Source organism: Apodemus sylvaticus, chromosome 12, assembly GCF_947179515.1.
Source record: "Apodemus sylvaticus chromosome 12, mApoSyl1.1, whole genome shotgun sequence".
NCBI classification, from domain to species: Eukaryota; Metazoa; Chordata; class Mammalia; order Rodentia; family Muridae; genus Apodemus; species Apodemus sylvaticus.
Window position 1 is genome coordinate 97,718,634 of NC_067483.1, and position 68,943 is coordinate 97,787,576.

Genomic DNA, 68,943 nt, shown 5'->3' on the forward strand with positions numbered 1-68,943 from the left:
ACACCAGGGCTGACCCATGCTGTGTGGGGGTGGCTGGGAAACTACAGTTTTGAGTTCAGGAAATATGTGGGTCCCCAGGCTCTCTGTGTTTCTTAGAGTCTCCTGGAAGTTAGGGTGCATTCAGGCGTAGTTCTTAGTCACAACCTAACATGCCTTTGAGAAATGACAAAAGCTATGGACTGGGAAAGGAGGAGCGCTAATTGTGGTCCGCACAACTTCCGTGTCAGGTTCGAACTGCTTCTTCGATGCCATCTCTTTTTGATAGAATCCACGTGGTATTCACACTCATTGTGAAAGATGTCTCATGCAACCAAGTGAATCCCAGCCACCATTGCTTAGCACACAAATTCTGCTTTGAGATGGCTCCACGGTTAAGAACTCTGACTGCTCTTACAAAGGTCTGGAGTTCAAATCCCAGCAACCACATGGTGGCTCACAACCATCTGTAACAAGATCTGGAGTGTCTGAAGATAGCTACAATGTACTTACATATAACAAATAAATCTTAAAAAAAAAAGACAGTTTCACACAACCTAGTTATTATATTTCAAATGCGCAGTAAAACTTTGTTACCTTATTACTTGTTTATTTATCATCGTGTGGGTTTATATTTGCCGTTGTGTGCAGGTGCAGGTCAGTGGACTGCCTGTGGGATAGATAGGTTTGTCCTTCCACCTTGTGGGTTTTAGAGCTAGAACTCGGGTCCTCATGGTTGGCAGCAAGAACCCTTCACCTTGTCAGCTGTCCCTCCTTCCCCCTTCCCCCCCCCCAACATAGGACTCTTGCCAGCCTGTCGGGCCTGGAAGGTCTCAGGTCTCCTGGGACATTAGATGGTTGCAGTTGGGTGACTGTAGCCTAGACAAGACTTCCCTTGAATTTGATTCCATTTTCATCTCAAAATTAACCCACTGGGTTTACCCCAGGATGTTCCCCACCCCTGGTGATGAGTGCGGGCACCATTTATTTCTTTAGTAGTGTTCGCAATCCTCATAGCCACCTGCCTTTTTCTAAGACTATTTACTGTTTTCTTTTACACAGGATGCCCTTGTGTTTTACAACTCTTAGTGTGATTGTTCACAGTGCACCTGGATTCAGAGGCACAGAGAAGGCTGAGCTAGGAAGACTGTGAGTCCAAAGCCAACCTGGGCTACTTCCCTACCTAGGGAGAGCCCAGCTCAAAGAAACAGAATATCCGTAGACCTTAATATATGACAAATCTTCTTTTCTTTTGGTTATCAAAGACTTTAAATCACTCTTTTTTCCTGGTCTGTATTCATCATGCATAGTACCTCCTTGGCCCTTTCTGTTTTCCTATTGGTCACAATCTCCCTCAGTCTTACCCCCTGCTTGCATTCACAAATATGATGTGGTTACATATCTATATAAAATTGGTTTCTACACGTAAGCACAAGCATGTGTGCTTTGATATGTCCCCGTGACGCTGACTCTGGATATCTGTTCCCTGCTCACATATGTGTTGGTAGATTTTCTACAAATATATGTGGAATTTTAGTTGCTGGCTGGAAGGTGTGTCCAGCCTTTTGGCATCACCACACAGCACCACGCAAACCTGTTCACGCCTGAGAATGAGTTACAGAAAACTAATCACAAAACTAAATATCATAATGTTTTGAGTTTAGGGATGTGCTGAGACACAGCTGTAGGCATGCTTGGCTATGTGTAGGCTGGGTAAACTTGCACGGAAAACTTGTAAGTTGTTATTATTTTAACAGATAAAATGAGCACTACTATACTTTTTATTAGTTTGTGAAGCACATGTGTTCAAGTAGGAAGTGGGTACTAGTATCCCTCAAGAAATGTGTGGAGCAAGGTTTGGGTCAGGAGGGAATAAATGTAACCAGGGTTGGAAACAGTCGTCTGCTTGACTTTAGAGTAACACCAGCAGATAACTTAGTCACCCGAGGGAAACCTTCAAACAAAGCTTTTAAATTTATCTTCATTGTTTTTAATTATGTGTAGGTGCCTGCGCGTATGTGCTCCCTGTGCTTGCAGTACCTTCAGAGGCCACAAGGGGGAATTGCATTCCTTGGAGTTGGAATGACAGGGTTGTGAGCCATCCATCATGGGTGCTTGGAACTAAACTAGAACTACCTCTGCAAGAGCAGTGAGTTCTCTCTACTGCTGAGCCCCAGAAGCAGTGTCTTAATTAACCTCCCTACCAGAAAACATTTCTTTCTGCTCTAATGTGCTTGGGCAACTGTGGACCGTTAGGCTGCTCTGCGCACAGAAATGGAAGCTCACTATCTGAATGCATGCTTTCCCAGAAGAGTGGATGGGGAATGGGGATGCCTTTTGCTCTACTCTGGGAATAAATATTTTGGCATAGAGGGATGAAGGATTGGCCCTTTGCACACTTTAGCTATGAAAACTGGAATTTAAGCTGCCGAGAAAGAGCCCAAGATAGAAAAAAACCCCACTATAATTATTTGATAAAGCTCTAATATCACATCGCCTCCAGGTCACTGTGTACAATTGCACCAGTGCATGAAGTTCTCATCACTGAAGTGAGAGTAAGAGAGGCCTGAGGGGTGGTGTCAGTCCACAATAGGGGGCAGAGACATGGTGGAAGAGCTACCACAGTGGCAGGCATTAATCTGCCTCAGGGTGATTCTTACTCTTGATAAAAAGGATCTAGGCCTCTTTTAGTGGCTTGAGCAAAATATTAGAGTCCGGGCATTTTATTAAGGTAAAAGGTGCTTTATTTGGTTCATACTTTTGACCAAATTGGGAAGGTCCACCCACCAGTTTACTCTAGCAAAGCTTTCATTGCAAATGGCGGGAACCCGATGGGAGGAGGAGCCTTTCCTCATAAGGTAGGACAGGAAGACATGGTCAGGACCCAGCGTTGCCCTTTTGAAGCCAACTTGTTCTTGGGGGGAGCTTATTAGGGCCCTGAAAGAACTGTATTACTCTCTGCTAAGATGGAGGTTCCTGCTCCCAGTCCCATGACCTAGTTGTCCTAATCTGTACGGTTGAAGCTTTCTGACGCTTGAAACCTTGGGGAGCATTCTCAAACCTAAGCCCAACAGGTATATAATGCAATTCTTAGATAATGAAGAGATACTGTGTTCTGGGGCCTCATGCTTCACACAGAATTAGGAAACCTGCTGTCAGTGATGTCGAAGGGAACACTTCAGGGAGATAGTGAGCCTTTTCATTTTCCTTCTTCTGAGTCTCATGCTTGAGTCCCGTGCTTGAGAGTAACTTGTTATCATGTGACCCTGAGGAACATCGTTCGTCTTTCTAATTGATGGTAGTAATTTCCAGCTTAAAGGGTTCTATGCACTACAGGTCTCAGAAATCTTGTATGCATGTTCATGTGAGTGCACACACACTCATAGAGATCAGAGGACAACCTTGTGTATAGGTCCTTGTTGTTGTTTTTTGTTTTGTTTTGTTTTTTAACTTGTTTGAGACTGGATCTTGATTTCCTTTCTGTATCCCAAGACAAGCTTGTCTATGTACCCAAGCTAGCAGGTCTATGTATACCAGGCCATTTGGTCTTCATTCTCAGGCTAGCTGACTTGCAAACTTCCCATGGTCTCCTGTCTTACAGATGCATGCTCATATACCTGGCTGTTTGTGGGTCCAGGTCCCAACACTCACATGGGATGTGCTTTGACCAGGACGCATCTCCTCTGGCTGAACCACATTTCTCTTTCCTCAAGCTGAGGTCAACCAAAGTTAATCAGAGTGAGAGTCTCTACACAGAAAGCAAGCTATTACACAGAAAGCAAGCTATTACAGCTTCCTGACACGGAAATATCTCCAGGCCGTGCCTGGGGAAACAAATGTTGGGTTGAATGAGTGAGAGCAGAGATTGGTGGAAAGCTGTGTACCTGACATTAGCCGGCTCAGCCCTGAAACGCCAAAAATAAAATGCCACTTGTTTTCAGAAAAACAAAAAAAACAAACAAAAACCAATCGAATGCCATGAGCTTGTAATGTATATTTTATTTTGCACAAGCTTGCATATATACTGCACATACATTCAGTTTAGGAGAAGATGGAAGGCACACAAGGCAGTTGGACTACTGCACCCTTTAGTGGTACAAAGCAAACGGTCAAAGTTCGGAGAATATAGAAAAGCTTAAAACACACAACGGAAACCCTCCCCGCCCCCCCCCCACGACCACATTGTCCTTTAGGTTTTTTTTTTTCTTGTTTTAAAATTTAGTAGCTGCCAAACTAAATTGTTTTATTTTTTTTACTTTAAAATCAATTGTCTACGGCACCTTTTTTGTTTTCTTTTGAATATGGACAGGGAGTCTCACTGTTTTTAATCCTATCAATTAATATTACAGTACATCCTTGGTAATACAAAATTGTACACCTTCATCAAATAAATTAGGATAAATTAAACCAATAAATTATGCAGTCTTAAGAACAATAGACAATAACAAAAATGCACAATTGAAATTTCCTCTAGCTAAAAAAATCAAAAATTGACTTTATCAGTTCAGTTATTGTACTATATTCAAATCATAGGGTCTTTATTACAAAAAAAAGAGCTTCATAATGCTATTTACAACATATTGCTAAATAATATAAAGGCAGTGTTTGTCACGGTTTATAATATATACATATGAGAAATGGCTGGGACAACATTGGGGGAAGCTGTGACCTTTGACCCTTCTAGAGAGCTGAGACCAACTCCAAATACATCAATTCTTTTTCTAAATTTGAAGTGGCAACATACAACTTTAAAATGCTTTATTCCTCCCCCACCCCATATGCAGAGGAATTGGTTATTAAAAAAAATCTTGTGAATCCATTTTTCCCAAAGATAGGCCATTTGCCTGCTCATTCAGGTGTCTGCACATTAGGGGTGTCTGATTTGAGAGAGCGCTCAGTTAAAAAGACTCAAAGTCCACATGCTTCCACATAGTCTTAGAAGGATCATTCAAAAGGATGCAAAGATTAAACAGCGGTTTGGACCCCAGCTCTGAAGAGGAGGATTTTAGCTTTAGGTTTTTTAGAAGGTTTAAAACCAACAGATCTACAGAGGCAAAGTAGAACTTCCTCACGTGTAAGCATGACGCAGTGACATAAACCAACCGTTACACTTTCCGAGGGGAGCCTTTGAAAACAATGCTGTAAATCTGCAGGCACAGAGTTTATACCAGGAGAGACGGTTGTGCTGTTCACACCAATGAATTCTCTATGATACACGTGGCAAAGAGATTTGTTCACGTGCTTACACACACTGCGGCTTTGGGGGATATCTGTAAACCACTCTTGCTTTGATTAATTTGTGGTTGCTTTTGAGGAGCAGTCTATGGTTAACCCCTCCCAAAATTCTTTAACTAAGTGATTGATATTAACCTGTATGTGTGTGGGGACATGGGGGATTACTTACTAAATGTCTTCATGTACACAGAAAAGAAACGTCATCATAGATTTACAGAGACGCCTGTACCCTTGCCCTCTGTTAGAAACTGTTATCTTTTGAACATAGAGAGCAGGACTTTTGAGATGCTTTCAACTGCCTGTACAGTCACTGTAATGTCTCTAATAAATTCAACAGATGCTGTGAGACTGTAGCTATTTATTAAGATCTCATGTCTTACGTAACAACGGCCATGAGGTTAAATATTTACATTTCCTTATAAAAGTTCCCCTTTGCTTTAGTGTTTTTGTTTTGACGTTTTTTAATATTTTTTTAAAATGATATTCACCCATATTCCTAGCACAGTAACAAGGATTCTTCAAACATAAAATATTTCAATTAAGTAACACTCAGAGGCACAAAGCAAACTTCAGGAATATGGGGTGAACGTTCACTGAAATAGTTACTAGATCCTAACATCTTCCACGTAGTTTTACCATTGAATGCAAAAACACCTCCATTGAACAGCCAGAGAGACAGTAAGAATTAAGTGTTGTGTTGTTGCAAGTAGAACATTCTCTTCACAAAACATAACAAATGCCTAAAATAAGTTCTTAAGTCTAGATAAGAAAAGGTAAGCTTTCCACTTCACACGCATACATATGTATATTTTTACATGTGTGTGCCTGCGTGCTCACGTCCACACTTCTGCACACACATTGCACATGGTATGAAATATTGCTTCTAGAGTGCTTCTCATTAGGCTAACAATACACGAGAGTCACACCACAGTTACAAAAAAATCGGCTTCTACAAGAATCTCCAAAAACTCTAATGCTGCTCAGATAATTGAGGAAAAAAATAATTTGCGGTGTATCAAACTGTTCTAAAAATTTCTCTTCTTCAAAAACATTATTCTCCCGCTTTGTTTTTAAAAAGACGCAAAATATGCATAGCTATCAACATCATGTCAAACAGCCAGGAAAAGAAATTAGTGTTTATTGCAGCTGTAGTTGGAAGTAAAGTAAAAAGAAATGAGACAGAAAGCCACAGAAGGCACAAGAACATTTGTACTTGTGGGGGGTGGGGGGAGAACTGGTGTTTGAAGGATTTTTTTTTTAAATCCCCACGCTGGTGTAGTTTAGATCTAGGCACAGACTATCACCTTAAGTGTACACACACAAAAAAATAATACAGGGTTAGCATAAAAGAAGTGGCCATGTGGAAATGCAACACAGAATTTAGAACTGGTCCCCACGTTCCCATGGTGAAAAGTTAACTTTCTCCCGTGCACAAAGCGGTTTTCACTTGGTGAGTGCTGGACTAAGATGTGATCAATACTAGGTAATTTTATTCTTATTTATTTATTTGGGTTTTTTGTTTGTTTTATTTAAGAACTAACTGCTTGGGAGGAGTATTGAGAGACAGGCTTCTGTCATCTACAGTCTCACTGGGAGACTCATGGTCCAGTGGCTAAACCAGGAGCAGCCACCTCAGTGCAAACCTGTGGAGACCTGCTTCTAGCTTGGAGCTGTCTGTCCTCATGCTGACAGAGTGAGATCATCCCCAGCCTCAGAGAACACCAAGAGGAGAGTCTAGGTAGCTAAGGGCACTGACATTTAATAGAAAACACATCTTTCTTCTTCTTTTTCTAAATTTGTCTATTTAAATCAGAAAGGCAGAGGAAAACAATATTTTAAAAATGGAGATAAAGTGTAGAGTCAATATTCATTTGCCCCAGATAACTAAGATACCTAGCAGTCTCTCTACCGAAGCAACTACACTGCAGCTTTGCTTTTGCAAAGGGTAAAATGGGGGAGATCTGATTGACATGTGACTCAGAACAACCAGGACCCTGGTGGACTCTTGCAGGAACCACAGTGCCCCAGGCTTGCCAACAACGCATGCCAGAGACTTCCATAATTTGTATTGATTGGGTTTCTGGTTCTTCTGTTTAATTTGTAACATTTGTCTCACTGGTATAATCGACTACCTGGGCTGTTTTGTTTTGTTTTGTTTTAAAGACACCCAGAAAAATAGCAAAAATATTCTACCAATTATCTATTCAGGAATGGCTGTGTGAGCATCAGTGGATGTTACTGTAGTGAGTGGACAGCACTGAGTATACTAATCCGTGCTCTGTCCGTATCGCCGGGGCCTTCTGGTCTCCCGGAAGATCCTGGGCCTCACAGGGCTTCACTGTTTAGCTTGAAGTCAGCAGGTTTTAAGGCTTTGTGCTGACAATAATTGTGTTCATACATCCCTGCCCATCAGCAGAATTTATAAATGATGTTGAATTACGGCATTGCAGTCAGCTAGACAGTCACAAGGGCTGACCCGAGTCCTCCAAAGTCAAACACTGGTTTTTATTTTTTAAGAAATTAAGGGGGAAATGGCGGTCCTGTCCTTTGTGTTTTAAATACCAGATCTGTTGCTATGTCATTTTTTACAATGTGCATATCAGATTATCTAAGGGAAAGCAGGGGCCCGGGATCACACAATTAGAGTGAACAGGGCTCTTTACTGCACCCGTACACCAAAATCCAGCTACGAAAACAAGCATGAGTGATATTTAGCATTTTAAAATGCCAGTGTAGGTGGTGGTACAACATCAGAACCCTGGGGGTTTGGAAAGAGCCGTCTGAGGGTGGGAGAAAGAGCAGCTAGCTCTCTCAGTGTGCTGGACTCATGTCTTCCTGGATCACCCCAAAGTAACCTATTGTACACACTTAGGTCAATATTAGCTTCTGTAGCAGAAGAGACATGGTCAGCCGCTTTAAGATATTATAAACCCAGAGGGAAAAGACAGACAGCCACCCTCCATACCCATATGCAAATGAGCCACTCCCGGGTATGTCCTCACAGGAAGTAAAGATCAGGTCCACTAAGCAGCTGCCAGTGTGCTCCAAGAGTAGCCGAGGATTTCATGACCAGTGGGATTCCTTAATTCCTTACTGTAGAACGGTATCCAGACATTCGTGCTTTAGGAGAAGAAAGAAGGCTACACAGCAACAGCAATGCTAAGCGGATAAAGAGAGTCAAGCAAAGGATACATTTGAAAAGTACATGCCTTTTAATATCTGAAGCAAAGTAAATAGCAACTAGTGACAAAGCACGGGGTTTCCTCAAAATCGACACAGCCAAGCTCACATCTCACCACCACGAGCCTGTTCTAAAAGTTCACAGAGACAGAGCGCAGGCCAGAGCGCAGGCCAACCTGTGTGCGTTCCCAGCCTCGTCTCAGGATAGTCGGTTTTCTACAAAATTGGGTCTGGGGGTTTATGCCTTTTCTCTTACAAAGGACCTTGGTGACAATCTTTCTTTAAAAAAAAAAATCTGTCCTTTGAGGATACTTTTGAGATGTGAGCTACCCAGCTGCCAAGGGCATTGGTTTAAATGCATAGGAAAAGGTTGCTTATCAGGCTCTAATCAAACAAGGTATTCCAGTGTGTGAAGTGCTTTCCTCGGCTTCTTCCAGAACTTCTCAACCCTAGAGAAACAGGAGACACAGCACGGGGTATGCATGTGAGCTGTGTCACAGTCACCGGCTACTCCACAGCTCTCTAACGCTGTTCACAGGCTGGCACTCCCTTGTCCTGAAAACCAACCCTACCTTAAGTCTCCAAATATTAAGGGCCTTGGGCAAAAGTAAACTAAAGGTGTAGAAGGAAAATACACATCCCCTTGTGATGAGGGAAAATAAAAGAAACCCAAAGAGGATGAGCAGGAACCACCAGCTGACATCACAACGTATCCATGCCTTCCCCCACACAAATATATAAAACCAAAATCTAGACACAGAGGAGTTGGACACCCAAGGGGGACTTCTTCCATCCATACATTCAAACGAGTGTTGCAATCTCTACTCATGAAGGAGTTCTTGTAGGCAGTTAGGGGATTTGAAAATCTCAGGGACTTCACTATCCAGCTTGCAGATGACCTTGTAAATGGCCTTCTTCCAGGAAGGATCGACATCTTTGCCCGCGATGATGGCATTGAAAAACTCCCGTAATGTGATCTGCGCAACTTCCAGGAATCTCTCTGGAACCTGCTGATACAAGGAGACAATGGTATTAATAAAGTTTTCAGTTTCAAGTTTGCAGTTCTTCAAAGGAAACTGAGCTAAGTCCACACTCTCAGAAGGGGGGCTTTAGACAGCACCTGCATTTTCTAAAAATGGCCGGCCTCTATTCTCTTGTGTAGAGTTGTTATATATAGCAGCATTGTGATAGACGGCGGGCGGCTGCCCCGTGGGTTTCAGAGGAGACGTGCGCAGAGTACATGGGACCCGCCGCCAACGTCAGGGTTTCACCGTGGAACGCCACAGTAGAGGAAAGAGACCCATATCCTCACGTGGTTAAGCAGGTCCGTCCATTCTAGAAGATACTTGCCATCTCCTTTTTTTTTTCAGAATTTGATTCCTTTCTCCTTTTGACTTCCATTATGGGAAGAAATAGCGTGTTCTCGGAATAGAATAATACATATTGGGCTTCTACATAAACGAAATCCCTAACTTCAATGAAGAAACTTTAAAACTAGTTCCCTGTTTGTATCGTAGAACTGTTCCTACATGTGCAATTGTTTATTAAAACAGTCAGTACTATAAAGAGGTAAGATAACAGCAAAAAATCTTGAGCTATGAAACTTAAGCTGAACTCTGAAGTACTACTTTTTGCTTCAGCATTAGAATAGTTCCTTAGATAGCAGTTTGTACAATTGATCATTGTTATAAAAGCTAACACTTCCTGAGTGTTTACCATGTTGGGTACCATGTTACATTACATAGTGAATGCAATTCCGTTCTTTCAACCTCTTTGTAAAATGTTGTTGTTTAAATACCTTGAAAAAAACAGAGGCATGGAGAGATCAGAAGGGCTTGTTCAAGGCCATTATACTCCAAGATTATCATTCCCCAAGTAATCCGTTCGGAATTTCTATTTGTCAAGCCCTTGCTTCCATAGCAGTTAATGTATGTGAGCTGCCTGCCTGCCTGCCTGTTTGTCTGTCTGTGTTCTCTTGTCTTGCTCATTAAATAGTGTGACCTTTTGATTGTGAGAAGTATACTTAGCATTCTTTAGAGGTAACTCACAGTCAAGTATGGCGTCTCCATGAGGCCATCGGCATGATGGATTCATAAAATAATTGCACAGATTAATCATTTCCTAGTATACATTAGTGAGATTTTATTTTTACACTAAGTACAGATGTATGAGGACATATATGTGTGGTAGTGTATATGCAGGCACATCTGTATATAACATGATATATACATATGTTCTTCACAGACATAACATGAAAGGCCTTCATTACTGAAGCAACAGGAAGAGATTGTCCAAGAACAAATGCAGTCCCTTCTCTGCCTTTTCTCAACAGGACATATGTGCACACATACACATATATCCATGTATATGTGCACACATACACATACATGTGAATAAATGTTAGGCAACATAGAAAACTAAAATAATCAATGGATGTCCCTGACTTTCTCATTTCTTCCAATAGCTAGCCAACCGTTCTTTAGGGAAATCTAGTAGTTTTCCAGAAAAAAAAGGGGAAAAGAAAGAAAGGCCCCACCCAGCATTGAGTCTAGAACAGGCACAATCTGAGCACTTGGATCTCTGAGTTCCAGGCCAGCCAGAGCTACACCGAGACCCTGTCTCAGAAATAAGAGGAGGGCATTGAGCAATCTCTTCCCAGAGCATTTATGTGGCCCGTGGGGACAGAGCTCAGAGCTGACTGGAAGTACAGCAAGGGCTCCTTCTCCCCGGCTGGACAAACACCAGTCTGCTGAGAAACCACACAGAGTCCATGGAAGCACCTGCACACATGCGGATTTCCTGGAGTGAGCATCCTGTTCCCACCCAATGACAAGTCATAGCAAATGGGCCTTGCTGAGAGAGGCCATGTGGCTGGGCATAGGTCTGCAGCCAAATGCTAACACGTACAAAGATCAGTGGTACAAATGGTGTGCGCTCTCACAGGCTGCTGGCAACAGAACCTCCATGGAGACCTGTCCTCCTTCAACAACAACCCTAGAGCTGTAGGAGATAGAGCCCTGAAAGACACAGGTGTGAGCACTAGAAAGAGTGGATAAGCCAGATGCTCCACCCACTCCAAGGATACGCCCAACCCCCTCCCGCCTACCCTATCCACCCACAGCCAGGGCCAGGGAGAAGGGCCTTGTGGAAGCTGTCAGGAGCAGAATTGTCTAGATAACTCTACAACAGCATGAACTCTGAAGGGGGAAGGGCAATTTAGGATTTCACAGAGGACAGAGGGACTTGAGGAACTGTGCCAAGTCTCTACTTCAGTTCTCAGAGGCCACGAGCCTTAGCCGAATGGGTCTTGTCCTGTTTTAAATATTCACTTCTTGAGGTCACCATCTCCGCTGCCCTGTGACAGCTTTTACACTGTGTCTGGCTTTTTATCTCCTTGCAACTGGCTTCAGTGTACTGTCCTCATCATGAGGGGTCCTGGCTGGGGAGCCCAGGTCTTTACTCTGTGTCACCTACATGTCCCAGGGGAGGCCTTTTATTATTCCATAAACACTGATGTCATTCATGAGACCTCCCCCCTGCCCCATCCCACAATGCTCTGTAGTCTGCTGATATTCTCCTGCACGACTTTGAGGAAAGACACCCAGAGCTAGGTGCAGCTCAGCAGATTAAACCCTGCATGAGGCCCTGGGTTTAATCCTCAGTACTACCACAACACAACACAACAAAACAAAAAAACAAAAAACCCAAAGAAGCGAACTAATGAAAAGTTATAGTTTTAAGTAACACGGATCTCAGAAAACACCGTTTTATAGATGAAAAATCTATGAGATTCACTGAAATGAGAAATCATGAAATAAAGATGGTGGTGAGCTATGACATCTTTCTGACAAAACATGTTGGTCTCCTCTGCATGCTTTTCCATTACTAACTTAGTTTTAGTTTATATTTTCTTTCTTTCTCTTTTTCTTTCTCTTTCTCTTCCGTTCTTTCTTTCTTTCTTTCTTTCTTTCTTTCTTTCTTTCTTTCTTTCTTTCTTTCTTTCTTTCTTTCTTTCTTTCTTTCTCCCTTCCTTTCTTTTTCTTTCTTTCTTTCTTTCTTTCTTTCTTTCTTTCTTTCTTTCTCCCTTCCTTTCTTTTTCTTTCTTCTTTCCTTCCTTCTTCCTTTCTCTCTCTCCCTCTTTCTTTCCTTCTCTTCCTTCCTTTCTCTCTCTCCTTTTTTCCCTCTCTCTCTCCCTCTCTCCCTCCCTCCCTCCCTCCCTCCCTCCCTTCCTTCCTTCCCTCCTTTCTGACCCAGGGTCTCATGTAGCTCTGGCTGCCCTTGAACTCAGCACGTAGTCAGAGAAGATTTCCTTGAACTTGTGACCCTCCTGCCTTTTCCTTCCGGGGTGCCTGTGAGGATAGACCTGTGTCCCAGCCAGGCATTTATAAAGACCAGTTGACTCGCATGAGGCAACAAATTCCTGACCAGCTATGTCTCTATAACTGAAGAAAACCATGTGCAAGGAGCCAGTAACGTTAATGTAAATAAAATGGGTTAAGAGAGTTATTGGCCGCTGGGTTGGTTATTGGGAATGGGGTCCTCTTTGTGCTAACCTATCTCGTGCTCTGGCAGAGCACGCTCAGAGGACCGGGTAAAGGCTTCTTGGAGATCCTCTGACCCTGGAGCAGATCCCCTTGGATGGTGGCTCCGGAGGTAGAGCGGGGTAACAATGGTCATTCTGAGTGAATGCTGAGGTACCCCACCCCCAGGTAGAGATCTCACCCACAAAACAGAGCCTCTCTCCTCCTTCCCTTACGGGGGAAAGGTAGCATCTTCCTGATGTTTCAAGGGGCATCGGGGTTCAGGATTAGGAACACGATATTGCCCATATTTTAGGCACCTCCTCACACCTAATAGCTTTCCAATCACTAATAAACATCTGCAGAGAAGCCCTTAGTGACAAGTAATCCCTTATCTGGGTTTCTTTTAATAGAACCCAGCAATCTCTACAGTGAAGCCTCGAGTCTCCTCAGCATCAGGTGCGACAGTCAATCAAGTTGCTGGAATGCAAGACAATGCAGGCGGCTGGGGGCGGGGGAGGGGGAGGCCAGGCCTTTGGACATGCCACAGGGGAAAAACAAAAGGCTTCCAAAGTCTTTGGCAGACCTAGGAGGCTATTGTGGGAGCTGCTTGGCCGGGAGTTCTTCAGGAGGGGGACAGTGGAAACTTTGCTCTGATAAAAAGGCATCCTGCCCTAGGAGCCTCACCCCAAATAGTCTTGCCTTGACATTTAGAAAACAGACTCATGATGAGGTACTTGAATACACTGCTCACTCTGAAGGGTGATGGGCAACAAGCACCTACCAGCTCCATCCGATTATCTGCTCTTGTTTATCCAGCACAGCCGAGCCAGGGGCTGTGGGCTTCCAGAGGATGGAAGGAAGGAGTTCCGTCTGCTTAGACCACAGCTGGGCAGCAGAAGGCACATGCAGTGGGGCTGGCTGGGTGGATGTTTTGCCGCCTCTCTCTCTCTCTCTCTCTCTCTCTCTCTCTCTCTCTCTCTCTCTCTCTCTCTCTCATAGGATTGAGTGGCAAAGACATCCCCCTCCTGTCTTCCTCCTCCTCTTCCCAGTTGCTTTACCTTCAAGGATGATTTGTTTTATTAAACGGGCTGTCCCCAGTCTCTGCAGTCCATAATGAAAGCCTGACATAGCAGGCTGCCTGCCTTCTGTGTCCTGCAGACACTCATCATAAGTGTCAGGACATACCAAGGTTAGCGGTCACTGGAAGTGTGCTTGCTGGCCCAAACCTTGCCAAACGCTCTTGGCAGCTGAATGAATGTCACAGAGAATAGAGGGGGGAATTACAAAGGTTAAAAAGAAGACAGTCTCTCCTGTTTTCTGGAGACAGAGCAGCTGATTTTTCACACCTCTGAAGCATCCCTCAGCTCGCTTGCTCGCTGGCCTCTTGCGGGGGTGGGGGGGAAGGGTAGAGGGAAGGTGGGGGGGAGTGGGGGGCATAACCCTGCCCTGTGCTCAGGTCCCCGTGGACAGTCCTCCATTCTTGGTCCCCTTCAGAAACTGTCCGCCTGGCCTCGGCTCACTGAATCCTCTTTACTGAAATGGATGGAAACCAAGCCCAGCACTGCCCCCCCACCCGCAACCCTTTCCCCCCTCCAACCCTTCCCCAAGAACCACCACCGCCCAAGGGCTGCTTCACCTATCCAAAGATTCCAATCTTAGTGAGGAAGATGTTTTGGACACTTTTATCTTTTAAGCCACACCACATCGCCCCACCAACTTCAACATAAACGGAAGACATGTAAGGATGACAGGAGCGACTGAGGGGAGAAAAGAGAGAGAGAGAATGAGAGCCCTGCTTGTATCTTGGTGAGGTGTATTTGTGCGGGGATTTTCTTTCTTCCTCCTTCCCCACTTTTTTTTTTAATACTATAAAAGGGCAATAAATGCTGACTTGGAGAAGACAATGTCAAGGAGAAAAGGGTGCTGGTATTTTGGATACTCTTCCCTACTCGCCTTGGAGAGAGTTATTCTTGTCACAGGCCTTTTGTCTGCATCTGCTGACGGCTTGCCCATAGCCAGCAGCATACTTTAACTGTTTTGTCACCTCCTAACATCACATGCATCAGCTGTTGGGCTTTTGTTACGGGTATTGTAGAGCTAATCCGCTGTGGCTGTTCTACTGTGCAGTAAATAAAACAGAAACCGGCTTCTCAGACCACTCTGCATGAATATTTCAGACAGCCTTTTACAACTCTGGGACTCACCAAATCAAATAAATAAATAACTCCCCCACCCCCAGGATCCCCAGACCCTCCCCATTGACTGAAACAAAACCCCTCGAACTAGCCACAGATGCCTCCAAGTCACAGGGACTGGAGCTGGCCAACAGTCGCAAGTTGAAAGAAAAGTGGTTTCAACTTCGGCGGCACTGCTGATTTTGTATTTAAGAGGAGAGTTAAATACATGTGAGGCCCAGGGCTGGCTAGACATCTTTGAAAATCTGCAGAGACTTTTGGAGGGTTGGGGCTTTATATATTTATATATTTATATATATTTTACATACACATTTAAGTATATGTTTGTATATATATTAAGAGTAAGTGATATATATATAGTGATTATATATACATAAACTTATGTGTGTGTATATATATATACACATATATATACGTATATATATATCCCTTTCCATTAATGTGTAACTTGCACAGATGCACAGAGATGTGCTGAGAAAAATCAGACTCTAAAATGTTCTTCAAAACTAAATACACACCATGAGCCCTCTACACGTATGAACACGACAGTTCGCCGAGCAGAGACACCAAGACATTTCAGAGATGTCTTTGGAAGAATTCAGAAGAGAAAACACATCCATCTCCCCTCCCACCACACATGGGCTTGCCTGGGACACAAAGGTCCCAGGAAAGGGACAAACACTGAAGTTCTTTCCGAGCCATTCACCCTGGTGGGCACATGATTCCTCTAAACAAATTGGCCCATCCCTGCTGTTTGTTAAGTAAATATTGATCAAGGAGAGGCCTGTCTCCTGACAGCAGTGGTGTAAGCTGGAGACCTGTACTGCTCAGGAGTGGGCTTTGATAGATGAACTCAGATGGTGCTGTACTCCTCACAGAGACATCATTAGCCAGAACAGATACAGACATGGTATTGTGTCTCCTTGCCTCTGTCGTGGTCACCCTAACTCCTGCCAGGAGCAGAAAAGAGAAGTCATGGGCCTATGAAATATGGTCACGTGATGCCAGACACATTCAGTTGTGCTGTGTGGACAGCCAGACTCCCTGGCCTTTCAGAAGTCTAGGAGGCTCAGGATGCTACTGGTGTGCTGTGGGATTCTCTCTCAGGGCCTTCTCTGCTCAGGGGATGTGTATGGGAAGGCAAGCCCAAGTAAAATAGTGGACAGACGCTTCAGAACAGAGTTTTTCCCCTGTGAAGCATCTTCTCATTGTTAATAAGCATGTGCAAAGTCTGGTTTGGGGTCTGCTTGGGTGACATTGTTGGCTGTGCCAACACATGGAGAAAGATGCTTTGTGTTTTATTTTGCTTATTTCATAACTGGGACTCAAAGTCTCACCTTCTGCAGTGTCGGGGGCTGGATGGCCGTGGGTTCTTCCTTGGGAAGAGCCAGTTTTGAGTCATCTGCACACACTGACTATGTATTAGCCCCTGTTTTGAGTTCTCAACAAAGGGGCCAAATGGCATGTAAATTTGGTTAGGGTGCTCTACCTGCCTGCAGGAGGATGCAGCCTCCAGAGTTAGAGCAGGCTAAAGGGAGGTTTTCACAATAACTAAGATTAGGCCTAAATCCTCCCTCCCTCTGGCGCTGCAGGGGACATTCAACTTTCAGGCCCCTTGGGGAATTAGTTTAATACTGTGTAATGTTCAGCCCCAAGAGTGAACCTATTTACTAACTACACACTTAGCTACTTAAACATCTGAAGAAAAAAATACTCTTAGGAAACATTTAAACACACACACACACACACACACACACACACACACACACACGTGGGGTTGGGGGCTGGGGGGTGGGGGCTGTGTTTCCTTGGCTTAAGCAAAAGAACATACAGCACAATAGTCTGTACCTCATCTCCCCCCACCCCCTTTTATTTTAAAACAAAGCTACAAAAGAACAATGTTCTGTTGAGCAAAATTCAGTAGCATTCTGTAAACATTAATTTAAGAAAATCAATCGACTCTGTGAGCTAAAGCCATATTCCAAGATAAACTGGCCAGAGCGCCACTTTGTCAAATAGGTTTTCCTTTTCCTAGGCTGGAGAAAGACAGTTTCAAAACAGGGCAAACGTGTTGCAACCACGGTTTGAAAGGTATGTGGCCTTCAAATGGTCTGTCTGTTCCTACTACAGAGCTGGACAAACATACTTTCTAAATGATAAGACTGGTTTAGAATGGATTTGATGTTCAAATTTTACACAGGGTAGATTTTCTCAGATGAGATGTTAAGAGAAGGGAGTTTTGTGTGTGTCTGTGTGACAGAAGGGTGTTGTGTATGTGCATGTGGGGGCATGTTTGTGTGTGGGGGTGTGGTAGAGAGAGAGAAGGGGGTTGTGTATGTCTCTCTCTCTCTGTGTGTGTGTGTGTGTGAGTGAGAGAGAGAGAGAGAGAGAGAAAGAGAGAGAGAGAATGGGGGACAGAGGGTGCTTTGGGAAGAGTTTCAGTTGATGTTTGACTTTTAAAAAGGAAAGGAAGAAAGAAATCTTTATTCATGCTGACCCCATGGGCAATAGGCCTTCTTGCCAAAATCCCAAAGCCAGACTCTCCAGTGAGTTGGGGATCCGAGGGTTCAGCTGGTAGAAGCTGCTCCCAGCCTGCACTCCTCCATCGGGCAATGTCATGCTAATGTGGGAGGCCTGTGGGGTTGAGGGAACAGACCCCTGATCCCAGGAAGGAAGTGGAGGGGCGGTTTACCCCAGAGTCCCAAGGCTGCCCTCTAAGAGCTGCAAGGTGATTAGAAAAGCTGGCTGAAGGGAGACATGCCCCTCTGTGTGTTCCCACCGCACTGATGTGCACCCGGCTTGTGGCATCTAACTCCCAGACAAGACTTGTGACCTGCCCCAACAGAGTACCTGCCTTTGCTAATGCCAAAGACTGCAGAGTGCCAGAGAGGCCACTGTAGAAAGGAACAGTCACAGGGAGCTGGCTGAGGAGAAGTCAGGGAGCCATATTGCAAGCAGTAAAACCCTAGGAGAAGGATCAGAGGAACTGGACCTTGCTGGGGGGCGGGGGAGGGAGACACACCCCATCTGCACAGCTCTGCACCACAGCATGTACAACAAACAGAGAAATACCTGGCCCATTTTCTTTGTTTCCTTATCTGAATTGCTGTCTCTGCCTTCTAAAGAACAGATATTTAGAAAATTCAGAGCCCCACTATAAAATGTTGGCACTTTTAAGCTGTTGATGACATACACATTACAGAAACATGGTCCTGGAGGGTAGCATCTTCAGAAACCATGACTTCCAGGTAGGAGAAAAAGAAAATGTCTTAGCATCTCTTCACCCTGTCGATAACTTGTGCATATATTTTAACTATGCACACATCCCTCCATGGACAGATAGGAAAATAAATTCATCTTTTCCAAACTTGGAGAGAAGCTGTTGCTAGTAACCGAGCAGAATGAAGTGTCGTTGGAGACTGTCACACTGATTTTATGGGGCTGAAATTTAGTCCGAGGATATACTGGAAATAGCCACTTTATTTGCTCCCAAATGGAATTTTTGAAGTGACACTTTAGGAAACCTTAATTGTGATTTTCTGGGAGTGGGTGGGGGTGGGAGGTGTAAAATTTCCTTCCTTCTCTAGCTCTTCTCTGATGAGCAAGTCCCAGTTAAAACTGACAGACAGCAAGTAAAGCACCAGAAACTAATATCAAGAATCGCCGTCCACGTCCCAAAGATGTGGCACAGAATTCTGAAATCTTAGAAGTTGCTGAACACTCTCTGAGACTGGGACTGACCATCTGTTATCTTGTGGTGGTAAAGGCTAGAACAACATGACTCCACCAGTCATACAATTCTGTAGCTTCAGAAACTGGAAGGATCTCATCTAGTTCATGCTTTCAAGATGGAGAGCAGCCCCCAGCAGAGGTTAGCAACCTTGACAAAGGGTGGCTGTCAGATACATAATCTCCTATCTTATAACTGTTTAAGAATACTAAAGCCTTTCTTAGCACAGGGGCTGTCAAAATGTGACTAAGAGTTAGAGCTGGCATGCAGGTCATAGATGACTCCTGTTCTTAGCCAGACTTGAGGTCTACCAGATTTTCTAGACACCAATGTTCTTTCATTGTGTACTAATTCCATGGGCACACCAGCTGTTCTCGCAGGGAGCTGGGATTGTCTCTCTGGCCGTCACCCTGAAATGCCTCATCATTCCTCAGATGTGTGTGCCCCCACGTCAAGACAGACTGAGAGTTCTTGAGGTTAGTGTTCATGGCAGTCACCAGATGTGGTGGTTAAAACAAACAGAGCCAAGCTTGGTGCCATTCCTGGATAGAAGATTATCCAAAATCAACATGGCCTAAATGCTCCGATATTGTGTGAAGGGAGGCTGGGGCACAGATAATCCGCAGCGACTCTGGTGCTGCTGGACAGTGCATCATGGGATAGCTTTCCGTTGCAGCTTTCCCTTCATAAGTAAGCCCTGCTTAGGCCGTTATTAAAGCTGGTCTGCATGGCCTGTGTTCCTGTGGATGGGACAATGGGAGCAAAGTTTCTAGGAAGATTATGGTCAGAGTCGGGGTTCAGCAGGGCAATGGGGACAGGCTTGTTTATGGTAAATACCAAAGAGAGCCTGCTGGTGTGAACCAGTAGAGACCACCTTTTATGGGGTCTGTTGGGAATGGCTGGAAGATAGCCCAGATAACCTCTGGGTTGTTCATAGGGGCGGGCGGATCACAAACCTTCCTCCTAACACTTGATTATGACTACACAATCATTGTTCTGTGAGGTTTTGTTTGTTCAATTTTTGTTGTTGTTGATGATGATGATGGTGGCGGTTGGTTTTTGTTGTTGTTGTTGTTGTTGTTGTTGTTATTGCATATCAGGGGAATTCCATTGGTCTCTGTTTCACAACTAGCCTCTGCAGAACTGAAGGTGAGCTTGTGGAATTGACCTTCCACAGAGCCAACCAAACTCAGATCAAAGCCACCTGAGAAAAGAAAATTCATCTATCCTGAATCCATACACAGTTATTTTCTTTAATATTATTATTACCGAACAGTGCAGTTTATGAACCACTGCCACAGCCTTGAGATGTGATGGAAATCCTGCATCGTGCAGAGATGATTTAGTACACAAGCAAGGTTGTTCAGGGTGCACATAGATACCGTGTCATTGTATATCAGGGACTCGGACATCTGTGCATAGCCAACCCCATAGAGAGTCAGAGGGACCACCTTAGCTTCAAAAGCCACATATGAGATTCGGATGACACAGAAATCTCTCAAGAAACACAAATGGCTCAGAGAAGCAGGGAAGAGTTTTTTTTTTTTTTCAGATAGACCAGGGCACATTTGATGGCTGGGAGACGTACTATTAACACCTAAGGGGACCATGCAAGGTGCAGTCACAAGATGGTTCCTGTGACACACACATTAACGGAATGTGGTGTCCCTGAAACCACAGCCATTTATCCCCTCCACATATCACCTTGTACTAACTGTCCCCTGCAGTATTAGATTTGAAGAGAAAATGGTAAGAAATGCTTACAGAAACAGAAGTTGGGTACATGAACTCTAAGAAATGTGAACAATACAAATCCACGAGGATTTGCTGCCTACCCACAACAAACCCTCACATATAGAACTAATCCCACTGGTGGTCTTGACTAATGACCTTCCAAGGAAAAGATGAAGATGCTCTCAGAAGAAAGTACCCATCATGCCTTGCGGCAGAGGCCGAACATCTCAAATAGTGCTAAGTCTTCCTTGAAGGAGTGGAGGTGTAGAACAGTGTGTTCAGGTGCATGATGCCTGCTTGTGTCCAGGTGTTGAGGTCTACGGCTTTTCCTAGTACACACAAATACAGACTACGTGCTCTAGACCCGGGCGAAGCCTACGTCGGCATCTCATTGGATGGGTAGCCGCATCACCAGGGCAAGCCACGAGAGGGGTGGGTGCAACAATCCAGGCTGCAATCAATTGTTTTTCAATTTGAAGTATTAGTCTTTATCAATCATCCCAATAAGGGAATTTCCTCATCTCCAAGAGTGCTGCTGGGATTTGGATCCGTGAGGGCATCCCTGGGAGGAAAGGAAAATGAGCGCCCTGGAGATGCTCTCGGAGATAATTAAGCTCTGCAGAGTCACGAGTGGAAGTGGTCCCACGTGAACACCATCTGGATCCCCAGGGCCTCAGCACTCAGAGCTCACAGCTTTGCCGCATCGTGAGGGCTCTGGGGGCTTTTGTGAGAGAGTACAGGATGTCCTCTACTCTCGAGTCACGGCCTTACAGTGTCAGAACAAAGCTGAGTGTACTGTATCCCTTTCCAGGTGAGCAAGGTCAAGATGAGGAGGGGTGGGTGTGGCAGAGCCTGACCCTGCAGGCCGGGTCTCCTTTCTGCAGCCCCCCCCCCCCCACACACACACATTGGAACAGAAGCCAGAGTGCCCAGGCAAGTCCCTGGATGGCAGTACCCTCATAGTCGTGACTAGAAGACAGAAAGGAACACTTCCTGTTTTGGAAGCTAGTTTTGCATTGATCAGTTGGCCCAATTCTGATGGGAATTGTTTGTTGGCTGCTAAGGGACAGAAGGAAGTGATACAATGGTTGGACTCCTGATGATGTAGCAATGACGAGGTTCTGGGTGTGTACATGTATGTGTGTGCGTGCACACGCATGTGTAGAGACCAGGGGTCAATGGTTGGGTGTCTCCTTCTTCAGTTGCTTTCCACCATTTTGGAGAATGGTTTGGCAGCTTCATGCATTTACATAATTACAATGAATTTTGTTTATTTCCTTCTCATCCCCTAATCCCACTGGAACTTTTGTTTTGTTTTGAGACAGGGTTTTCTTGCTGAACCGGAAGCCCTGTTCAGCTAGCCTGAGAGGGCTCTGCTTGCCTCTGCCTCCTCACATCTGGAGCAGATCTCTGGGCTTCAGTCCTCCCCACTGCTCACTGCCTCCACTTCTGCTCCTCCCTACAGCACTTGACTCCACGGCTTCTACAGCCTTGCACTAACAACCCTGTACGGGTACGCTGAATCCTCTCAACTCTGAGTGTGTACCACTGCATCTCCATTCACAGAACAGAAACTCGAGCACAGAGAGGGTGAGACACTTGGCCAGTGATTCTCAGCTGGCCAGCAGCAGAGCAGCCTGGACCCCAGCTTGAGTGGCTTCAGCACAGATGTACTGAACTTCTATTCTAACGCTGGTCTGGGTCCTATGGCGGACCCGTTCCCAGAGCACTTTCCAAAGACTTCAAGAAGATAGCTGAGTATACAATAATGGCTTCTTGTAAACAAACATGCTACATATGACCCAATACAGAAAAGGCAGTGCTTTCTTATCACCCTTGTTACTGCTACGGATCCATGTCCAAAACCAAGGTTATTTCCCATAAAGTCAAATGCCACAGTGTTTCATTACAAATGCCTTGAGGACACATGGTTAGTGGCATAGACCAACCCACTCTTCCTACAGTTGGATATGTCCTCTGTGCAAAACTCCATCTATCAGAATGTGCCAAGAATCTGATAGTCCTTTGGTAAAGCCTAATCATCCATGGTCCAGGGGATCATTTTAACCAAGAAGCTCCTCAGGGGTTGGGGATGTAGTTCAGTGATAGAGTGCATTGCCTCTTAAGAGCAAGGCTGGGTTTGGTTCCCAACAGCAGAAGATAAATAAAAATATGTACTGAGGTATCACTCCAACTTCTGAGGATACATCTGTAAGACAGTTATCAGAGTGCCATTGTGTGTGTACAAGGGACAGTCCTCAAAGTGTACCTCAGCCACTCACACCTGGATTTCTGCCCTGTGGTTCAGTCCCCGACGTCATCCCTGGAAAGAACACTGTCAGGCAGAAACGTATTGCACAGGGCAGCTAAAATGATCCGGGTAGCCCACCGACTACATGCGATTAGGCTTTTGAAAAAGGAATGTTGCTCCTTAATCTGCAGAGGAGAAGACTGGGAGTGGGGGGAACAATGCTAAAGTCTGTAAAATCAGAAAGGAGACAGAGAAAATGGCTATGACCCTGTCCTCAAATCCCAGCAATATGTCCCTCTACAGCTTCATTTTCAAGGGGGTCATTTTCAGAGACATCAAAACAGCAGTCCACGAACGAGGATAAGTTTTTAAAAGGTTTTAACAAGCCCTCGGGGGAAAGACACCAAAATGACCCAATCCTGGGAGGTATATATTTGAAAAGCAGTCAATCAGTGACAGATACCAGCTTCTCCTGCCCTGTGTGTTCCCTGCCCACTGCTGACATAGGGCTGGGTGGTTCAGGGATTCCCCCAACCTCCTCTCTCTGCACCTTGTCAGCTGGATTGCTCATGAATATTCACAACAGGGGTCATGCATATTCTTGTGCCCAATTTTGGAATGTATTGGGATGTCTCAGAAAAGCAGCACAAAATAACAACCCATCTTTGAACAACCTCCTCCTTAATCCTATGAAGGCCTTTATTCTAAGATTCTGAGTTAGGATTCAGAGTAACAGTCTGACCATGAGCACCATGAAAATTGGAGCTAACTATACCTTAAAGTGAAAATCGCCTGCTGTTGTCCACAGAGAGACACTGATAACACACTGAACTGTTCAGGGGCTAAAAAACGGTTAAGTCTCTATGGGAAAGCTGCTTGTCACACAAGAACACAGATCAATTAATTCAAATTTAAGGGGAAATTAAACATACCAATTATGTAGTCATCGCAGCCCAAGATATTAAGCTCTGAAGTGGACTGTGGTCCCTGGAGGAGGAGCCGGCACAGCTTCATAGACTCTGGCTCTGCCGAGCATATAGGGGCTAACTTTTTAGAGTGAGGAGTTCAGCTTCTTTCCAGAACAGCCAAGTGTTGATCACTTTAAATAACAGGTGATCATTTCATTTCGGGTTTGGGAGCTGGTTGCAGAAGGACGGTGGGGGGGGGAAGGATGGGGGGGAGGAGAAGGACGGGGGGGGGAGGGGAAGGATGGGGGGGAGGGGCCGGTGGTGAAGAGCCCAAGTCCATTTAGAGAAAGGGAACCTTTAACAACAGCCAGTTTTCAGAGAACTGGTAGCAGTCAGTAATACGTAGGCTGGGCTTCTGGAAGCAAGGGAAAGGCTGTGCAGGACTAAGACGGGAAAGACTTCCCAGGAATAAGACATGTCTAACCACCTCAGAGTCCAACCTTGTCTACCACCATCCCTTCCCATCTTTTCAAATTACAGATTTGAAAGCCCTTAGTTCTGACGGCGAGGAGCCAGGGGTGCAGAGTCACCTTGCTTCTCCTGTGGACTGTGGAGTGGGCCCGGGGAAGAAAACCGGGCCATCTGGAGTTCAGAAGTCGAGGGAAATACAGAAGAGCAGGGAAGATGAGCGCACGTTCATCAAGCCACACAAAAGAACAGAGCAGAAAGAAGCCTGGATTTGGGCGCTCACTCGCTCGCTCGCTCGCTCGCGTCTGGCAAGGAGGCCGGCAGCAGGACTAATGAAGCATTTGCGGCGTGGGACGTGTGCCAGCGCAACAAAGATGCGCTGGGGCTCTGCAGATGTGCCAGGGCCCCCAGAGCAAAATAATGACATAATCACCATCAGTGTCACAGACCAGACTGTACACAAGGTGACAGGGGAGGGAGGCCTGGAATACACACACAGGGAGGACTTTCCATGGTGGTGATGGCTGTGACCCAGAGGACTGAGACACAGGGCTTCATGTCCCTGTCTCAGGTTCTCAGGTGGGGTAGATGTCCATCTTTGCTGGGTTCTCACTCGATTGGTCCCAGCTACCACTAACCAGGCAAGGGGAATCTGAACCACTTCAGGAAGATAGATCGTAAACGGCAGAGGCTGAATATACTGAGGCAGAGGGAAATGGCACCCGAGAGTCAGGGGACTGAATCTCTAGTATCTGCATCTTCTGTCATGTACGACTCTGATCACAACCTAAGGCATAAGAGAAACAAAACTGTGCAAGAAATATGTTTTGGAGAACTTGTGAGGGGCCAGAACACAAATTATCATCAACGACAAAGGGCTAACCTCACACTGAGAGTAAAAGCAACTGGGTAAGTATGGAATGGAAGGCAGGCTTCCATTTAAACAAGATCTCCCAGCAGGCTCTGTCACCTGCCCCGTGTGGCTCTCGCTCCCAGTAAGGTGGGTGTGTTAGTACAGCTGTCTGGCTTTTAAGTGACTTTTGTCAGTTTGAAAGTGAAAGTCTGCTTGAGAGGTTGGAAGAACAATAGCTCGGAGCCCGGAAGAAGAACTCCAAGCACAAAGGACTGGCTAACCAGTGCCCCTTTTCATGGCTTCTCATGAAATATTCATAAGAGGAACTTTAATTTTTTATGACCCTTTTTTGGTTTGACTGTATCTCTTGTGTCAACGCCCACATTCAGGTTCCCCTTAAATACTAAAAGGTCTGTTCTGAAAGTGTTTGCAAAAAGCCACAGGGACAGAGTCGACTGTGGCCGTCCTGCAGGCCGGTCCACCCTAACAGAATCACTGTCAGGGACGCAGATTTCTTTTCAATATGGCTCCTGTCAGCCTTGAAGCTGCCACAAGCTCTGCAGTGCCATTATTTTAAAACTTGATAATTTGCTAGTTCAACTCTTCGGAAGAACGGTTATATTTGTTTTTCTTGGCTTCACCCTAGTTAATAGAAAAGGCAGCATAATGATCAGCTGGAGAGAGTCCTGTCTTTCTTCCGAGATAGCTGCCTCCACCTTCCATCGTTACTTTGTATTTCAGCCAGAAGTGGGAGGGGGCTAGGGAACAGATTGTATTTGTTTTATGTCATGTTACCAAACAGCCCTGGAGATTGGCTTAAGGCAATCTTGGAGGGTGAGACAGCAGGAGCGTTAAAACTAGAATAATCTACTTTCAAGAGTTAAAGTCGGATGCTGCACCCAGAAAGACTGCTTGGGAAAATATTATTTCCGATTCATATGGATGGAATGAAGAGAAATGAGCAGGTGGTAGAAGATATTCTGCCCTGTGACTGACAAGGAAGAAAGTTGTTAAACCTAAATACCACCTGGTAGGGGACAAGGAGAAAATTGGGTTTTAAGTTGTCATCCAGGTGAAAGGGGAGGGGCAAGTCTCAGCAAGCCCTGGGTTTGTGTGTGTCTGTTTAATCCAGGCCACATACTCAGGCTGGCTTTCAACGTGCCGTTAGAACTTCTCCAGACATTCAATCCAGGACAGACTGGACATAATAGTCACACCGTACCAAAAGCCCCAGCCAACCACCAGCGGCTCTCGGAAGGGAACTTAGCTCTCACTTCTATTGATAACCCTTTGTGGGATGAAGAAAGAGGCTAGGCCAGGAGAGCTGCACATCAGACAATAGCCACCCCGCCACACTGTCCTCAGACTTCGTCATCTTCCAAGGGCAATTAATTATGAAGGCCTTAGGGATTGGCCAGTGCAAGAGAAAGCCCACCACTGACCCAGCACCCCAACTGCCACCTCTGTGCCTGCTAAATGCTTTGCCTATTGGGGTATAGCCACTAGGGAGCTAACAGATCACGGGGAGGAGTGAGTGGGAGAAAAGCAAAAGAAATTTTTTGTGTGTGTCCGCCCTTGTATAATTCTATTCTCACTGTGAACTCATCCATACACAAAACACAAGGACATTTTTTTTTTTAAGAGAGAAAAAGCCACAGGGTAGGTTACAGTCAGAAATGGCTCTCGGTGGTGTGCTAAAAAGGATGGTCTTTTCACCAAATCATTTCACAGAGGCAAAACAGACAAACACAAAGAGTTGAGAGTTTTTCTCCTACATTAAATGGAGTAACTGATAAGGTCAGACATATGATACCTAAAGACACGGATCCACGAACTCTTGAAGTCAAAGGGCCTCTGTGCGCCGAGGCACAATCTTTCAAAGGAAATAGATCACAGAACTCCACTGAACCCCCTTTAAACTTTATGAAGCAGGAGGGGAAAAAGCTCTAAGTAGGGAAGCTAGACAGAAGAGCCTTGAACTATTTTCTGAAGGAAAGATGAGACCCTCCCTAGGCTGCCACAAAACATCTTTTTTTTTTCTAAGGGCTCCTCTGAACTTTGATATGTGCCAAGACACTGCTATTGAAAGCTGTCTAATTGCGTGCTACAGCCACTGTGGAAAATGCTTTGTTCGCCCCAACAAAGGACAATGAGCAGAGTGGAGCGGCAGTGCGCGCTATCTTTTTCTTTAAGAATGTTGAGAAAGGTCACGGGATGCTATCACTAATAAAGCCGTTGAGTAAGGGGTTTTAAAGTTGTTCTCACTGCTCTTGAATGCAGCGCAGTGACAAAAAAGGAGACGCGGGGAGCTAGAAAACGCAATATTGCCAAACAGATCATAAACCAACGGCCCCTTGCTTCCTTATGCTGATGAATACTTTAAATCTCAGAACCAGCCGAGGAATGGAGCCTTGCCCCGGCTGAGGGTGTGCCCTTCAGCCTACTGCCAGCCCACTGCCCACCCTGCCTGCCCTCTCCTCTCCCCTTCGATTTCGAGTGATCGTTCTGTGGGACTACCGTCCCAGTCGGCCATGTGTGTACATGTATTTAGGCATCATTTATTCAGTCTCTTAAAAGATCCATTTGGCTTGTCACCAGTGAGACTGGCACAGGGAGGCATGGAAAGTCTTTCTCCTCCTCCTTGCCACCCACTAAGAGTGTGCTGTGTAGAGCTTGTTTAAATGGCTTGGTGGTTTTGAGGCCAAAAGATAGCAACAGCGGTAAAGGGTTTTCAGTCATGCACCAGTTAGCCAAGCCATCCCTGATCTCGGATCTATCTGGAGCAGAGGGCATTGCTTCCAAAACCTACCTGTCTTCCTGCTTCTTTATAGAAAGGCTTCCAAACTTAATCTGCAAGAGCTGGTAGAAAGAGGAACAGGTTGGGCCATAACTTCAGTATGAGCTGATGTGTGTGTATGTGTGTGTGTGTGTGTGTGTGTGTGTGTGCCTTTGGGGAAGATACACCTTTGTTTTCAATGCCCAAGCAGAAAAGTGAGAAAGTACATAAAGAACTCAATAGAAGTACCTCTCTTGTCTGTCCTGTGATATTAGAGAAATGTCAAAGCCACAGGCTCTATGACAGACAGACCTGGTGGCATGCCATGCCTGCTACTGCTGTAGGAAGCAGCATTTACCAGCCCACTAATGAATGAATCAAGTTCCTGGTTCTATTTATTTCTAAGCCTTCCAGCCTCCAACCTGAGCCCTGAGCGAGGAACAAGAGAGATCAGTCAGTCTTATTGGGAACTTGGCCCCTGCCTACAGGTTCACTACACCACAAGGGGCCTGTGAGGCCCTGTCCCCAGCTTCCCACAGTGGAACCATCTAAGGTGCCCACTGAGAAAGTGGGCCCCATGTGCCAGGAGACAGTTACCTAATTTTTTTCTCCTTTCATATACTCCTTTCACCCAAGTCCCTAGCCTCTACTTCATCATGCCCTCTGAGGCACATTCAAGAGGTAGCCAACAGAGGTAACATGGCCACGCCACGGCTCTCTGGGCTTCAGAAATAGTGAGATTAGCCTCTGAGTTACCCTGGTTGGCTAGCTGCTCACCTTGGACTCTTCACACGCTGGTCAACTAGCTTTGGAAACTGACAGTAACCATTACCTTCCTTCTCCTGCAGTTGAGGGGAAACGAAAATGCCATAAGACCCGACATCACTGGCCCCTTCAGTCAGAAGTATGGGTGTGATTTAAAGGCTGGGAAGCAATGGCAAACCTCCTTTCCATGCCCATAAAAAACAAACAAACAAACAAACAAACAAACAAAAAACTTCTTTTGGAAGCTCTTCACAGTGAGGTGAGAAGGAAGCATGGAAACACACAGCATGGCACCTGGAAAGATGGATGTCCTGTTGCCAACCTTGTCAGTGAGAGGGGAGATGCTGGAATCGCATGCCTTCTTCTGCACACCTTGGTGAACATGTCCAAAACCGGCACGTTCCACCCCAGGTGATGGAGCCAACTCCCCTCCCTTTAGTACAGACTAAAAGTGGCATTCTTTCCCCCACCTTTGGTGTCTTCTTCCTCATCCCCTGGGCCATCTCAAACTCTCAACACCCTACGTCTGGATGCTAAGCCAAGTGCCCGGGCAATTGTGAAAGCTGATACACTCAGAAGGTCCTGAATCAGAAAGGCCAGGGAGTGCAGGGCTAGAAGAGCAAACCTCTGCAAACCACTCCCTCCTGCCCAGTGATAACCTCCTTCATCTGTAGGGCAGGTACCATTGCTCTCTGGCCTGCAGAACCATCAGAGTCAGGGACTGGGGGGAGAAGGGTGCCAAGCAATGGCAGAGGTACCACAGCCATTAGGAACAGGCTAGAGGGTAAGAAGGAGAAAGGAAGGAAGGAAATGTCCTAGCACAGAAGGGGCAAGTCAGAGCGTCCCCTGCTCCCATCTGCCTGTCTGTCGGGTGGGTCCCGCCCACTTGGAATAATTTTTAAAAAAAAAACAGTCAAGCTTGGCTCTCATTGATCTATTTGTACCTTGTCACCATTATTGCCCCCAGTAAGGCAAAGTTAACACCATGATTCTTCCAAGGCAACACCAGTAAACAGTCAACAGGTATTGGCTGTTTTATCATTGGTATACACAAGTGTTTGTGTAGGACATGTGTACATGTTCACGTGGCTGTCAGAGATTGGTATCTGATGTCTTGCTCTGTCACTTCCCATCTTGTTTTAAGACAAGGACTCTCTTCGAACCTGGAATTCATGGCCACTGGGCTCCCAAGATCTGCCTGTCTCCCCCTCCTCCCAGCTTTTACATGGGTGCTGTGGATTGGAACTCAGGTCCTAATGTTCATCTGGCATCTTGCAAACACTTCACTAACCGCACCATCTCCATCTTCCCGGCCTTAGGAGAAAATTTAAAATGCAATCCACGAGATGTCGCATGGCTTGAGCAGCTCACAGAGGGACAGCCTACTTCTCTGCACTGATCGGATCTTTGAGCAGAATGTAGACTTACATCCATTTCTCTGCTACTATGCTCATCTCCGTTTAAAATTTTGGAAAGAGCTACGACTCTTCTCTGTTTTTCCATCCTCTCAGCTAGCTTATACTGAAAGTACTGGGTTATTTTAGTTGATGTTATAAAGAGAAGAGAGTTGATGTTATGAAGCTGTGTGCACTATCAGCCCAGGCATTCGGCAAGAGGTGCCGGGGCTACTTGTGGCTCGCAGCCACAGCTGACACTGGCAAGGTTACCATGATAAGAATGGTGGCTTTTTAAGCTTCTCACTTAAGCACTGACCTCCATGCTCAAAGGCACAGAAAGAAGGGATCCCTTATCTGAAGGTTTGTAAGTCAATGTGCCAATCTGAGAAGCTGCGTTAAAAACTATTGAGTAGTATGTGAATTTATGTGCACACGTGTGTGAGTGCCTGTGTGTGTGCATGTGTGAGTGTGTGCATTGTGTGAGTTCATGTTTGCGTGAGTGTCTGTGTGTGTGTGTGTATGCATGAGTGTATGTGCATGTATGTGTGAGTGTATGAGTATGTGTGAGTGCAAGTGTGAGTGCCTGTATGTGACTTTGTATGTGTGTGTGTGAGTGTTGAGTGTGTGTTTGTGTGTGTGACTGTGTTATATGTTTTCGTGAGTGCCTGTGTGTGCATGAGTGCATGTGCATGTTTGTGTGAGTGCATGAGTGTGAGTACAAGTGTGAGTGCCTGTGTGTGACTCTGTATGTATGTGAGTATGAGCGTATGTGTATATGAGGGTGTGAGTATGTGTATGACTGCGTATGTGTGTGTGAGTGCCTGTGTGTTTATGTTTATATGAGTGTGTGCATGCTTACACACACATTCATGGGTTTCCATGTAGAGGAGTCAGAGCAGAGTATATGTTGTTGAGTCTTGTTTCTCACATTTCTGAAAAGAGTTCAAGTTTTGTTCATTGTTTGTTTGGTTTGGTTTGGTTTTAGTTTTTGGTTTTGCTTATAAGTGAAGGAGGAATTAGCCTCAGAATAGTTGAATGACTTGCCCAAAGTCACATGAGAAGTGACAGGATTCCTGCCTAGGCCCCATTCTCCTTGCAGTGGGGCACTCTTAAAATAGACTGTGCAGATAAAGGAGAGGCGGCCTGGCTGGAGGTGGATATGATTCACAGAGAAGTTATCAGATGGTAATCATATGAAGGAGGCTTTGGAGGATGCTAAGTGGAGCAGCTTGCAGGGCACCTCTCGAAGCCAGTGGCCCCTGTTTGTGTCCTTTTTCTCCTTCTGCTAGGTGTAGGGGATTAAATTCCAGCAAGGAGGTGTAAATGCCCTGAAGGTCCCAATGTGCATTTGAAGGACCTGTCCCCTCTGACGCATGATCAGAAATTGACTCATGAACACTGGCAGGTCTTTTTATGAAGGCTGAGGTACCTGCCCAATGAGTAATTGTTATAATATAACATGATTAATTCACTAGTACACAGGAGTAGCTCCTGGTGTAGACACATGGAAGAGAAGAAAGAAGAAACCAAGTTCTTCCACAGATTTCTTTAAAAGTTTAGCCACTGTCACGACTCCAGCTTTGGAAGGCAATTCCAAGGCTGTCCACACAATCAACCAGTGCTGTTTCAAAGGCGACTTTGAAAACCTTGGCTTTAACATAGAGGGGGCTAAGATGGCTCTGTGGATAAGAGCACCCGCTGCCAAGCTTGATGACCTGAGTTCGATCCCTGAGTTCAATATCTTGGATTCATATGGTGAAACAGAAACCGCTCCCATAAGTTGCCCTCTGACCTTCCCACCCTCCATCTCTCATCTCTCTCTCTCTCTCTCTCTCTCTCTCTCTCTCTCTCTCTCTCTCTCTCTCCAGGAACCCCTATTTTTAATGTATCAGCAGAGAGAAATATCATTTACAGCATGTGTGGCAAGAAACACACTGGTCTTGGGCAATAAAGATACAATTGGTAGCTTACAGGATAACCATTCAAACTTTTAAGGAAAAACTCTGATTACCCCCTTGTAAAGTTTGCACACTCCACTCTTTATAAGCCTATAACTGATCTGCATTGCCCAAAGCAGTGGGGAACAAAGCGGTGAGAATATGAGGGCGTCAGGTCTCTACAGACAAAGCCAGATCATAAGCGTTCCTCTTTCCCTTGATGTAAGGATATTTCCGGGCATCCCTAGGTATTTATAAGAAGAAAACAAGAATACTATCATAAAGTCCTTCAAATTCTGCCCTCAATGTGGGACACTATCTAACCAAGAAGAGTCAAGGAATGGATCAACTTTGTAAAGTCATAGATATCTGGTCTACCCTTTCCCAGGGCTTCAGTCCACAGAAATCTCACCATACCCCCACCTCCAGCTATTGTTGCCCAGGCAAGCAGGGCTCAGCAGATGCCTTTGTAAGTACTTCGAGCTTTGTTCTTCTGGTCTCACACAGTCATCATCACATGGATGAAAACTGTTTGCTGAGGCTCCACATCAGACTATAAAGAAACACCTGACTCGTAGCTACACACCTCTCATTGTTGTAAGGACATGGCTTCCTGGGAATGGCCTGTATTGCTTTGCACACATCTAGAATATACCCATATATAAGAGGAATACACAAGCTACTCATTCCCCTCAAAAGTCAACACAAATAATAGCAAAAGAAAGGCTAGTGCAAGATGGCTCATCAACTCGAAGCCCTTGTGGCCATGCCTGAAGGCTCCAGTTTGATACCTGGGATCTACAGGATTGGAAGGAGTGAACCAATTCCTACAAGTTGTCCTCTGAACTTGATGTCCCCTCTATGGCTCAAGCATATCCCCCATCCAAGGCCTCCCATTTGTGTATACACACTAAACAAACAAATGGAAATGCAACTAAAACTTTTGAGCAAAAAAGATGTGAATGGATCTCTTTTGAAATATCCTTAGTAAATTCTCATGCCAATCACAGAGCTGCTTTCCTAACCATCTCTAGACTTCTTAAGAAGCAGCTTTGTAGTTAAATACTGCATATAATATGTTCACATCACCTCAGAACATGAAATCATCCTATATTTGCCCTTCACTTCAGACTTTTTACTTCCCTTTCCTGTGGCCAACTGGGTCTTCCATATAAACTGAGATGGAGGATGGGAATGGTAGTGGCCATGGGTGAGTCACAGTGATTCCTATGGGAAGCTCCATGGTTGCTAATCTACCTTACAATATCCTGAGATGTGTTTAAGTAAGAAACCATCACAAAACACAGATTCAGAATCTTTCCCAAAGAGCACAGGAAAAAAAAATACAATAAAGGAAAGGGGAAATGACCAAAGATTGAAGACTGGTTCCTACCTCAAAGTCATTTGCTTTGTTGTAGTGCATGTTGAGGGCTCGGTACAGCTCACAATCCCTGGTGATGGACAGCTCTTCTGTGCTGGTGACTCCATCATTGATGGCTTGACGCGCGTACTTCTCCATCTGAATATAGTAAAACTCGCGGAAATTGCTGAACCACTTGATGAGCTGGGAGGTAATGCATCTGTTGAACTGTTAAATTTAAATGTTGAAAAAAACGTGAGCGTGCCACTGCTGTTGTTAGTTGAGTTTTCTCAAGCACTTTTAAAGTTCTACTCCCCGCTTGACCTGGAAAGCTTGGTATTAAGAACCATCAAAATGGCGGCCGTAGGAATGGAACATCTCCCGCAGAGGTCTGAGAGAGCATTCCAATGACAGAAACCATATCGCACCGCCTTCTGTGCTTCAGGTAGAGAACCCACATTTTAAATCAGATTATCCTTAAAAAAAATACACTGTGTTTCTGTGAAGTCTACAGATGCATGTGCTCTGTGTATATTTTTTAAATATGGATTTCTGTCACTGCATGGTAACCCCATTCAATGAGGGAAACCTGCATTTCAGTAGAATGGCAAGACTAGGTTTTTATGGGTTGGGGTGCTGGGTGACCCCATGCCCATCTATCTCTCCATAATCCATCCATTTTAGAGTTCTCCTGCAGTATTTACTCCCAGTGTGGTCAGGGGAGACTTGGTCTGTGCCTGTGCTCTCTGTACCCAGCACTGGAAGGCCCATGGCCCCTTCCCTTGACAGCTGTGTCTATGGGAGACATAGTTAAGACACAGTTCACAGATGGCAGAGAGATAGGACCTTTATTACTTCTTTTTTAAATGCCAAGTTGCGATAGCATGATTGAGCTTTGAAAGTCTGTTTACCCAGGCTTCGCAACGACCTTTGAAATGAAGATGTCTTCCTGGGCGCTGGCAAATGGTCCTGCCCTGATTGACCGCTTTCCTCACGGCAAGGACAGGTGTGTCCTAAAGTGCCAAGTCAAAACCAATAAATCCACCGCTTCCTCTCGGCAGACTGACAGACACCCAAGTCTTCTGTCATTGGGACCACTCCTTTCCCTGGGCCTCCCAGAAAAGGCCCGTGCATCCATCAAAAATCAACAAGGAACACTTAGGAAATCCTGGTCCTGAGACTATCCAGGCAGCAACCACATGACAGCTAAAGTGTGTGTGGGGCTGTAATTACTGCAGAAAGTTGTTTCTCTCCTAGCAAAGATAATAAGTGAATGAAAATTTATGGTGGAGCATGGAAGTCACGAGGAAACAGACACAGGAGGCTGGTGTTCCTCCCAAAAGGCCATCTTGCGTCCTAATTGCCGTGGAGTTGCAAGGGCCCTTACAGATAATTGACCAGAAAATGATTAAGTCATCAGCAAACCCCTTCTGCTTGCAAGAGTTCAAACATGTACTTAACCTGTCCAAGAATTATATTTTCACTCTGTGCGTCTGCTCTGTCTCCATTCAGCCTCGCGGGGAACCCGATTAGAAAGACAACTGAAGGACCCCCGTTATCTGATCTTCTGGTGGCCGATTTCAATAGAACTTAAACCCATTACGATTTGCTGAAGTCGGACTCCTTTCCATTTATCTCAGCAGTAAAATACACTGTCCAAATTTCCAGACACTGAGATAAGGCCTACAGGCCCCCGTGACGGCTAACTGTTCCTTTTTAATTCTTTTAGAACAAGAAACAAAACATTACAAAATGATAGCAGGCTGTGCACTGGGGAATGAAAATTGCTTTGACATGGAGATTAGACCTCTGCATTGTTACAAGACATTGTCTCATGTGGACAAGAGTACTGTAGGGGAAAAATAGAAGGGTATTTTTTTTTCTAGAATGGTCATGAATGACCTAATGGAGGGAGACAAAAAAGTAAGTGCTCTTACCATTATGTAGGAGTGGGACATAAAGGGAGATTTAAAGCACATTGTTGGAGGCTGGAAATACCAGAGAGAAAGAGAATGGGCAGAAACAACAGACTCCAAACGCGAGATGGGCAAAATGAGCAGGACCCACGGCCCAAGAGCGGGGCTTTCCCCGCCAGCCACCAAGGGAAATGAAATGGACTTTTTTTTTTTTTCATCCACTGCAAGCAGCCTGTTCTCTAGATCTTCACGTGGAAGGAGGGAAAGTATTCAACTTTAAAAGAGTTCATTCCGAGCGCTCTGTGTCGCGCTTTGTGAGCAGTGGATCAATTGTTCTATAAAGGCAGGCTCGGTGGTGTGTTAATGTGTTACTGCACAAACTAATCGCTTCAATAAAGGGGCTGTGTTTCCAGAGTGTACGAGTCTCTGTGACTTTGATTAATGCTTCCCACGGGACATCTCAGCCTCAATATGGGCTGGAGAAACTTCCTAAATATTCAATGAGCATGGTCAAAAGATGTATAAAACAAATCAACCTGACACCTTAATCCGGCTAGGCAGCAGTTGACTCAGGGGGTGGAGGAGAGAGGATACATCATTTAACACTGCAGGCTTGGAAGCCTGTGAGAGTCTGCTCTTCAAAGCTGAGCTGACACGGAATCTGTTGTGCTCAGTGGCCTAGGAGTTACTGGTGGGGAGGTTAAAATCACCGGGCAGCGAGCAGGAGGGCAGAGCAGCCCTTCCATCCGGGCATCTCCTGTACATGTACACACTTCTCAGTGGACCTGAAATCACCACGGGTGGAAGTGCTCGCCTCAGTGTCCTCCGGAGGGAGCGGAGCTGGATTCTCTGAGAGAGCATACAACTTCAGATTCTCACTGGAAGAGTTAAACTACGGTGGTCCAGGATTTGCCTCATTTTCCATCATTTCCACACCAGCATATCTGAGTGCCTGCGACTCCCTTCTACCTCTTCCCCTCCTGAGTAGCTGGAGAAAATCTATCTCCTTCTGCAGTGGGAGCCACTTGGGGATGGTTAGCATTGGGTCCAGGCCTGGAGGGAGGTCTGGGCTCACGTGCAGTTGCTCCCTGAAGGATGAACTCCACCCAACACCCAATCTCCAGCTACAGTTGTGACAGGTATCTAGGTCACAGATACCTCAAGAAATTAAATATTCTCTGCATAACTGTTTCTCTGGGTTAGTTCTTATTGCAAAACTAGTGTCCAGTCACTATTTGAAGTGGAAATGGCTTGACATCTTAAAAAAGTATATTTTTACTGGGGTTGGGATTATTTTTAGATGAATGTGCCCTAATCCAGGGGATGGATGCTTTTGAAGATAACTGAGTGGTGTTTCTGTTGAAATTTTAGGGGTCCTCTCCTCGCTCCCTGGACACTCCCAATTCTGCAGTGGTTTTTTGGATCCTAACTACAATAAAACCCTTCATTGTGCACACATGTATCCCACATCACCTTGTTCTCTTAGCCTTGGGGAAAAAACGGATATGATTTACGTGGCTATATGCACTACAGAATAATGTGCTCATGTCTGTGTGTAGGCAGAGAATCAACGCTCAGACTTGGGGGTCACCCTCTCTTTAGGGAAGACTCAGCCTGCTCTGCTGTCACCCCTGAACGTTCTACAGCCTCCCACCCCCACCCCTCACTTAAACTGCCTCTGAGCACGTCGTCTTAGCACCACTGATTCCATCAGCTCAAGGAACACAAACTCACTTATCACTAGCCAAATTAAAAGATGTAATTAGGAAAGTTAAAACATCTAATTCATCCCCAAAATAAAGGAGGAATGAGCCTGCCTGGTTTTCTGCAGCAGGTTGCACATGCTACCGCTTCTCTCTCATCAAGAAGGATAATTAATACTCAGCTAAACCCATACTTTAGCTTCCGTTTCTCCCAGCGTGCTAAGTGTGACTCCATAATTGAATATTAGAGCTTTTAAAAATAAAACATTTTCCCAGGTATTTTATTGTGGTGTGGACAGAGTATGTGGTTATTTGTATAGCCAGTTTATGGGTACATTCTTTAAAAAATGAATTTTTCTCTCAGATTTATGATATTGCACACTGAAGTCACTCACTATTCATGCAAATGCATAGAGCCTGGAACATTTTTAATGTCTGTATCTTATTTTGAGTGGTGCTGTTTGGCTCAAAATGGCTTGGGTTTTCCACCCCTCCCCCAGGAGGCTCATTTTACTGCTGAGTGAGTGTCCCCTGTATTTACAAATTTTTTTGGTTTGTCTCTGGGTAAAGGTGCTATATAAAAATATATCAGGCAATGTCATAATGTTATAAAAATGCAACAGATCAGTGCAGTAAGAGGGATGAATCAGGAGGTAACAAGATTCATCTTTGTGTGTCTGTGTGTGTCTGTGTGACTATGTACGTCTGTGTGTGTCTCTGTCTATATATGTCTCTCTGTGTGTGTTTGTGTGTGTGTGTGACTTTGTGTGTGCATGTATCTTTATTGTTCAGTTCTTGAGTATGAACTTTGAGCATGACAATGTCTTGTCCCATTGTCAAACAGTTGAGTTTGTCTGTGAGTGAAACTAAAACTGCCCCGTTCTGAACTTGTTCCAACCAGTAAGTCTATTGTAGAGAGCCACCTCCAAATACAAGCCCCTTTCCCGGCTCCCTGTGGCTCCAGTCTCTTGAGTGCCTGTGGCCCCTCTGTCAACCTTAGACTACTGTTCCCTTTCTGGGAAGCTTGTTGGTACTGCATGGGGAAAAGAAGACACCTTTACATAAGAAGCAGGCCGAGAAAGAAAGAGCAAAAGTTGATACATCGTTCAGAAGCAAACAGGAAGGGAAACAAAACTTTCCCAGTGAAGCCAAACTAAACAAGAGTGGTGGGAACCAACAGGCAGAGTAAAGCAGGGGCTCGACTTGGGTGTGAGGGGCAGGCGAGCTCTGCGTGAGGGAGGGGGCAAGTGCAGGCATGTCTTGGTGGCTTGAGAGCTCTTGTTTGAACAAATCAAAACTTGTATACAGGGAGGTAGGCAGGGGACCACCAACCCCTAAACCTATATCAGCTAATGTAAAGTTTATCATATTCCTTGGATAAGATACTGTGTCATTATCATCAAAACCCAGTCTATGTTTTTAAAAAATTATCGATGTTTAACATGGCATCAAGTTGATGCAAATAATTACTTCAACCCACACAACACCCCCAGACACACACACTCACACATACACTGACACACACAGACACACAGACACACACATGCACATATACACAGAGACACAGACACACACTCATGCACACGCGCACACAGGCAGACACACACTCATGCACACACACAGGCACACGCACACACATGTGCAGAGAGAACCAGGAGGTCCCCGGATTCCATAGAACGAGGGGGCTGCAGCTGTAGGCCGACGGCTTTCATATCCTCATTTGAATAATGTGTCCTGAATCTGTCACTTTATTCGTCCCCTTATGCTCAGTGTACTCCACATCAACAACAAATTAAGTTGTAAATAAGAGACAATCATCACTTTTGTTTTTAAGCAGCTACTGCACAGAGAATTTCAGTGTACACTCCTTTCAGAGGGAGGGGAAGGAGGTGCTAAAAGTTAGCTTTCAGAGGCACAAATATGGAAAAACCAACAAAAACAGAAACAGTTTACTGTTGGGGGGGCAGTAGAAATCTTTTTTTTTCCTGGAAGGTGCAGACATAACTAGTGGAGATTCATATAGGAAGCTATTAAGACATGTAACGACAGAGGCAAAACCTCCAGGACTGTGCTGATAACCCATGAGACTTAGGAAACATCCCTGGGTTTTAATGGACAGAGTGGTAACTTCACTTCACACTTTCAGACAAATAGACAAGAAAAACAGCCAATCATGCCACAGGTGCAGTCAGAAGTGGCCCCACACTCATCTCCGTTAACTCCTGAGAGTCCAGATCATCACAGACAATGAAAGCCAGTGAGAAGGTCAGTCCCTACCTTCACATCCGAGAAGTAGGTCTTCAGCATGTTGGAGCTGGGGTAACGGGTGTAAAAGAACATGAGCTTTGCCTTTTTCAAGTGATTGGGTGATAGCCCTTCCTGCATGTGGGATGCAACTGGTTAAGGCACAAACAAGGTTAAAAAAGGGTGTGTCCCTCCTGTCCCCAACTCCACACACACTAACATCCTGTAAGCAACCCTGGGAAGGCTGGGTGGTCATCCACATGGCTTCTGGAATCCAACACTAACTGGCCACCTTGTGCTCAGAATATTCACTGCCTGTCTCGGATTGCCAAAGGGAAGGGGTGGGACGCACAGTTCAGCTACAGATTCTTGACTCACCTGCCTGATAGGCATGCCCAAGCCCTCCTCTCCGTTTAGTCCAGTATGCTATCCATACACTTGTTGCTAAGGAGACAGCCAGCCTAAAGCCCACTGCAGGGTCTTAGGCTAGGACTTCCTCCCTTTCTTCGCCACAGCTGCCTTCTCTCTTTGCTCCTTTCTCTACGCTCTGCAGTTTGCACCAGATGATCAAGCCAGCCTGGGTAAGCTAGCTGCACAACACGTTCTTTTAAACGTGATCACGAAAGTGTTGCGTCTCATCTCCTAACGCTAACACAGCGAAACTTCAAGACTCAGTTTCTCCTGTCTTGTCTTGATTGCCTTTGATCTGTTTCCTTTAAAATGACAGCTCAAACTTGGGAGGGGGTAGCCTGGCAGGAGAGAGCAGGAGTGGGGTGTCGCTTTTGTTAAAGCAACGGTCCAGCGCCAAATACGATTTTCCCGTCCTGGATTTATAGTTAACTCCTTTGAGAATGACACAGAAGTTGGGGGCTAACAAATCAATACATGTGGGTTAGTAGATCAATAAGTAGCCACTTACCCCAAATAAGAAGGGCTATTTATCTAGAAACATCATCACCTTTTAGATCTGTAAACAGTGGCAACGAAAACAGTTCCCAGGAGAATGGCAGGCTAACCATAACAATCCAGGCTGCCCGAATCTCTCCCAGATCCTTGGCACGCCTCAGCAGGCTCCGAGCTGGGATGGCTCTGGTCACATCTGTGCCGCAGCCTGGCCCTGCCATTTCCTCAGCAAATTAATGGCTTTATAATTTATCAGAGATGAAGACGCACGTGGAGAAAATCAATGTGGTCCCCCCACAAGGTCAATTAAGGGTCCTTCCTGGAGGCTCCTCTAAGGACTGTCTCTTAAAGGGGAGTGGGAAAAAATAAGGCTGGAAAACGGGGTGGGGAGAGAGAGAGAGAGAGAGAGAGAGAGAGAGAGAGAGAGAGAGAGAGAGAGACCCACACAACAACTCTCAGCTACCCAGTGAAAATTGCACATCAGATAAACATAGATATTTGGGAAAGAGAACCAGTTCCCGGTACCTCCCATTAGGAATGGCACTGCAAGAATAGTGGGGGGAACCAGAAAGGATCTAGAGATATACACAATCAAATTAATATCGATAAGCTCTTCTTGACTACTCCTGACCAAACAAACACTCTGCCGTGAATGTGTTCCGAAGACAAACACACCCTCTTTTATATCCTGCATTGTTTTTTTAAAACAAAAAGATCCCCTTTGTTTTTAAATGGAAAAGTCAACAAATGCTCATGTGTATGTGTGTGTGTGTATGTGTGTGTGTGTGTGTGTAACTGAGAGTAAACATTGAAGAAATAAATTTTGAATTTTCTGTGTGCAAGCCAAAGCAGCTTAACTGAACTTGTGTTTTTGTTTAAGGTCCTTAATGATTACAAAGACGATAATTTATGACTGACATACTTGTTGTGCCAAGGAAAGGCTGAAAGGCCCTCTAGTAACCTCCATTAGACTGATGGAGACAACTAAAGGAGCCGGCACACTTCAGGGCCATCTGTCCAAATGGGTAAGTGAAATCATGGCTACAAGCTGTCTCCAGCCTCATGATAAGAGTTTTAAGGGAGCCCAAACTTGGATGAATATCTTCCATCAGGGTTCTAATCTTTTCTTTCAGAGAGCCCTGCCTATGATTCTAAGTCCCAAATCTTGAAGATTTGATCTTATACAAAAGACAAACTGTTTTGCCCTCTGTCTCAGAGAGGCACAAGGTTGCCCAAATACCCTGGGGCTTTCTGTGCATCTAAATTTTGTTAAGATATTTCAGCTCTTTGTATTAAAAAAAATCTCATTCTCTTTTGATCAGAATTTAGAGGCTTTTTATTTAATGAAAAAAAACATTATTCTGATTTGGATTGCTCAAGGTTTTTTTTTTTTTTTTTTGCTTCAAGATGTTTCCGGTTGGTAATACCTGGAAAGATCTGTCCAAAGAGAACACAGCCTGTCTCTGTCTCTGTCCCTCTCGATCCTGTGTAATTAAGATAAAATTCTCATAAAATATATGTTTCTAATAAACTATTAAAAATAGCTAATGAAACATTTAAAAGCCAGCAGTTAGATAATCCCCCCTTTTTTTTTCCTCCTCAAAATCAATCCGAACTGACCAATTGGTTAATTTCCCTTTTAAGTGCTTGTGCTGAAAGCAACTGCTCTTCCAAGAAGGCACTAGCTGTTTCCTGGATACTTACACACGCACAATGACTCACGATGGAATAGATTCAGTAAACATACAGCTGTACTGAACACGGGCTGAGCCGCGCTCCATTCAAGGCCAGGAAAGAAAATGAGCACAAATAAATATTAAGGAGGTAAGGGGCGGGGGAGGGGAGGGGTGCAAACAAGCGCTGTCCCAGCAGCCCAGCTTCTCAGCTTTGTGAAGACAGATGACATTCAATTCTATGTGTAATGCAAAATAGACAATAACTGCAGAAACTTGAGACGGCTGCCAGGTGTAAAAAGAGAGGGGGGGAAGAAAAGATGATAAATCCATAAATTAATGAAAGACATCTGCTCAGACATATAAAGGATATCAGGGAAGGAGAGGGCTACAGCTGAACCTGATTTCAAACAACCTGAGCCTCAATACGGTTTGTTTACCAAGCACAATACAACCTGACCTAAACAGCAGCCGCAGGAGGAGCAGCCCAGGCGGCAGAGAGCACATGCAATAGGGCCCTGAAGGCTACGGGAAGAAAAATAAATTTGTTTCCTAGTTGAACTCGGTCTCAAGCTGCAGTCCACGTAGGGAAGACGGTTATCTCATTTCTAAGCACTTGGAGACAGATTTTTCCCTTTTCTGAGACTTTCTCAAGAAAATCCAGTGGAAGGAAAAGAGCTAAGCTCTCATTTAGTGACGGAGACAGAGTCAGTCATCACTCTATGAGGCGTCTGACATCATCAGAAAGCTGTGTGAGGTTTTGTTTGTTTGTTTTAGGGACTTTTTTTTTTCTTTAGATGGTTAGGTGCTTATAGCCATTCCGGATTTCGGTTACATGTTAAATTCTGAGGGTCTCCGAGGCTTCTCAAAATGTCAAAGGTCATACTTCACACCTGTAATCCCAGCGTGAGGACGGCTGAGGCAGGAGAATTGCCATAATCTCAAGGCCAGCCTAGGCCACATAGTGAAGCCTTGTCTCAACAAACCAAAAAGAACAACCAAAAACAATCATTGTTTTCAACTGGTGCTTTATGGTTAGACATCAATCTATGCCACAAAACAGTTTTTTCTTTCTCCGGGGGGCCGTAGGGGTGGGGGCAAAGTAATCATGTGACATTCTTTGCAAATGTCAAGCCCAAAGAGCAGGCTGAGGACCTCCAGCCGCACATCTCTTAATGGTTCATCTGACAACTTTGTGGCTGAGCATGGTGGATGCAAATGGGAAAGGTGGATACAAGGCTTTTTTTTTCTTGAGATGCAAAGAAGATGAGGGACAAGAAACATCATGAAGGAAGACAATTGGCTGACTGACTCTCTGGGGATTTGAATAAAACTTAATATTTGATTAAACGGATTCATTTGCAAAGATACTGGACACACAGTTTTATACCCAAGACATGAGCTCTTTGACCAGGTGCACTGAAATTCCATTGAATATGAACATGAGGACTCCTTTCAAGAAGGACCACAAGGCTGGGAGCCTCATATTTCAAACATAAATGACTAAGTGCTAAGCAGAACCTGTAGCTGCTTGAGAAACGAGTATCCGCCACCACCTTTCATCGTGGTGACTTCACTAAGAAACAGGAATGCCCTCTGGAGCAAGAAAGAAATGTTCTTGAAGAGGGAAATGGCGTTGTCTTGGAGTGACTGTTCAGTGGGCAAGTTGTCTGCTTAGCATGCAGAAGACCCTGGGTTCGCTCTAGCATGCCAGGGACTTAAAAATTAAAGTTATTTGTCACCATTTAAAGAACTGTAAACGCACAGTGACATTGGTCGCTAAGTACCATCCCGGTACATGACTATTCCTGTCCATTAATATTGTTCTCCCTAGGACCTTGTAGAACAAAACTGAAGTAAAACATTACTTGCAATGATTCCTCAAGATTTTACCAAGCAAAGATTGAGATTTGGGGGGTTTTGTTTTAGTTTGTTTTGTCTTTTTTTGTTTGTTTCTGTTTTATGTTTTTTGTTGTTGTTTGTTTTGGTCTAAAACTGAATAGACAAAATAGTTCTGTAGAGCATTAGGTATCTGAGCCAGGCGAGTCGTGGGCACCACAGCCCCGACCTAGGAAGCAGGTCCAAATGGAGACTGGTTTCCTGATGAGACTTGCCTGTTCTTTCCCCAAAATTTGATCTTTTAAGGAGCTGAGCAGTCACAGGAGCAGTGAGTGAAGAGAGCAGAGAGCCAGAGGTTAGAGCCCAACAGTGGGGGAACAAAATGGCTAATGGTTAACAAGATGCCTGAGGCCGTGCAGCCTGAGGAAGAGAGCAGCCCCGGAGCTGAGTGAGCTGTACTTCAGGTGACCAGGGTCGGCTCCTGTCAGGACAGCTCAGAGGGAAAGAGAATAGCCACTCCCAGAAGATGCTCCCACAGTTTCTTTATAGCCAAGGGTGTATGGGGAGGGAAGGGACTCCTTTCCGTTTAAATCCTCAAAATTCCTCAGGGGATTTAGATAGAGAGGGCGCAGAGTGAGCTCATGGGACACTTTAGACAAACTAAGGGACTTTTCTTTCCCTAGAAATCCAAGCTAACAAAAAAAGGGGTGTGATCATAATTGTCCGATCATGATAAGAAGTCCAAACCTTAGAAAGCTGCCATTATTAGTGAGACTTTTCTGTGTACTTTAAGGGTTTCAAAACCTAGATTAGCTGGTCACCAAAATGAGCATGTATTTCTCTCTCTCTCTCTCTCTCTCTCTCTCTCTCTCTCTCTGTGTGTGTGTGTGTGTGTGAGAGAGAGAGAGAGAGAGAGAGAGAGAGAGAGAGACAGAGAGAGAGAGAGATGGGAGACAGAAAGACAGAGACAGAGAGACAAAGGGACAGAGAGACAGAAACCGAGAGATGGGAGATAGAAACAGGAAGACAGGAGACAGGAAACAGAAAGACTGCCACTTAATGTTTGTTTTAAAATGCAGTTCTCTGAGGTGCAACCAAGTCAAACCTCAGACATTAGCCTAACATGATGGTTCTTGTGGGGAGGTTGACAACCACTCAAGCTATCCTGTCTTCTTCCTCTCAAGTCTGCTCCAGGAATGTCGCCGGCTGGTAATACAGAGCACAACTGTGAGGTTTAGCTTTTGGTGCACTGAATGAAGGGTTTTGAACCAGCAAACATGCTCAGACCCAGATCTGAGACCTCAGCGGCTTTGTCTTTGACCAAGATGGTTTTATCTTGCTGGGGTGGGAAGGAGATGCTGGACTGAGTGGCCCGGGGAGTCTCCTGCTCCTCCTGGCTTCAGTTCCCGTTACCAGACTGCCCTGAAGGAGCGAGATATGATATGATATGATATGATATGATATGATATGATATCTCAACCAACCTGGGGACTTGGAACATCCATGATGATTCTGGAGTGGGCTTAGCTACTAAAATGTCAATTTCTAGTCATCAAGACAATTGCTCAAAATTCCCAATTTAGTAACAGCCAACTTAATTGCTAAATTTTATATCCATCTGGTAATTTGTTATCCAAGAGGCCTGCCTCCCCCTGCCCCCAAATGCTACTGTTCTCCCCACACCCCAAAGACAACCAACCACAAGATTTAAAAAAAAATTTGAAAGGCTCGATTTGTAGAAGGAAAAAGTTATAGATTAAAAACACATGAATACAGAAGAGATCTGCTAAAGACATGTGCAGCATCTCTACCTAAGTCAGGCTCAGGACAGAGAAGAATCATTAAAGGGGCCGTTTTCATACGCTGAGTTTTGGATTTAACTGTGTTCTCTCGTTTTCAAAAATAATTTGCTTTGTGTATGTTAGGACAAAAGATTTCTGTGTTTGGCTGAGCAGGGGTCACTCATGCGTACAGCCAGCTGCCCCAGACCCAGGAACGAGCCTCGGTGATCGAGAGAGAGACTAAAACCACCAGAATAAATCAGTACCTGCCTGCTTCCTTTAAAACAGTCTCACTTGAGATTAAAGAGAGAAGACATGCCCTCCCCACACCTATGGCTACCTGTCCCACAGCACAGCATCTTCATGAAAGATGCAGTCAGGCCTCTGCAGCCCACAGCAGCCTTAAAGGCAGCTGACAGTGAGAATTCTCAGAGTCGCAGGTCTGAAAACTGCCTTTTCTCCTTACTTCTGTCATGAAACTTACCATCTTTATAAAATTCAGTATTTACAAGGTGTCTCCCCACCTCCATCCCCCCACCCCACCTCTACTCTCAAGAAAGGAGACAAGAAAGTCGCACAGGAAGAAAAGCAGGGAGGAAAAAAAAGCCACTGTTGGGAAATCACCTTGGAAACAGTTACTAGAGGCAATGAAGTACTTGTCGAAGTTATAGAGATGTTGGGGTCGGTTTTTAAGTTTCTCTGCAATCAGAAACACCCAGCACATGGCTGTCACAAGCCTGTCATAGCGAGTAATAGGGAAGACAGCGTTCTTAAGGAGGCTGGTCACTGTGGTCCAGGCCTGTCATCTGAGTATCTTGGGAAACCTAGTCTAGCCTGAGCTGCATAGTGAAGCTTCTCAAAGTCCCCAAACCCAAACAAAACTAAACCTCCCATAACACATAGAAAACATGCTGACATATATCATCCTATACAGCGTGGGAACCTAAGTTTCGCACAGACCTTCTTTGGGTTTTGTTTATGCTCGTTCTTGAGGGGAAAGATAAAAGGATATTGCGCTTCCCGAATAAGGTGAGATGTCGGACATATCTTGAAGATCTCCACACTCGGACTTTATGAGTGACAAAGAGAGTCCTTCTGCAGTGCTGGGTGGGTGTGCTGGTGAACAGGGGTGGTGGCTCAGATGGTGGGATGACATCTTGGTCCTCAGACTCGTTGTGTCCCGAGTCAAGTCTAAGGACTCAGGAGAGGCTCTGTCTTTTCCCGAGAAGGAGCCGGAGGGAGCACCTAGTGGACTCTGAAATGGGTACGCCATCAAGGGCAGGGGAAAGGGATGGCGAAAGCTGGGGGTGGTGAAGCCTGCGGTGGCAGAGAGGGGCGACTGGTGCAGGGGCTGGTGGTGGCCACCAGTGGCCGGGCCAGAGGCAGATTGCTCGGATGAGTTTTTGCGAACCACCAGGGGAAGGGCTTCTGTCTGGTCTGTGGAACTAGGCATCTGCACATTGCCAAAGGTGTCCAGGGGGTTCGGAATGATGACATCACCAAAGCATTGCAGGCGCTGGTTGGCTGTGTGGAAATTGTGGTTTTCCCCATTGACTGCGAATCTGGCCTGGGGGATCTGGAGAGGTGGGAAGACCTGAGGAACCTGGCGAGAGGGTTTGGCTGAGAAGACTTTGACCACTGTGTCCACGACCTGCGACATGGCCGTGTTCAGCTCCTGTTTTAAGGTCTCTGCCAGATGCTTGCCTTCTGGCTGCAAGGAGTTTGGCCCGTGGTCTCTTTCTTTGTTGCTGCCTTCTCGCTTAGGTTTGTTCTCCGCCATCTCCTGCTCCCTGATTAGGGCTCGGGCCCTGTCGATGAACTGCCCTGGGTCCAGCTCACACATCTCATTGTCTGAGCGCCCCACCGAGTCCTGAGCCCGTGCATCCAGGATCTCCGAGCGCATGCTGTCTTCAGACAGGTCGCCATCTTCATCATTTTCAGAGTCTGTGCTGTCGTAGACCTGGTAGAACTTCTCCTGCAGCTGGCGCAGCTGCTTCTGCATGTCTTCCAGCTGCTGTTTCAGCTGTCGGCGCTCCTCTCGCTTCTGTTCTTTTCGGGCTGAAACCAGCTGCTGGAAACTCTGTTGCTGCTGCTGGGGCAGCTTCTGCTTGCGTTTGTTTTCTCTGTAACTTTCTCGGGGGCTCACAGACTGCGGGGCCATCTCTCTTTCATTTTCATTGCCTCTTAATGCCACGCTGGGGGAGTGGCTCATACCCCGAATGATATTCTCAACCCGGGCGCGTTTTGCTCTCAGGTGCTCATCACATAAGCGATCCACATCAAACTGGCTCATAGTAGGCCTGCCAAAGGGGGAAAGACACTCTGGGGGGCTGTCTCTTGAAGAGTTGCTACATATATCCTCCTGATGTACTTCGGAGCCTGTGCTAGAGAGTCCGCTGGCTTGGAAACTGGGCTCGGTGCCACCGTTTTTGTTCATGTTATTTTTCAACAGCTGGGAAATTATAGTTGCTCCTGGAAAAGGCATCATGGCATCTTCATACGAGTTCGCCCTCTTCAGCAGCTTGCGGAGTACATTCGACTTTTCCCCATCTGCGTGTTGCACCACAGAATATTCAACATCCTGCTCTGAACCTTGGGGATTCATGGCACTGAAAAACGTTGCCCTTGCCTTAGCAAAAAATGCAGATGCTGTCCCTACTGTCCTTTTCACTCCAATGTCAACCCTTCTCCTCTTGGTTTGCCGGCTTAAGAGGGCTGTGCTGTCATGGTCAGGCATCACTGGACAGTTATTGTGCCATCTTCAAAAGCTCGTCAGCTGGGCACAGCTCAAGAATCCCGGGACCCTGGCCAACAGAACAAAAGGGCTGATGAATCATTTTCTTTAAATTTCTCCAAATTTCCTGACCTCAATCCTGAATCAAATGCAAAATGCATAGGCTCTGGGATTTATGGCACATCACAATTATTGCAATTTATCATGAACTCCGCTTGAAATGAAACATTTTTAAATATTTCTGCTCCACTGGTTTAAGATGGATTAAGATTAAAAAAAAAAAAAGCAAAAACTGCTTAAGCACCAGTAATATGATTCTCTTTCACAAATGCCTAAAATGATACTGTTTATCTTCAGAAGAAATGGCAGATTATAAGAACATAGCCTCTGATGAGCAATTGATTAAATTTGGGGGTGTTGAGAGTCTTATTATAAAAGAAGAGGGGAGTGGGTTACTCTTAAGAAACAGGGTGAAATTTTGAGGCTGTATGAAATTTGGATGAGAATCTGATCTGGAAACCACTGTGGCTTTTCTGTTACTGAAGGAAGGGAGGGCAGAAATAGACGTAGCTGTTTCATTAGAGAATTTAAAAGCAACTTTGACACATGAAACCTGGAAATGATGTAGTGACCAACATCTTCAGCATAAGTGGTATGTTAAGTACTGAGATGAAGGGACAGCTCAGTACTGCTCACTGAGTAAAGAGTTTTGATCAGTGAATTCACAGGTGGACATGGTATCTGTGACTGAGTGTACATCTAATATGGAGCTGTTTAGAAAGGGTCACAGTATCCTTTTGGCTATCCTTCAGTTGTTAGAAAGGTAGTTGACTGTTGCCATGTTTTTAGGAGCCAGTATGTGCAACAGTGTATTATCGCACCAGGCAAGAACACACAAACATCCAGTACGAATTTCATTCTGGTAAATCTGTCTTGATTTACAACAGGACTTGAAATGGCTAAGAAACTCTTCAACACACACCATTCCTGGTTCTCACTGCCTATGCCAAGTAAGGGGGGGGGGACACTAAACAGAAGAAGCAACTGGAGAAAGATATAAAAGAAACAAAATATCAGTCAAATATATGAGAAAGGGAGATAACTTCTTTGTATGCAAGCTAGCATTGTTTGGGGGAGGGGGACAAGATATAAAAAGGAAAACCCTTGCCTACATTTTACCAAAGGCCCCTGATACATTGTGTCACTTAGTAGCTAGCAATGAGAACCCCAAATTTTATATGCATGCAAGAGATAGCACATCCTTTTGTTTACAATTAACATTTTTATGAAGAAAATGAAAATACTGCCTTCATGCCGGGTTTATCTGATATCGAACCTCACGTTTGCTTAACAGAGCACAGCTTCACAATAACAGGGTCCATTGCCAAAGGCAGCGTGTGGAGTGCTTGGACTCTCTCCATCTCTTTCGGTTCACCTGTAAAAACATCTACATGCTCCCTAGGAGTGCATCTGTGGATAGTTCTAAAGAATGACTATCCATGCAAACAGGCATAATTTCAGCATGAAATAACCTGTAAAAATCAAGAAAATATTCCATGCTTACATGGTGACAAGATGTTGGTATATTTTTGCTTTTGTTTTTGTTTTTTTCATGATAATTGTTTCACCATGCTGTGTTTACTCTTGGTGTTTTCTTCTGATGACAAAAAAAATGTTTTAAAAAAAAACAATTTTGGGGTATCCTGAAGGCAAGATGTTACTCCTTTCTAGAGATATTTGTATGTCTGAGGGCGAAACAGTTCAAGACAAAAATATCCTGAACTTTGGTTGAATGAGGGATCTCAACGCCTTTAAGTTCAATGTGAAGTTCAGAACAACCAAGACTCCTCTCCCACTAACAATTCAACTGGTTTGGAGGTGACAAAATACAGCAAGACATATTTTTCTGGCATCACATTTTGTCTGATAGGTAACACAGGCGCAGCTGTGTGGTCAGAGTAAGACCAGGAGCAAAGGGACAGTTTCCCAGGAATATTCTGTTGTGCATACAGCAGCTTTCCAAACCAGGACTTCCTGCCACCATTTCAACATTTTTACATCATTTGTATGTGTGTGTCAATCTATTTTCCCCTTCAATGTCCCCTGTAAAGCACACAGACCTCCAGTAAAGACTGGAAGAAACTCCTCGCTGAGTCTTTTCCCTTCTGTTCACCTTGCCGCACAGATGGTTCCTCTCTCCTGCCTGCCTTGGACTCTGGAGAGCACCTCTGGAGCAGAGGATCCCGGAGGACATGCCAGTGTGTTGACTAGCACAAGGTCATCCCAGGCATCCTTCCTCTCCCAGCTGCCATTCACCTCTAGTCAACTGCACTTCCTCTAATGTTGCCTAGGTATCAACAGCTGCATCCCTGCCTTAAACCAGAGCCAAGAGGAGGCTGGCTCTTCCTAAGGCAGGATGATCCCACTCTATATCTTCACCGGAGAATAAATATTAATTAAACATACACACCAGATCCATTGACAACCAATATGTTGTAACTCCCTCCAAATTCTCCCAACTAAACTGATTTCAAAAAAATATTAATTAGATGTCATTTAAAAGTTAAATAGTAATTTATTTCTATTTTGGGCAAGAAGAATACCAATACTTTAGGTCTTCTTGTAAAAAAAAAATCCAGCTGAGATAGATATAAACAACAAATATAAAGAACAAAATAAGTGGGGAAAATTATTTTATCCAGCAGGACAGGACATTATTTTGAAAGATATACATTAATTTATTTCTCCAAATAGCTTTATGATTTAAACTTAGAAATAAAAGGAGATGACCAGGCACAACAGGGACATTATAGGTAAGATTAAATAATAATAGCTGGTTGACCTAGTATCATATTGTATTTCATTAAACAATGTATAAAAATGATTTTTCCACATCAAAATGCACTATCAAGTGGCCACGGTAAAAGGAAAACAGGCGAGAACGTTTTCCAAGGGTTCCCATAATTTCCAACCCATAGTTTCCAGGATGCTCCATAAGGATTTAGTCACCCACAGTGTCAACCCACTAAGCTATCCAACAATGCAACATCTCTTAGCATGTGCACTAAGCTGTGGTTGGCCAACTCCAATTACTATGGATTCTTATAATGTTTTTCACTTTAATATCAGTGTAGGGTTTAAGCAGGCAATATAAAGCTGCTGGGCCAGCCTTGCTGAGAAACATTATAAAGAAGATGGAAAAATAGTGATAATAGACTCTGGACCCAAATGATCACTGCCGAAATGCCTGTGTCTTATAAAGCCCTCCTAAATTCAGGTGGAAATAATGTTAAAATGTTAAATTATTAAACATGTGTTGCATCAATTGGTACGCAGCTTACACACACAAACACACACACACACTCTGAAACCCTTGTATAATAGACAGCATAAAGCAGCAGATGCCACGGTGGGGAGGGGGTGGCAGAAAAGCAAGACAAGACAAGAGCAAGTCAGACCTGACTGCTCCGAAAAGATTCCTCCTCAGAACCCATGTTCTGCTTCACAAAGAGGATCCACACAGAGGGTGCTTTTGACTTCATGTTGTAAAAAACAAAAACAAAAAACAAAAACAAAAAACCCTAAACAAAACAGTTTTCAGTAAAGAATTTTTCAAAGAAACAGAACAATACGAAGTGAAGTGGTGCAGGGCTCGACTCTAATAAAGAACTTATTTTGGGTAGGGGGTGTGTAACTTTTACTACATCTATCTGGAGCCCAGATTCTAGACAAAGAAGTGTTTCATTATGGTAATTATCCAGATAGTTCAGAGAAATCTTTTATGAGGCATGGGGAGTGTAAGGCTGGCATGGCTTCCCGCTAGAGTCACTCAGTTATCTGTCCAGGTTGATAAAATTATTTGAAGAAATGATTTAGATTTTATTTCTTTTACAAAGTCACCTTAAAAGGGGTTTCTAATGATTTAAGCTAGTCATGTAGTTTCAAGCAAAATAGAATCAGCAATAGTTTAAGTCATTCAGCCTAAATTCAACAGGGGAAAATCAGAAGTTTTGATTCACACACACACACACACACACACACACACACACACACACTAACTGTCTCCTCCCTGCATTTCTGCTAAGTAGCAACTTTTGACTTAGAGCAATTTCTGCATTCTGCAAGGTGGAGGAAGCCTTTGGCCTTTTGAAGAACCTACTTGGCACAAGTTAACGCTTTAACAAGTGGTGATCTTATTGACAAAGGAAAAAAATTAAATTTCCTTTTACAAGAAGAGGTTTTTAAACCATAACCATCTCACTTGCTAGTCGTCATCTTATCTAAAATTCCATTCATTTTTAACTTGAGAAATGAACACAGAACATTTTTTGAGATCTGCCTAACATATTGATTTCCACTTACTTAAAAGTTGAAATTCATCAAATTGAGCAAATAAAAGAGTGTGAGAAATAATCTTAAAAATACACTCACGCTTTTTTTCTTTTTGCAGAAAAACCAAAATAGTCAGAATTATCTTTTGAAGCATGGGATGAACTAGGAAATCATACTGAAGAAGTTTCTTGTATGTCGTCCCTTCCAATTTACACAAATTCTGTCCTTAAAACCTGTGACAACATATTGCCATGCATACTGTTTTCATACTATAAATTGACAACATTTGAAAATTTCTTTAAAATTTCTAAGTAGTAAACCTTATATTGATAGCACTGATAGTATGTAGCTGAAACCATACTTGAAATGATACAGGGAAAGATGGTAAAAGTTAGGTAATTAAGAAGGCCCTTGTAACTTACAAAGTCAGTCATCTCAGGCTTCCAGCTAGCACAACCTGCTTGCAAAGGCACCAAGCTAGCCATGAGCACACGCAGGGCAAAGATTCATGTTGCATATGCAAGATTTTCTCCCACAAAGTGATGACTAAAGTAAGTAGAATTATTCTGCAGAACGGGCACATAAAATATCAATAAGTGCCAAGCATGGCTAATACCTATTAAAAATAAGGTATGTGAACATAGCCATAGGTAACGTTTTGATTTTTAAAATCTTCAAAAGCATACAAAGAAACTGCTAGAAGGGGAGTGGCTAGCGTTTAAGTTAGAAGAGTGACACGTATCTTTCATCTTCGTGGAAACAAAGACAACCCCCAAATAACAAAACTAACCCACAAGAATGTTTACCATCTGACCTATTCCCACACAACTCACAAGCCTCAGAAAGCTAAGTTTTGAGAACCTAGACAGACATACATAGAACTCCCAACATCTCTCTTGCACAAAAGCAGACTTTCTTCTTTCTCACCGCAAGCAGCCTGTTTCATTCTGAAAACACTCAGAAGTTCTTGCAAGAAACTCTTCATAGAACTGGCTGCCCAGATCTTCCATCAAATAGCAAAAGCCCAGCTCCCTCTCACAGACTTAAATTCTCCCTCTCCATCAAAGTCCTATCTAGGACACCTGGCACATGTCTGATACAATGGCAGGCACGGTTCACTTTAGGAGAGTATTTAACACAGGGCTTGAAAGAGTTTAGGCACACACGTATTCTTTTGGGGCTGGAGAGAAATCACACTACAAAGACAAGCTTTAATAGCAGTCACAGTTGTGAACTGGCTTTGGTATTTTAGGCAGTTACAAACTACCTATTGCTGTCCAACACACACACACACACACACACACACACACACACACACACACACACACAGGCGATCCCCCCCCCCCCTTCTAAGCACTGACTTGCCAGAGAGGCATAAACTGGAGGGAAGCAAAGAGAAAGTCAACTCCCTCCACCTGCTGCCCTGAAGTGGGGGGGGGGGGGGTGCTTTTGGCAGGCTGGCAGACAGAAGCCTGAGATATGACCTCAGCAGTCACCTGCCAACATCCTTAAGACAAATACACAAATACAAACTACTGCCCCCCCCCCCCAAAAAAAACCCTCTCGCGGCAGGGGCTCAGCCAACAGCCTGATTCCCATTAGCCTAACAATCCTGTTAAGGAGAACCACCATAAATCCGCGAACCTCTTCATCCCTGAAGCCTGTGGTCTGGAGCTGTACAGAAACAGACCCCAGGAAACTTGCACCTGTCTTTCTTGACACAACACACCTGTCCAGCCCTGCCCATGTACATTCTGGTAACAGACTTTTGCCTGACTGGTTTAGGAGAGGAAATGATTTCTTTTTAAGAGGGGCACGGGGAGGGGGTGGTAAAATGCGGGAGAGCTTAGAAGACCAGAACAAGAGGAGGACTCTGAGAGAGGAGGCCACTCTGGGCTTGCTCTGTTTTCATTAGCTTAAGGAGACGACACAGATCTTCTAGGAAAAATAGAAGCAAGCAGGTGCGGTTCCAGCCTTCCCCGAGGCGAAAAGGGGCTCCAGGCTGCCAAGAACAGCAGTTTCGCACTCTAACCAGCAACCTTGGGCTACTTAAGACTGTCTCCCAGCCCCTCCTCCTGCCTCTGCCCTGAGCCGCCGGAGGACTCAACTTCCCAAGAAGCTGGGCAGGAGCGGGAGAGCCCGAGTGAGTCTCACTGCTCTCCCCGACCCCATCGCTCGCTGCACAAGCACTCAGTTTAGCAGGACTAACCGGGCCGACACCGCAAAGGCAACCACAACTTGCTCAGCTGGACTTCGGGTGAGGTCTGCTGTCCCCCTCCCCCGTCTCTCTCCCTGTCTGTTCAGGCAAGATAGCAGCTCCCCCCTTCCTCCCGCCCTCCTCGCCGTTCTTCTCAGCAACAATCACTCTCACCTCTCCACTCTGCTGGGCTCTTCTCCTTCCTTCCCAGTCCTAGGAACTGGGACAACAGAGTAGCACCACTCAGCGAGGCCGGGCGCAGCTGCCCACCACCCAAGCGTGCCAGTAATGGCTGGGAGCTTCTTCTCGCCTATGGGCGGCCCAAGCACACCCCGACTGGGGCCGGCCCTCCGCGGTGCGGCGTCCAGGTCGCCCCACAGCGACCCCTGAGGCTCTCGGGCAAACTCCCCCTACTCAGTGCTTCCTGGAGCAGGACGAGCAGACTGGGTGGAGGGGCACCGCGCTCCTCCGGACCGGACGGTTCCCCAACTCGTCTCTCCTCGGTTGCAGAGCTGGGAGATCAGCTCTGAACACACAGAGGAAAGTCACCGGGCGCCCCCTCCTCCCCGCCCTCTTGCCCACGGCCGGCCCTCTGTCCCGGGTTAAAAAGGAGAAGTGAAAGGTATGCAAACACCAAGCAAATAGGGAAAGCCGGGAAGAAAGGCAGCTAGAATAAACAAGACAAAGGGAGAAGGACTCGGGGACCGGCCCTGGAGTTTCAACTCCAGGAGAAGAGAAAGAAGAAGCTGGGAAGATAGCAAGAAAAAAAAAATCTAGAAGAACCACAATCAACTCGGCCCCCTCCTCTGAAAAGAGTGCAAGAAAAATAAATAAATAAATAAAATTAATACAGAATTAAAGAAAGCCAGAGCCTCAGCGCATCCCAGACACAGTACACAAAAGGTGACAAGATCAGCGACAAGTCCAGCAACCCCAGCCTCCCCCCATCGCCACCATCACCCCAGTCACCGGCAGGCGCGAGAAAGAAAGAAAAGCCAAGCAGCTCACTTACTCTTCGTTAACGGGAGGAGCGGAGCTCGGAGTTCCACTGAGCCTCCGGTTTAGAAAACTGTTTTTAGAGGCTATTTGATTACGATTCATGTAAATAACACCATTTTTCCCCTTGGAAAAAGAATGTTTACACGGTGTGAGTAACGGGAGGCTCTTCTCTCTCTTTCCCATTCAAGAACGAGCCAGTGCGAGCGATTCTGGAAAAGGGGAGGGGACAGCAAGCGGGTGAAGATACTTACGCGGTGCGGGCAGCAGCGGGGCGCAGCCACTCTCTCTTTCTCTCTCTTTCTTTTCTCTCTCTCTCTCCCCCTCTCTTCCTCTCTCTTGCGGGCAGAGAAGAAACCCACGCGCGCACGCGGTGATGTCTTACTGGTGATAATTGGCCCAGGGCTCGGTGAGTCTGTGCGGAGCGAGGGATCTGGGCGAGTGCTGAAAGGCGAGGGGAGAAAGGAGGGAGAGGAGGGGAGAGGCGCGCAGGGCAGAGCCGGGAGCCCGGGGAACGAAGGGGAGAGAGCGGAGGAGGCAGCGAGGGCCGGAGCGCGGAGCGGTGGCCCGAGGCGCAGCGGGCGGGCGGGCGCGGCGGAGAGGATTGTGTGCGCTGCGCGGCTTCCCCGGCTGCAGTGGCCGTCGCTTTCCCAGCGCTCTCTCAGCTGAGGGCTCCGCTCCACAACAAGATTTACTTTAAGACACAGCTGAAGGAAACAGGAAGACTGCACGTCACAGTCCCACTGACGTACCCGGCCCCAGCACCCAATCGCGAGGCGCCTTCGGATTCAAGGGGGGATAGCGAGGCAAGAGAACTTGTGAGGAAAAAATATACATATATATAAAAGGGGTGGGGGTGAGGGGCTGGGGGGAGAGGAGGAGAGGGGGCCCTGCGCTCCCCCGCCCCGGCCCCCACCCCGCCCTGCCACTGCTTGGGGCGCCTGGATCGCCGCGCCCCGGCCGCCGCGAGCCATCTGCGGGCGTTGTGCGCCGCGGCGCCCGGCTCACACTTGCTCTTACAGGACGCAGGTCTTTTTTTTCCATTTTACTGACACAGATGATGGAGTTCTCCCAGCGGCCGGGAGCGCTCCTCAGACAGGGATGGAGGAAGGCTCGGAAAAGTATACGGGATAAAAAGTGGAGGTTTTAAGGGTCGGGGTGGCATAAAGGGCAGAATGTCGTGGGGGGGGGGGCGCAAATCGTTCCGCTTTGGAAACGATCATAGATAGTATCAATAGGACCTGTCATTCTAGCTTCCTTTTAAAGAGGATGAGCAAACACAGGTAGGCTTAGGATTTAAAAAATAAAATAGGTGCCAGAGACTTCACACTGGGGCCGCTAAGTCTGATATTAAAAGCTCTACCCGCACTGGCTGAGTCCCAGTCAATCCGACCTAAGAATTTATAGGAAGACTATTCACCACACCACCTACCCTCCGCGGTTACCTTTAAAAATTATTTCAATTGTAGACATAGTGGCCACATACGCTACAAACATCATTTCTCAGTCGCCCTTCTCCAGTTCACGCACCCCAACATGGCCAAAGAAATTAGTTCGATATACGATTGACACAATTTCGAAGTCTGCATGACAAATTTAAAAGTTTATTGGGCAAGACATCTCGGACTCTAATATTTAAAGCCACATATAATGCACATTGGTTTGACATCTTGGGTGAAAAATAGCAACAAGATTTCTTCAGATAACGTGGCTCTTAAAGAGGGCCGTGGCTTTCTGTGACAGATGCTGAAGAGTCTCCAGTCTCAGCTTGAATGGTCCTCTCCCTGGGCACAGTTAACAGTAGTGCTTACTAAAGAGGCATCGTGGACATAAACACTCCATAAAACCTGAGTCTCACAAGAGCTGAAAGGCACTTTATATGTTCATACCTAGGAGATTAGAGACTTCTACAAAAGGTGGTGTGGGGACAAGAATTTTTCCGAGTCCCTCCAATTCAATCAGATCAAAGGTTGAAACATGTTGTGACAGCGTATTTATGAGATGTGAGTACACTGGCAGACCCGCCGCCATCGTCTGCCTGCACACTCGTTTCTAGGACCTTCTCTGATTCATCAGAATGGGAGAGGATGTTAGTCCCCTGTGAGTCGGACAACGGTGTCGGTGTGTGTGTCTGAAGTGTGCACCCTGTGGGAAACTTTTGGCAGGCACGGAATTCAAATATTGAAAAGGACAGAGGGGAAGAGGGAGAGAGAGAGAGAAAAATCAAGCCAGTCAGGTGGGTGTGCAGGGAAAAAAAAAAGAGGCTCACCTAAGCGTTCCCCATCTCCTTGACTGCCTGGAGACCTTCCCCAGCTCGGGTCTGCAAACCGCACTGCACAGCGCTTGCTCAGTACACTACCCGCACCTCCGATGCTGGACTCCTGCTGCAAACGTTCTATTCAGGGGCCGGGAAGTGAAATTATCTACTCAGGTGCCCGTTAGATGGGGTGAAATATGGGTTGGATACCTTTGAGGTACACGGATGTACTGAAGAGGGTGCAATTTGGGATTCTGAGAATTTTTTCGACCCTTTATTTTTCTCTTCAAGAATCTGTTTGCATTTGTAAGCTAGCTTCAGTTCGACAGCTAAAAGGAAGGGGACGGGAAGAAAGGAGGTTGAAGGGGAAGAAAAGAAGCAAGGGTAGACAGAGAGAGTCCATTCTGTTGTAGTTGATGTTAGTTGCACTTAGCGTTCAGGCGCGCATTTTGCACAAGACATGATTGGGATCTGGCGTCGGGAAAAGTTTCCTGAGTGCCCTCAAATAAGCTCTCTATCTATCTAGTAGAGAGACAAAGTAGGCCTTACTCAAAGATGTGGTAACCGCGGGACAGACAAACTCCCCAAGGACAGCCCGCGCCTCTGAGGCTCTCGCCTTGTCACGCTCAGCTGCAGCAGTGCGCAGCCCGCACCGGGGCACAGGAGCTGCGCATTGAAGACTGAGCTCTGGCCACGCGGGGCGTGTGAACCGGGGTGGCGACCCGGGGCTCTGAAAGCTGTGAGTTCTGTCTTGCTCCTTAACTGTCCAGGCCACGCGTGAGCCAAGCTCCCGGCGTCCTGGCTGGCCTGGGCTTCGGAGCTCTCCTGGGTTCCAAGCCGCACTAAAGCAAGGCTTGAGGCCCAGGGCCCCTCTCTGCAGGCTCGCGGTTTGTTTTCTGATAGGGAAAAATCGACCAGTTAGCCAGCGGGGAGACCAGAAGTGTCCTAAATGCTGGCTTCATCTGTGAAGTCAGGGGCCAAGCTCCTTCAAGCCACTCTTTTGCCCATCCTCGCTAGCACCGACCTAGTCATTTAAAGTGAGCACAAGTTCTGATGCGTCTTGAGACAAGCCTTGCTCCTGCAGGTTGCACTAGTGGTTTATCTGAAGAGCGATTAGAGTGTTGTTAGCGAAAGGCGGCTGTGCATCGGACTCCGGGCTAAACACACCTTGACTTTTCCTCCTGTTCTTTCTTAAAACCCTTAGGTGGTGGGAGCCAGGAAGGCAAGACACTGCTTGTAGGTCATCTGAAACCTTACAAACAGCAGGCACCAGTGCCTAAGAGATGCTGAGGGGTGGGGGGCCTCAAGCAGATCCAATGAAGAGGCAAACGCGGGAGTTTGCCCTGGAGAACCGAGGCGGCCTCCGCCCGCCCGCCAGCCCAGCCACCCACCACCACCCACCCACCTGAGGAGGGGAAGAGAGGGAGGTCGCTGTGGTAGCGGGAGCAGACCGGCCAGCTGCGTGTTGCCTAGAGGCGGATTCGGGGCTGGCCTCTCCCTCTCCTCCCCTGTGCCCAGCGTGTCGCCTAACCCAACCTGGATTTGTTCTGAGTGGCGGGGGAGAAAGTGAAATACCACCAGATCAGTGGCAAGTAGCAGCTGTGGCGGCTCTCTCTTGGGAACCCCACTGCACAGAAGCCTCCGAGTGATGTTTGTTTAACCAACAGTTTTCAAAGTAAACACCAGCGAGTCCCTCCAAAGAAGTTGGGAGCCAGGAGGACTGTCAGAAAAGGTAATTTAAAAAATAATAATAAAGCTTTCTCCCCACCAGAACAAAAAAGAACACCCCCACAGACTTTACCATAAAATGGCACAGGATCGACACACTCGTAAACATTCATAGGAAAGACTTACACGCAACAAAGTGACCTCAAAGAAAAACACAGCCCCACGGGGATGAAGGGTTATTGGTGACGGGTGGGGGGCTTGTCATACGACAGCTTGATGCGAGAAGTGGACAGAAACGAACAAAGGGCTAGGGGAGGGAATGCCCTGCCCTAGAGGAATAAGGAGCAGGCTGGAAGCGATTCGTCGCCAGCCTTGGCTTTGCCTCAGGCACCGAACTTTCCAATATCAAGATATTAACAGATGGTGCGGAGCGCAGGGAGGGCTCTTACTTACATAACCCAGTCACTGCACCGGGCCGCGCTGCGACGCGAGAGGCACCGGCAGGCCTTCGGCAGCGGGCTGCTCAGACTCCCAGAGATTGCTCATCTGCACCCCCTCCCAGGCTAAAGGGCGAGGGTGAAGAGTCTGTGATTTCGGCTCTCTCTCTCTCTCTCTCTCTCTCTCTCTCTCTCTCTCTCTCTCTCTCTCTCCTCTCTGTCTTTCTAAACACACACACACACACACACACACACACACACACACACACACACACACACACACACACACGGGTTATCTTATCTTCTTCAGTCCACAACAGGGAAACTGGAAGAGCGTGGGTCGTGGGTCAAAGATAAGCGAGGGACTCCTGTGGAGACAAACGGGTGCTCTTCCTCCTACTTGCAGGGTATCACAGGGTGGAATGTTCTCTCACACACACACCAACACACCAACACCCTCGTCGCCACCGCCAGTGGGTGTGATCAGCTAGTTTCGCTGTCAGGGAAGCACAAAGGCAGACTCTGGCCGCAGGGGCGCGGGAGTGGGTGGGGTGAGGGTGCTAGTGACAGCGGACTCCTCTGCACCCGGGGCGAGTGGGCAAAATCATGCCAAGCCTCTGGACACCTCCACTCTTCCCAGCCTGGACAGGGTGGTAACCTCTGTGAGAGTGGCCGCGTGGCCTTCTGTTGTCTTCACGCCCAAGGCCACCTCTCGGCGTCTGAGCCCCCTCGGTGCTGGCTTTCCAAAGCCTGCGAGGAACACTCCCGCGCATACTAAGAAAACTGCGGAAAGGACTGGAAGGCGGGGAGTGTGTCTGGCCGGCGCTGGGCGCGAGTGGGGCTCCCTCGCGGTGTCCCCCTGTCCTCACTCCTGCCTGGCTTTCTCCATTGGTTCCACGTTTGGCGTCGCAGCATCCAGGCCCGGGAGACGCTGACCGATAGATGCTGTGGCGTGTTCCCCGCCGAACGTGCAGAGGTCCGGGCCACCTACCCGCTGCCTGGCCTGTCCCCACCCGGGTCCTGCGGCCCTCGCCTCCTTCCTCTGAAGCCACAAGCGGCCGCTCAGCTCTGTTCGCCCCGGTTCGGCGCACACCGGGCCGAGCAGGGCAGCCACCTGCTCCCAGGCCACGAGCGTCCCACGCGGAGACGTGGCCCGGGAGACATGGACCATCGCCAGGCCCGCGCTGTCCCCGCCATGTCCCCCTCCCCCGCCTGTTGCTGCGGAGGTGGCACGCCAAAGCTGGTGCCAGACACTGGTGCTGAGATGGGGACCCTCTGCAGGGACAGTGAGAGGAGGGGTGTGGCAAGGGATGGCAGGGTGATCTCCCCTTGCCCAGCCCAGCGCTGTTCGCGGCTTCTAGGGGGGTTTATTGACTCCTTTCCTTTGGTCTCTGAGTCAAGGGGGAGTATTCAGAAGTGTTTTCTGCATTTTACTGGGTTTTGGTGATGGGAATTAAGTTACAGATCCAGTCTCAGTGTGGACAGAGGACCATCACTAGAGAGAAACAGGCCCAGGTCTGTGAGCCCAGCAAAGTTGCATTTTGTTTAAATTAAAGTACAATCAAGCTGAAAGCCAGATTTCTATACTTTTTTTTCTGGTAATATTTCTTTTATGAAGTATCTAAGTATCTGTTTGTCATCATTTTGAGATCAAAAGGCAAAGCCCATATGCTACATAGTTTCCCAAAACTTGCTGTTTAAATGTGTTTAAATGTTTTATCTGATGTGGAGGAGCAGGCTGCTAGGGGGCCAGTATGGCGACAGGGTTGGGAGATGCTGAGTGGGATGAGCAGATCTGAGGACAAGCTGATCACCAAAATTACCCAAGATGCATTTAAAAGCCTCTGACCTCACCGGAGGGGAGAGATCCAAGGGAGGACCTAGGAATCTGAGGGTCACAGCAGGCCACCTGGCCAAGAGCTGCCTACTTTCTGCCACCGACCTTGCATTGCACCGACTACGCCTCAGTTCTCTTTATCTGTAACATGGGGATAATATCCCAAATCATAGACTTACAGAAAAGCTTTGCCACAGAGTTGTTTAAGATGCGATTGTTTCTTGGCTGTATTATAAGAGGGTGGGCAGTGGTACCCTGGATTGTTTACAAAAATACTCAGACATGGGACCACCCTCCTGTTCCCAAACTTTGGGTGAAGTTAATTAAACATGAATGCACTGTGAGACTAGCTTATGAATGATTGGTATCTGAGTATTTTATATGCCCCTCCCACACCATTTAAGCATACAAATTCAGATCAATGCTTGTCTACAAACTTGGCAAGAAAGCAGAGGCCATTTACCATCATGGCTTTGATTTTTATTTTATTTATTTATTTATTTATTTATTTATTTATTTATTGCCTCTTTTACTCTTTCAGACAAACCTTCTCTGTAGAAGCTATAGGTCAGGTGGAAACACGGGACAAAAAAAAAAAAAAACTCTACTAGAGAGGGAACTGCAAGCAGGAAAAAATATTTCTGGGCAAAACAAAAGCAAATATATGTCACATGTCATATGTTTTTTATATGTTTGAGTAAATATCTCCAGAGTACATGTAAAGTTAAAAACTAACTTCATAAAATTACATTCAAGCCACTGAGAATCCGAGCTACTGCAGGGCAATGCGGAAGCCCAGCCAAAGGCAGCTGTGAACAGGACAGGGAGACAGGCAGGTAGGTGCCATGCCTGACTGCCACCACATACCAGGGCAAAGGCAGAGGAAATGGACCTGCTGACCCAGCATGCACCAGATCAAGATGCCGGCCAGTTAAGAGCAGGAGAGGTAGCAGTCAGTAACAGGGGTCCTGGGAACCCTCAGAAAGCTTGAGACAAGAGTCCTAGGTTACAGAGCTTCAGACAAGGAAAGCAGCCCAGGCTCTGGGGCGTGGATCCCAGAGTGTGGATTGGGAGTGACACACACCTCCCTGCCATACCTCTCCTGGACACTGATGTCTATTTTGGGTAGTGTGGGAAGTCCTGTGCTCTCTAGTTAGTCTGTGTTCAGGTGGAAAATGCCTGTGGCTCTACAGGACAAAGGAAAATGATAGCTAAGAAAACCAGGACAGTACATGATACTGAGGCTAAACGGTTGGGAAAGACAACTCAACACTTGTGGCTTCTGGTCCTAAGCCCCTGCCTACTGGAAGGAACACTTCTCTATGCTTTACTTTTGGATGGGGGAGCATGGAAAGCACACGTGTGTGTGTGTGTGTGTGTGTGTGTGTGTGTGTGTGTGTGTGTGTGAGAGAGAGAGAGAGAGAGAGAGAGAGAGAGAGAGAGAGAGAGGGAAGGAGGGAGAGAGGGGGAGGGGGAAGGGAGAGAGAGAGAGAGAGAGAGAGAGAGAGAGAGAGAGAGAGAGAGATCACCCCCTATTCTGACTGGAGAAAGAGAAAGCCATGGTGGGTGGCAGAAAGGGGAAAATGTAAGGGTGTGGATGGAAGTTGAGAGAGTACAGGTGTGGGTATATGGGTGTGGGGTCCCTGTGGAGTGTGAGTAAGCCAGATGGGCTGTGTAGAGCAAGAATAGCAGGAGAGAGGATGAGAATGAGGGGCTTTGAGGAGTGTGTAAGGCACTAGAGGAAGGAGAAAGCCTGGGGTGGGGTATGTCACCCAGTTCTAGTCCTGACACTCCTCAAGTGAGGTGGGAGTTAAGGGACAGACAAGAGTAAGGAAGTGTGGGACAGGAGGCTAAATTTGGCCTGGGTTCTGGTTCTAGTCTGGTGAAGGCCAAGGTTTCTTGGCTTCATCTAACCTAAAGTTTTGAAGCAGCTCCCTTGATAATCCCAGGTTGGCTGTGAAGGGACTTGGACTGACACTTTGTAGCCATCACCCAAAGAAGACTGACATCCTGCACCTCCTGCCCCGTGTGTGTGTGTGTGTGTGTGTGTGTGTGTGTGAGTGTGTGTATGTGTGTGTGTGAGTGTGTGTGCGTGTATGTGTGTGAGTATGTGTGTGAGTATGTGTGTGAGTGTGTGTGTGTGAGTGTGTGTCTGTGTGTGTGAGTGTGTGTGTGTGAGTGTATGTGTGTGAGTGTGTGTGAGTGTGAGTGTATGTGTGTGTGAGTGTGTGTGTGAGTGTATGTGTGTGAGTGTGTGTGTATGTGTGTGAGTATGTGTGAGTGTGTGTGAGTGTGTGTGTGAGTGTATGTGTGAGTGTGTGTGTGAGAGTGTGTGTGTGAGAGTGTGTGTGTGTGAGTGTATGTGTGAGTGTATGTGAATGTGTGTGTGAGTGTGTGTGTGAGTGTGTGTGTGAGTGTGTGAGTGTGAGTGTGTGTGTGTGTGTGTGTGTGTGTGATCGGAAGGAGGAATAATATGGCCTCTGCTCAGCCAGTGACCCTTGGGTACATTGCTTGTGCTTGTTGTCCCCCTGCCCCAGACTCTACACACCAGCATCTCCTTTGTCCTTAAGTCAGTCTCCTTCTACCCCAACTAAGAACCAGAGTCAGTGTTGGCTGGTTCTCTCCTCCAGACCCCAGAAGAACCAGTTCTTCTCTCTCCCAATTTCTTCCAAACACTGGACAGCTCCTCTTGTCTCTCCTCTGGGATTGTGTCTGGCTGTGTGGTTCTGGAAGGGTCTAGTAGGAGTGAAACTCCAATCGGATTCAGAGAAGGGGATCCTTTTCTTGATTCCAGGGCACCACTGCTGCTAAGACCCTGCAAAGCCTGGCATTTGGCGGGCCCCGTAGAGAGAAGCCCATGGCCAATTCTGGTACTGACCCAACACGAGCAGTGATTAGCTCTGTTTGATTTGGTCAGCTTTCTGAAGCTTCAGCTAGGAGCTCTGTTCTACAAAATCTGGACAAGAGGCCAAAGCATGAAGACCTCATTTTCTCATATTCCAAAGTGACCTTTGCATAAAAACAGCTAAGATGCAATCGGCCGCCACAGCAGCCACCGCCACAGTTTCAGAGAATGCTCTCTCTGTATCACCAACCTTGTACCCTACACTTCTGTTTTTTCACTGAAAATATTGTGGGTGGGCTGGAGAGGTTGCCCAGTGGTTAAGAATACTTGCTTCTCTCCTGAAAGACCAGAATTTGTCGTCCAGAACCCATCTTGGGTGCCTTATAACCCTCTGTAACTCCAGATTCAGGAAGTCTGGTGCCTCCTTTTGGCCTCTTCTAACCATTGCCCTCACAGGTACACACCTCACACAGACACACACACTCATATCATTAAAAATAAATTCTAAAAAGGAAGGAAAGTGTCATTGAATATGAGAAAAGACCATCGTTTTAATATGGCCCTTTGAATAAAGGGAAAATGTAATGACCTAAGTTGCACAGTGGATTTATAATACCCATTATAAATATTACGACGTGCCTGTTTGCAGGAGCATATGTAATGGAGCATAAGATTCCTAGTGAGGACATGAAGTGTGTCGTATCCGATTCTCCCAACAGACAGGGCTATCCCCGTAGCGTGGATGAGCCAACTGTCTGGAGAAGATCTCACAACTCGGTCAAGGCCAAAAGACAGTCAATTGCAGAGGCTGGATTGGAACCCAGTGTTGTGTGACAAATCTTTTCCTGGGGAGATGAAACACACATCTACTCACCCCATTTAGGGAGCCCATGGCAGTCCAAAGCACAGATACTACCACTAAGGTCCAACATGGTGAGCCAGTGAGTTCCTGGGGTTACCGACAGGAACAGGGGTGGCTCAAAGACAGCTGCATCACCAAGTGAGAGCGAGGTCTTCATGCTTTTGCCATGAAGTTTTGTCCAGAGCTTTTAGGACAGCCTCTCCTTTGCAGGCCACATGGGTGACAGTTCACAGAAGCCGGAGGGCCCTGCACAGCCTACAGGCAGCTCACCAGGCAGCACAGTAGTGTGCTTTCCAAGTGACTCTGGTCTAAACCTCTACCAGGCAGCTCACCTGGCTTCTGCTTCTCCAAGCATCTGTCTAGTCTCAGAGTCTGCACCTTGACTCTTCTGAGAGTCTTCTTTTAGCTCAGCTGAGTGACACTCTCAGCATTTATTGCTAACTCTGACAGGGTCTGGACTAGTCAATCTGGTCAGTTTCAGGGATTTCCTGAAGCTAGTTTTAGTTGTTTACCTTCTTGTTTAAGGAGCTTTCTTCTATCGATCTGGAGGAAACCATTATACAACACACAGCTCATCCTGCTGGGATGTGAGAGAATTTCCCTCGGGCCATAGAAATATCTGCAGGAACATTTGCTCATGTGTATGAATGTTTTCCTTAGAGTATGCATGTGTGTCCCTAGTATCTTGAGAAGTCGAAGAAGGCATTCAGTCCTCTGTAACTGAGTTACAGGTGGTTGTGAGCCACCAAGGAGGGGCTGAGGTAGACCCTGGTCCCCCGTAAGAGCATACAGTACTCCTAGCCACGGGGCCACCCCTCCAGTCCCTGCGTTGTTTTAATAGGCCCTTTTCCATATCCTCAGCTTTTCCTTGATCCTACCATCAATGTTTCCACCCACAAACTGTGGCTATTTCCACAACAAACTTATTGAATGGAGAAGAATCTCCAAGCTGTCTGCTTCCATTCTCCCTCCAGATCCCAGCAAAGCCTGTGAAGGGGAAAGCCAAGCCAGCGGGCCAGGCTTCACCGCGCATCAGAGGACGCTGGCGGATCCGAGGATCCCCATTTTGTTGAAAATAGAATTGTAAAAAATAAAGGGGAGGGCAGGTTAATCCTGTTAAACATGGTGCGTGTTTTTGCAGAGCACAGGGAGGGATTAGAGGAGGAAGGAGACCAAGCAGTGTGTCAGCCTTGCCGGTGTCACTAAGGCGACATGACAACTTGTCTTGGGCGATCTTTACAGCATGTTAGGCTGACTCAGAAGTGTTTTCTGGCGTCCCTGTCCCCTTTGTGTCCCCCATGGGGTTCTTTCATTTCTTAAACTTTCTTTCTTTTCCCCGTCCCTTTCTTCCCCACACTGCTGCTTTTCTTTTTAATCCACGGTGTCTCCCTCAAGTCAAAACATTTAGCTGGCTCTGATCGAGATTTGGTTTTGAAGATGCCCTTTGACCTTGCACTGTGCAAAGCAGCCTCTGAGAAGTGTACAGTCCACCCTCAACCTTTTGCCCTCTCCCGGGGCTCCAGACACAGCTTCTCGGGAACTGGCTCGATCTGGATTGCACACAGGAGCTGACCCCTCTTTTTTTTTGTACATCTCTTCCTTCTTACCTTCGCACCCTGATTTATTTTCTCTTCAACCCTTTCCACCACCTCATTGGCTTTCATACTGTCTAGAATATTCCTTGTCACAACTCTAGTTTTCTTTTTCTTTTCTTTCTTTCTTGCTATTTCTCTTCAGTCCTTCCTTTTCCTTTCATCTGTTCTCCCTAGAATTATCTTCTCCAGAAGGAAGGGGGGTTCTCTGCCCTGATCCAGGCCTTTGCTACACGAAGCACACATTCTACAGCTGAGCCCTTCTTAGCTTTGCTCTCTGAAACTCTCTTTCCTCTATCCAATGTTACTTAATAACTTTTTGTCCTTTCCTTTCTTTTAAACAACACAGTAACACTTCTAACAAAAGGTTATGCAGCCTGAAGTTTTCCAGGCTGGAGTGAGGTCAGGTGACCCAGGTGGTGGCAGGGGCCCCATGGCTGACATAGCAAATGGAGGAAGCATGGCCTTGAGACTCGGTCACTGTCTTTCCGAAGCAGGTGTCCAGCCCATTTGGCGATGTGGTTGGCTGTCCATCTTTCCGTGGCTTAGACACTCTCTGGCCCATGGTCCCTTCCCCCGCTCCAGCTTTCCTCACTGGCTGACCACCAGAGACTAGATGTCGAGTCAATGGAAAAACAACACTGGCCAACATTAAAGGGAGACTGTTTGGAAAAGGAAGGCCTTGCTGGGCGCAGAGGAAGCCTGCGTGTTAACACGGCCACCTCTTATCTGGAGCAGCTGGGCCTGAGCTGAGTGTGCTCACTCCATCCTTTGGCAAGAGGTCTTCTGCAGACAGGCAGCCTGGGACTGAGGAGCCATTCTCAGCCCGGAGTGTCCCCAGAACTGTAGAGACGAAAGCCAGTGCTCCCCTAGAGACTGCGAATTGGACAGAGAAGCTAAGTTTTGGAGGGAGCATGCATGCTTCCTAAAGTCGGTGTCTCTGGATATGAGCTTTTTGCTGCAGGCTCAGGGAACTATTTCCCATGCACTGTGAGATTTTTGTTCTGACCCAAATGTGGAGTACTTGGAAAAGACAAGAGAAGGGAAAGGGGAAGGGGCCTGTGTATAGTCCTCTTCTCTGAGTTGCTTACTGGAGTCTTGATCCCACTCCTGATACAAATACCAGGCAAATGACTCCTCAGGCACAGATTCACTGTATCTTCTTTTGTGGCCCAGTCAGCTTCAGCATGCAGACATCTTCAGACCTCTCTCTGAGGAAAGACTCAGCAGAACCTGTTAAGAGGAGGTCTGTCTCCTCAGCCTGCCTCAGATCCACTGTGCCCATGGTTGCCAGGAAGTGTTTTCTCAGGGTGAAGTCCTTGTGATAACTTCTGGACATGTTACTTTTAGAAACGTTGGCTGCATACAGGATGAAAGAACAGCCTAGAGTTCCCTTTTGCTTCCGGGTCAGTTTGAATCAGATGCTAGATGTGATGTAGTCACTGCTGCCTTTCCATTTTTGCTCTGTGTGTGTGTGTGTGTGTGTGTGTGTGTGTGTGTGTGTGTGTGTATGATGGGCACAGAGGACATCAGGTGGGTGTTTTTTTTTATTCTTTTAGTTTTATTTAATTTTCTTCCTCCCTTTCTCCCTCCCTCTCTCCATTCCTCCTTTCTTCCTTTCCTTCCTTCCTTTCCTTCCTTCTTTCCTTCCTTTCCTTCCTTTCCTTTCCTTTCCTTTTCCTTCCTTCCTTCCTTCCTTCCTTCCTTCCTTCCTTCCTTCCTTCCTTCCTTCCTTCCTTCTTTCTTTCTTTCTTTCTTTCTTTCTTTCTTTCTTTCTTTCTTTCTTTCTTTCTTTCTTTCTTTCTTTCTTTCTTTCTTTCTTTCTTTTCTTTCTTTCTT

General features: G+C 46.1%; 1 protein-coding gene across 1 annotated transcript; it reads right to left on the bottom strand.

The window, feature by feature from the left end:
• Positions 1 to 8,557: 8,557 nt before the first annotated feature.
• On the bottom strand, positions 8,558 to 56,270 carry Prox1 (prospero homeobox 1). The gene is made up of 5 exons (XM_052200533.1): positions 55,861 to 56,270; positions 46,360 to 48,151; positions 39,185 to 39,292; positions 33,322 to 33,516; positions 8,558 to 9,398 (listed from the first exon to the last, which is right to left on the bottom strand). The coding sequence occupies exons 2-5, from the start codon at positions 48,082 to 48,084 to the stop codon at positions 9,213 to 9,215; spliced, it is 2,214 nt and encodes a 737-aa protein (XP_052056493.1). The 5' UTR covers positions 48,085 to 48,151; positions 55,861 to 56,270; the 3' UTR covers positions 8,558 to 9,212.
• Between the last annotated feature and the right edge of the window lie 12,673 nt (positions 56,271 to 68,943).

Coding starts and splice junctions, on each gene's coding strand:
- Prox1 (XM_052200533.1), bottom strand. CDS start 48,084: ATGCCTGACCATGACAGCACAGCCCTCTTAAGCCGGCAAACCAAGAGG. Junction 39,293..46,359: donor CACCTTATTCGGGAAGCGCA/ATATCCTTTTAT, acceptor GTTGCATCCCAC/ATGCAGGAAGGGCTATCACC. Junction 9,399..33,321: donor ACAAAGCAAATGACTTTGAG/GTAGGAACCAGT, acceptor TTGTATCAGCAG/GTTCCAGAGAGATTCCTGGA.